The sequence below is a fragment of the Ictalurus furcatus genome, chromosome 2 (genome assembly GCF_023375685.1).
Source record: "Ictalurus furcatus strain D&B chromosome 2, Billie_1.0, whole genome shotgun sequence".
NCBI lineage: Eukaryota > Metazoa > Chordata > Actinopteri > Siluriformes > Ictaluridae > Ictalurus > Ictalurus furcatus.
Window position 1 is genome coordinate 2282848 of NC_071256.1, and position 71441 is coordinate 2354288.

Here is a 71441-nt window from a genome sequence, read left to right on the forward strand (position 1 = left end):
AATGAAGTATTGTATTAATTATTCTGCACGGCACTACTGTTTGGAAATTTAACAGAGAATCAGAAGCGTTAATATTCCAGAAAAATTGAGTTTATAATCTAAATGAATTAATATTTGATGAATGCATCTATTTAGCATGAATTGGGTTTTATATTATAGATAAAAAAAAAACTTGCTACTTTTTGCTGTCTTCTTCTTGTGTTTTTAGAACAAATATATAAAAGTAAATAAAAGAACAACAGAAAATCACATCCCTAGACAGGGATTCAAAGCTCAGGAATAAAATAAATCAATCAATCAATCAATCAATATATCTCTCTCTCTCCCTCTCCCTCCATCCCTCTCAGGAAGCCACTCCTCATTTCAGAGAAAACGAAGCTCAAAGTTCAGTGCAATCTCTCTCTCTGCGTTTGAGTTCAGGAAAATGGCCGAGGCCAGTATTTCAGTAGATCAGCTTTCAGTGCATCAGTTCAGCTGTCCAGTGTGTCTGGATCTCCTGAAGGATCCGGTGGCGATCCCCTGTGGTCACAGTTACTGTATGTTGTGTATTAATGACTACTGGGATCAGGAAGATGAGAGCAGAGTGTATCGCTGTCCTCAGTGCAGAGACACTTTCACTCCGAGGCCTGTTCTACGCAGAAACATCATGCTGGCTGAAGTGGTGGAGAAACTGAAGAAGACTGAAGTCCAAGCTGCTTCTCCTGCTCACTGTTACGCTGGACCTGGAGATGTGGAGTGTGATTTCTGCACCGGGAGAAAACACAAAGCCGTCAAGTCCTGTCTGATGTGTCTGGCTTCCTCTTGTGAAACTCATTTAAGACCTCATCTTGAAATTCCTGGTTTGAAAAAGCACAAGTTGGTCGAAGCTTCTAGAAATCTACAAGAGAAGATCTGCTCTGAGCATGATAAAGTGCTGGAGATCTACTGTCGTACTGACCAAAGCTTCATCTGTTATCTGTGTATGACGGATGAACACAAAAGCCACGACACCGTCTCAGTTAAAGCGTACAGAACTGAAAAACAGGTGAGAACTAGAGATATTTTTTAGGACCAATTAATTCTACTCATGTCTACAATCAGTTGTTTTAACCTGGTTAAAAATTTATTTAAAGTTAAAAATCTTTTTCCATTCGTGTATTCGTAAGAATTTTTTCAAATGTATTAAAAGATTATTGAGATATAATTTATCATCATTAAGTTGAATTTAAGTTGAATTATGTTTAATTTCTTCTTGCTCAGTGATGGGCATAATCTTGTCAGACAGGTAAGTGAATGTTTCTACTGACCGGGTGGGGCAACACACATATTTCACAAAGAGAGACAGCGAGAGCAAGAGAGAGAGACACAGACAGAGAGACAGACAGATAGACAGACTCAGGGTAAAGCAACTCACATTTCAAAACATTTCTCCTGCACGTAGTTCACAGTTGCATTTTTCTGCCAGGGATGGTAGAAATCTTACATCCTGCAGCTTTAAATAGGCCGCTCTAATAAAAGGACATAAGCAGGCTAGGGAATTTGGAATTCGATGGAGTAAGACGCGAAGTTGGAGGCTCCTTCTGATTTCGATTAAAATTGTAATTAATTTGCTCTTTTCGGTCATACAATATATTTTGACTTATTCTACTCTGTTTCCTTGTTTGCAATTTTAACTTTTTGGCACGCTATAATGTGTGGAAAGAACACGGAAACCTGTGGTAGCATTCAGACACAACGGAGGCCAAGTGTGCGCGCCGCGAGCGAGCCTCCTTCTCCCCCTGTATCCACATCGCCGAGCGGTGACCCTGACTTCGCCGCACTCAGGCTTGAGTTGCTGGCTTTACTGAGGAAGGACATCGCCGATATTTTTAAAAAGGAGCTCCAGAAGCTCTAGGAGACTCTCGGGGGTGCGCTGTCTACTATCCAGCTTGACCTGCAGGCCGTGAAAACACAGCTGGCTGGTGATAAAGTTGCTACCGAGGCTACCATATCAACACTGAAAGGTACTGTTGGGGAAATGGAGCACGCTCTCTCCGGTTGCACCGATGACATAGTTCATATGAAGACTAGTATCGAGTCTCTCACTGCGACCGTGACTCAATTAGAGAAAAAATGTGAGGATTTGGAGTCGAGGTCACGGCGCAATAGCGTTAGGATAGTGGGAGTTCCAGAGGGCGCTGACACCTGTACAACTGCTGCTGTAGCGGCCTTGTTAAAAGAGGCGTTTGGTCTGGAGAAGGAGCCGGTTTTGCACCGGTCCCACCGGACCCTTCAGCCGAAGCCCAAGCCTGGTGAACGACCACGAGCTATTGTGTGCAGATTCCACTATCACAGTGACCGTGTTGACATTTTAGGCCGTGCAAGAGAGCTCCAGCGGATTAAAGTGAGGGATTTGACCATCTCCGATTTCCCTGACTACACAGCCAAGGCAGCTCGGGCCCAAGCCGCGTTTAACGAGGTTCGGCGTCAACTTCGTGGTATTGAGGGCGCTCGCTATGGAATACTTCACCCAGCTCGGCTTCGCATTACATATAACGGTGTTCAGAAGGACTTTATTTCAGCGGAGGAAGCAGGAGACTATGTTAAACTCTTGATATCGGGGTGAACTGCATCACCTACACAGCGGAGTCTTTTTCACTCTTCTTTTATTTTCATTTTTTGCACTCGGCCTTCCAGCTCTACAGAATTCGGATTCTTATTGAAGATATTGTCATTGCATTACTCCACCTAGATTTTGTGGACTTACTCCTCTTAAAATTTACTTCTGTATTTAAAAAAAAAAAAAAAAAAAGACATAAGCAGTTCATTAACAGGATTATATGGGAGGAATAAAAGGGACGTCTTGGGCATGGAACCATCATCCAGGCTTTTACATTTTAAGCATGTGCACACAGAACACAACTAATAAACACACACACACAGTACACACTAACTTTACAGAACAGCTCGAGACACAGCTGTGTAAAACATATTTTAAATTTATTACCGTTAAACCTCATGGGTGTTGCAGCAAAAAGCATTCACCTTACAGTCAGGTGAAGGTGAGTTTAAATACCATCAGTGCTGTACACCAGCATAACTGGCCTACGGTCTCCTCTGTCAGTTAGAACAACAGTATCCGTGTGTGTGTGAGTTCATGTGTAGCGGAAGTGGAGTAAATCAAAAACCTAATCAACTAAATGTTCACAGAGAGAGTTAAAGGAGGAGCAGATGAAATCCCAGCAGAGAATCCAGGAGAAGCAGAAGAAGGTGCAGAAGCTGAAACAGACTGTGAACACTATAAAGGTGAGCAGTGAGCAGAGACAGAGCTGCTCCTAGAAACACACACAACATGGACAACGAGTCATTTAGAGGCCCAGTAAGAGACGGAATGAGGGTTAAGTTTTAAAAAGGACCTCCGTTTGTTGTGTGTGTCTCCTAACAGCTCAGTGCACAGACAGCAGTGGAGGACAGTGAGAGGATCTTTACTGAGATGATCGGCTCCATGGAGAAAAGGCGCTCGGAGGTGACGGAGCTGATCAGAGCTCAGGAGAAGGCTGAACTGAGTCGAGCTGAACGACTCCTGGAACAACTGGAGGAGGAGATCGCTGATCTTCAGAGGAGAGTCACTGAGCTGAAGGAGCTTTCACACACACACGATCACCTCCACTTCCTCCAGGAAATAAAGGTACACTACATCCACATTTCCAGGTGAAATATACAGGTTATGGTTCATTGGATAAATAATGGTTCTTAGACGTCTAAAACTGTTCCACTTCGAACCTTTTCTAATATGGAAACCACCTGCTGTAAGATTTTACTTAAAAACTTTAAAGTAATTGTACCTGTAATTTCTTCTCCTAATTTTATGCCTAATTGCTGTACGCAGGTTTTAGTCTCCGGTCGTCGCTCTCCCCCAACTATTAGACCAGATGATCAGTCTGATCTCCGTGAGGACTCACGCAGCATCACTGTCAATCAACATCTCTCATTTGATGGAGTGAGGAAATCTCTCTCTGCTCTGAAAAAGAGGCTCAAGGAATTCTGCCAGGAGGAATTCATCAGAATCCATAAACATGGTAAGAGGAGCTGTTCCTGCTGAAGTGAGGGAAGTCTTTACTCGCTCGGTGACAGAGTGATGTTGAGGTGTCAGTCTTCGATCCTGAGGACCAAAGCTCTGCACAGTTTAGAGTTTTTAACACTTGCCTGATTCCAATCTTGATGATGAACTGCTGATGTGAATGAGTTTGAGTTCGAACTGAGAAACTGCACTCTGGCGCTTCAAGACTGAAGATTGACACCTGATCTACACACATTTCTGATCTATGCGCATTTCTGATTTAAACATGTTTCTGATCTACACAGAAGTGATGTTATACACAGTTGTTTGATTTTATGGTTTTTATCATCAGACCATTTTATTTCTGTCTCCACAGTTAAAGACATTCAGATTATTTTCTCAGAGTCAAAGAGCATAGGCGAGTTTCTGAAATGTATGTCTACACAAATTCACACACATACACACACACAAAAAAAACATCGGGGTTACACATGTGACCCTGTTCCCTAAGAAGGGAACGAGACGTTGCATTTGGCATAACAGTATGGGAAGCGCCCTTGCGCGCGTGACCGGTATCTGAAAGCAATTAAGTATATATATATATATATATGGCACCTGTGAACCACGCCGCCAGCATCTATTATCTGAAGCGAAGACGCAATTCACAGGCCTCCCGTGGTATGACAAACCTATGCAACATCTCGTTCCCTTCTCAGGGAACAGGGTTACATGTGTAACCCCGACGTTCTCTTTCAAAGGGAACTTCGACGTTGCATTTAGCATAACAGTATGGAAACGGGAATACCCACTCTGTCATACCGAGGGTACGGCCTGTTCAAAAAGACCCAAGCCCGAGGGTCACTGCAAGACACTCGAGCCCGGGGTGGAATGAATATCCAGGCTGTAATAACGAATGAATGTGTGTAGCGTAGACTATCCTGCAGCAGCACACACATCCTGCAAGGATACCCCTTTGGACAAAGCCTTCGAGGAGGCGACCACCCTAGTGGAGTGAGCTCTTATGCGCAGAGGCGTGGCGAGACCGTGCGCCTCATAAGCCATAGACGTTGCTTCCACTTTCCAATTAGAGATGCACTGCTTTGACACAGCATCACCTTTACTGTCGCCACCAAAGCAGACCAGCAGCTGCTCCGACTTACGCCACTGGCCGGAGCGGCGGACGTAAGTACAGAGAGCCCTTCCTGGACACAGCAGGTGCATCCTCCCTTGTGTTGGTGTGAGGAACAGAGGAGGGCAGAAAGCCTGCAACACCACAGGGAGGGCAGCCAATGTAGGCACTTTAGAAATATAATCCAGCCTAGGATACAGGAAGGCCTTGGCTAATCCAGGGGCAAAGTCAAGGCAGGAAGGGGCAACAGAGAGAGCTTGTAGATCTCCCACTCGCTTGAGAGATGTCAGGGCCAGTAGAAGAGCTACCTTTAGAGTCAGAAGCTTCTCAGAGGCTGACTCTAAGGGCTCAAATAGGGCCCCTGGCAGACCTTCCAAGACCACAGATGATGAACTGCCTGTTCCCTGGATTGTGCTATAATTAACCAGTTGTCCAGGTAGTTTAGTACATGGATACCCTGGAGTCACAAGGGAGCCAGAGCAGCATCCATGCACTTTGTGAAGGTGCGAAGGAATAAAGCTAGCCCGAATGGAAGAACCCGAAATTGATATGTGTTGTCTCCAAATGCAAACCTCAGGAACTTCCTGTGACTGGGCGATATTCCTATGTGGAAATATGCATCTTTCAGATCTATTGTCACAAACCAGTCCTCGGACTGAATCTGTGGCACGATAAGTTTGAGCGTCAGCATCTTGAACCTGTATGTCTGAAGAGTACGGTTCAGATGATGCAGATCTAATTTTGGTTGCATACTCCCATCTTTTTTGCGGACCGGGAAATAATGGCTGTAAAAACCTCCCTCCCTTAGGGAATGGGGTACATGTTCTATGGCCCCTTTGTCCAAAAGGGAACTTACTTCCTGTGCTAACTGAAGATAATAAGGCTGGCGGCGTGGTTCACAGGTGCCATATATCATTCGACGCACTTAATTGCCACATCACCTGATCATGGCAGGCCTATAAGCAGAGGCATGATTTTACACAAGCTTCAGATACCGGTCACGTGCGCAAGGGCACTTCCCATACTGTTATGCTAAATGTAACGTCGAAGTTCCCTTTGAAAGGGAACATGTATGCGCACACATATAGAAACAGACAAACACACAAATATATAAAGAAACACACAAACACACTCAGTCAATCAGACACACACACACGCACACACAAACACACACACACTGTCTCACACTCTACATAAATATATTCTGTGATAAATATCTAACATGTTCACATTTGTCATGTGTTTAGATTTCTGTGATCTGACTCTGGATCCCAACTCAGTAAATTATAACCTCATTCTTTCTGAGAAGAACAGAGTGGTGAAGTACAGTGTGAGAAATCAGCAGTACTCTGATCATCCAGAGAGATTTGACTTCTACTATCAGGTGTTGAGTAAGGAGAGTGTGTGTGGACGCTGTTACTGGGAGGTGGAGTGGAGCGGGGGTGTGTCCATATCAGTCTCATATAAAGACATCAGCAGGAAAGGATGGGGTAATGAGTGTTGGTTTGGACGCAACGATCAGTCCTGGAGTCTATCTTGCTGTTGTTCTTCTGCTCTCACTTTTAGTCACAACAACATTGAGACTGATCTCGGAGTTCCATCACCCTCCAGAATAGGAGTGTATGTGGATCACAGTGCAGGAACTCTGTCCTTCTACAGCGTCTCTGACACGATGAAGCTCCTCCACAGAGTCCACACCACATTCACTCAGCCTCTATACGCTGGATTTAGGCCCTACTGGGATTATATCTCTAAATCAGAACCAACTGTGAGGTTGTGTGTTCCAACAAAATAATGATTTGAGGTGTTTTATGGTCAGTAATTTGTCAGTAAATCAAACTCGGCCTAAGATCATCAGTTACACATATAAAGGAAATGAAAGTGTAAGATCTGAATGTATTCCCAATGACGTATAAAAGTTCTACTGATTTCTGAAATTAGTGAAGTGAAATGCCTAAACTCTCTATAAAGTCTGTATTTATTGGGTTTTATGTCTGGAAATATAATAATTTGTAATATGGTAATAATGTTTTGGTTAAACTTTTTACAGACTCTAATAACCGCTTAATAAATGTGTATGTACAGCTCAGAAATATTTCATTACTAATAACCTGTTTTAGTCCTAAGAGAAATTTGGGTTGTTGTCACGTGAGCTGCGAACTTTGCTGTCAGCCATTTTGATTCCCTACACGCCTCTGTGCAAACAGTGCCAACTTGTGTAGAGTTTAAACTGTAAATATGCCAATCTGTGGTGTGTCTAGATGTTCCCATCGACCAGGTGGACTAAGCATGGCAGACCATGCTGCTGAAACTCAAGATGGCATTGACAATCATACCATCTACCTGATCAGGCTTCTGGTAGAAATATTCTGCACTCTAAGACATCATCACATTGCCCGACTTTAGAACCTTGGATTAAATCGATCAGTGAGACAGACCCTGAATAGGACTGTTATCTTTATAGGACAGTGAACTGTACATACACTAATTTAAATGACGGGTTTTACATCCATTTTTGCATGCGAGTACTGATCAGATGAATATCACAATACAGCTTGGTTTCATTTAACAATATGAACATGAAAATACAATGAACATGAACATGATTAATACAATAGCTAAAGGTAGTCTATAAAGTCACTTGGAAGGTTGTATCACAAGGTAGTGCCTGAGAAATGTGTATGGATTTTTGTCTGAAGGTTTTGAATCTATTGCTTATTAACCAACCCTGATGGCTTGTATTACATAAGTTAGTCTGTTTGATGAGGTCCTTGAAGTATATACACAGCATACTGAGCAGAGTTCAATTTTTGGTGTTGATGAACAGAGAGTCAATCTAGCTCCATTTGGAGTTGATCTAACTGTGTATGTTGTCTAAACGGTTAGCTTTCACGCTGCACCACGAAAGAGTTGGTGTCAAAATGGAGTGTTATAACTGTTTTCTAGAAATCAACTCTGATAGTGTCACCGCTATGGAGGACCGTACCATTAGAAGTGACTGACCTAGAGACCTAGTTTGCTTGTATTTTTCTCATTTGTAAGTCGCTTTGGATAAAAGCGTCTGCTAAGTGAACAAATGTAAATGTAAATGTATGTAAATGTCATGTAGATCAGACTGGTCGCTGATTCGTCCGTCTTTCTGGCGGGAGTTGGGTTAATAGACCCCTCCCTTGACTCTAGTGGAACGCACAGCAGGTGGAAGGAAGGACATTTTCTGCCAGAAAGTCTTTCTTGTGTCGGTAAGTAACAGTTTAATAGATGACCCAATGCGTGCTATTGTTATATACAGATGAAAATACGTATTTAGACTTTGGTATGATGTTCATAGTCACTGCAAGGAAGAACAACAGTAAAGCTAGAGCCGACAAACTAACGTTATCATTAGCTGCTAATTAAGTGTCTGGCAAGCTAACGTTAGATAGAGTTTGTTCCTTCTACTTTCATACGGTGTCTGATTACTGGTCTATAAGTGAACTCAATGGAAATCTCGTTGAGTTTGCAAAGTTTGCCCATGTCAACTATGTGAAGGCAGTGTCGTAAAGGCAGTGGGCAGGGCGGGTAATGGGATGAAGCGTACTTATTTAGAGAATCGGTCAACTGTGACAAGAACAGTTGCGTTTCCCTGGGATCTTGGTAAGTCAGTTACAAATTCGACAGATATGTGTGACCATGGGCGTTCCGGTACCGGTAGGGGCTTGAGCTTTCCAGCGGGGAGTGTCCGAGGTACCTTACTCTGTACGCATGATGAACAGGATGCCACCACTCTGTGTATATCTCTCTCCATGTTGGACCACCAGTACTTTTCCCATAGGAGATGGTATGTGCGCTGCGCCCCTGGGTGACCTGTACCGATTACTGTGTGGGCCCACATAACGAGCACCTGACGGTATTCTTCGGGTACAAATAGTTTGCCTGTGGGACATGTTTTTGGAACTTGTGACTGGGGAATGTCTTCCAATTTTTGATCTAATTCCCATTCTAGAGCACTGATGATACATGAAGGGTTGATGATATATTCCTCGTGGTCATTCACACGCTGGGAGAGTACAGCTCCTACCCCGGTCTCTGACGCGTCGACTTCCACGATGAACGGTCTAGATGGGTCTGGATGCTTGATAATGGGGGCGGTTGTGAAGGCTTTCTTGAGCTGATCCAGGGCTACTTGGGCAGCTGGGTTCCACGGCAGGCGTTTTGGCTTCCCTTTTAATAAGGACGTCAAGGGATTGGCAATGGTACTGAAATTTTGAATGAATCTTCTGTAAAAATTGGCAAAACCCAGAAATCTTTGTAATTCCTTCACCGTTGTGGGTGTGGGCCAGTTCACTACTGCCTTGACCTTTTCTTGATCCATAGAGACCCCTTCGGGGCTAATGATGTATCCCAGGAATGAAATGGTGTGTTTATGAAATTCACATTTTTCAGCTTTGACATACAACTGGTGATGGAGTAATCTTTGTAGAACCTGGCGGACGTGGTGGACATGTTCCTCTTTGGTGTTGGAATATATTAGGATGTCATCAATGTAGGTGATTACATGATGCCCCAGCATGTCCCGTAAGACGTCGTTTATAAGACACTGGAAGACTGAGGGAGCGTTAGAAAGCCCATACGGCATGACCTGATACTCATAGTGACCGGACGTTGTGCTGAAACCCGTCTTCCATTCGTCCCCCTCTCGAATCCGGATCAAGTTGTAGGCACTGCGTAAATCCAGCTTAGTGAAGATGGTGGCAGTGCGTAGTTGTTCCAGAGCGACTGGTACCAGAGGCAGTGGGTATCGATACTTGATGCAGCACTGGTTTAACCCTCGATAGTCTATGCATGGTCTCAAACCTCCTCCTTTCTTCTCCACAAAGAAAAACCCTGCTGATGCCGGAGATGTGGATGGTCGTATGTAACCCTGGTGTAATGCTTCTTGAATATATTCTTCCATGGCCTTTTGTTCAGTTAGTGTTAGCGGATATATTCTTCCTCGAGGTGGTGTAGTGCCCGGAAGCAGGTTGATAGCGCAGTCGTAGTGTCGGTGAGGTGGTAGCCCGCTAGCCTTCTCTTTACTAAATGCTTCAATGAGGTCGTGGTATTCACTGGGTATTTGAACGGTGTCAGCCCTGTTAGGGCTCTCTATGGACGTGGTACCTAATGTTGTCACCGGGAGTTGAAGGCAGTGGTTGATACAATGCGATGACCAGTGGGTGATCTCCCTTTGAGTCCAAGAAATTTGTGGGTTATGATGTTCGAGCCAGGGAAGACCGAGGACCACTGGATGACAGGCAGATACAATGATCTGGAAGATTATCCGTTCTTGATGGACAGCGCTGGTGCGGAGGTTAATGGGTTCCGTGCAGTGGGTAATAAGCCCCTTTCCAATAGGGGCTCCATTAATGGCTTGAACACGGCGGGGTGTGATAAGGGGACGAACGGGGATGTTGTGCTGCTGTATGGTGTCTTGATCGATGAAATTCCCCGCCGCTCCTCAGTCGATCAGCGCTTCTAAAATACAAGATACGCCTGAGTACTCTAATATGACTGGCATTAAAAACACACATTGAATCGAGTGTTGGACTGTGGAATCCAAACTCACCCCTGGCTGCTGTTGCTTAGCAGTTGCGTTGTCCCATCGGGCGGAGCGTTGCTTGAGTGGGCATTGTTGCACGAAGTACTTTTACTTACTTTTCCTCGCCGCAATAAAAACAGCGATGTTCACGGCGCCTTCGTTCTCTCTCTTGCATGCTAACCTGTGTCTGACCCAGCTGCATGGGTTCCACGGGAGACTCCTGCACTGGTACTTCCACCTCACTGCGTATGGGGCGGCGGCTTCGTAGTAAACGATCCAGGCGAATTGCTAAATCAATCAGCGAGTCGAGTGTTAGCTGATCATCGCGACATGCCAGTTCGGTCACAATGTCGGCATTTAATCCCTGGCAAAACACAGTTTTGAGAGCGGGTTGATTCCATCCACTTCTTGCTGCTACAGTGCAAAACTCGAGGGTGTAATCAGCCATGCAGCGTGATCCTTGCTTCAGGGACAATAATTCCTCACCAGTCTCTCTGTTGTCTGGCGAGTGATCAAAGACTGTACGGAATCTCGCTGTCAGTTGATCATACGTGTTTGTGACGTTTCCTCCCTGTTCCCATTCCACGGTGGCCCAGAGGAGAGCTTTCCTGGTCAAAAGTTCCATGAAATGGATGATCTTACGATTCTCCGTCATGTCTGGGTAGGTTGAGAAGAACAGGGAGCATTGTAGGAGGAAACCCCAGCAGCGTGCCGGATCTCCGTCGTACTTCTCCGGCGCCGGTGTGGGAGGTAAACGCGTTGTCGCCGCCGTAGCAAACGGCGTGGCTTGACTTAGCCTAGCTACCTGCTCAGTCAGGTTGGCTAGACGTTGGTCGTGGTCGCTGATCATCCGACCATGTCCCTCGATGGCTTGTGGCCAACGTGGATCCCCCGCTGCTTCCATTGGAAGGCGAAGTATTCTTTCACGAACCGGAGTTGGCACAGAAGCAGAAGCGGGTGCATAGTAAAGGGTAGTTCCAAAGATGTAGTCGTAAAACAGGCAAGGGTCAGGCAATCGGACAAACAAAGCACAAGGGGACAAGCAGAAAGCGTAGTCGTAAACGGGAAAAGAGGTCGAGATAACAAACGAATGTGAAAGGCTTGGAAACGCAGAGAACAAGTCTACTGAACGTATACTTCACAATGAACATTTGGCGAATGACTCTCTAAATACTAGTGGAGAGAGTTTGTGTGTGATTCGTGACAGGTGTGGGAGATTAGAACTCCGGGGATGGTGAGCTCATGCGTGCATGGGAGGTGAGTGTTGCTTCTTGGGAAACTGAGTCCTGGCCGGGTTGAGATATGACAGATTTCAGATGCTTTTGTTTGATCTGTTCATTGCAAACAGCTGAAAGTCTGTACATTTTGACAATAAACCTGATTTGCAATGGGGGTTAAATAATTTTTATTGCAACTATATATAGACTACTGCAAAATTATCTGGAGTTTCTCTGGATTTACTATTTATAGGTATGTGTGAGTAAAATTATAATTTTTGTTTCATTCTATAAACTACTGACAATGTTGTTATTTAGAATCTGAAAGAAATGTTAAACTATGCCGTCTTTCCAGACCTCAAATAATGCAAAGAAAACAAGTCCATATTCATTTTTAACACAACAAAATAATGTTTCAACTTAGGAGTTCAGAAATCAGTATTTGGTGGAATAACCCTGATTTCAAATCACAGCTTTCATGCATCTTGGCATTCTCTCTGTCAGTCTTTTGCATTGCTGTTCGGTGTCATTATGCCACTCCTGGTGAAAAAAATTCAAGCAGCTCAGCTTTGTTGCCTTGTGAGAACAAATCTCTCTCTTGATCACATTCCAGAGTTTTTCAATGGGGTTCAAGTCTAGAGATCGGCCATGACAGGGTCTTTATCTGGTGGTCCTCCATCCACGTAGGATGCATGAATCAAGCCAGGCAGAAGGTTATCCTGGAAGAAAACTTGCTTCAACGTTCCCAAACTGTGAAAATGGTTATTTTCCCCACAGGACTTGCTCTATGCCACACAGCCAAGTCAATCATGATATGGATGAAGAACCACCATATCAAGACCCTGTCATGGCAAACCCAATCTCTAGACCTGAAACCCACTGAAAAACAATGGAATATAATCAAGAGATAGATGGATGGTCATCAAACAAATCTGAGCTGCCTGAATTTTCTGCAGCAGGAGTGGCATAAAGTCCCCCAACAGCAATGTACAATTACAGGTGGAGAGCATGCCAAGACGCATGAAAGCTGTGATTGGAAATAAGGGTTATTCCACCAAATATTTATTTTTGAACTCTTCCTAAGTTAGTACAGAATTGTGTTGTTTAAAAATGAATATCAACTTGTTTTCTTTGCATTGTAAGTCTGAAAACAGGGCATATTTAACTTTTTTGACCAGTTGTCATTTTCTGTAAATAAATGCTCTAAATTACGACATTTCTCCAAGATTCTAAATAACAATATCAATAGTTTATAGAATAAAACAAGAGAAACTGATCATTTTGCAGTGGACTCTTAAATTTTTTTTTTCTTCCAGAGCTACACAGGTATATTGCTATAATTATTTCATCATGATCAACCAAAACAGATCTGCATTGTAATAATACTACTAGTATAATATTGGGGGTCCCATCATATAAATTGTACTTACCACACACAACAATGCATGGGGTCACAGGTAGGTCTTCCAACTCTACATCCTTAGTGAGGCATGTCTCTTCCACATAATGAAAGAGGAGCTCCTCTTTCTCATCAAAAGAGGAGAGCAGTAGAAGAATCATGTCTTTCACATCATCTGAGCATCCGTTCCATATGTATCTTGAACTGCAGCTCTTCTTTCAGGTGGGAGTTCCTCAGTGTCACATTCATCTGAATTGTGAACACCCTTTCTTATTTTCCGTGTGATGGACCTTCTCACATTTTCCACTCTGGCTTGAAATTGCTTGACCAAGGAGTAGTATCCAGGACCAATCACTGTCTCTTCAATCACATCTTGTAAAGACTTTGGATACTTTGCAACCATCCTTTTGGCAACTTCTGTTAAATTCTTCTTACTTAAACAAACACTAACTTTCATCATTGCCTTAAATACAGTCCTTACCATTTCCCTGCGCAAACGAGGAATTGGCCTTTTCTGTCTCTCAAGGGCCTGCATTAATTCCTCAGGAAACATTTTCCATGGAATTTGGAAACCGTCAACCCAGTTCACAGTAGGAGGGGAGCAGGTGCTGGAGGATGAGCAGAAAGAACTCTGGGACAGGGAAGATGCTTGACATGAATAGACTGGTTGCTTCAAGGACGCTCCCAAAGCGTCAGTGATATGTACTTAGTTAGAACAGGTCTAGTTCACCCGAAATTAATATTCTGTCATCATTTACTCACCCTCAGGTCATTCCAAATCAAGTATTTGTTTGGAATGACAAGAGGATGAGTAAGTAACTTTTATTTTCAGGTACTCAACAATGTCTTTAATTGTCGTGACCAATTTTACCCCACTGTTATACAAAAACATACAATGATAAATAACATTTTAGAATAAAAATGTGACAACATATTTGATATTTGGTTTGTCCCACCATAAAGGTCTTTGTAATTGAAACAAACACATGGACTTACTGCTCTCCTTCAAAGCCGAAATAAATTTTATGGCTTAAATGGGCCTCAGTACAGCAACCAGATCTGATTCCTCAAGAAATTTTAAATCTGGTTCTGTGTATTTGAAAAAAAATTTTTTTTAAAAGCCCGAGTTCTTGAATAAATGGTTCCCAGACCTTGATGACAAATGGTGTATAGGTAAGATTCCTTCACAGCATCACATATTGTACCAATGGCATCATCCGTTAATGATAAATCATGTTTCAGAAGTACATTCAATTTATTCAAAGTGTACGTCTGTCCCAGTTCATGTACGCTCTGCATCTCTTCAACAGTATTTCGTATAGTTGAAGCTGGCAGAAGAAACTGCCCATGTGATTTCAAGTAGAAAAGACAAATATTTCTGAGAAACAGATGACTGAAATTTTCTGAAAGGTGTACTTCACCTTCATCAATCTCACTACGTCTCTCTTTAGGGCTTGTAACTTCAGGTTCAGTTACAGAGGAGTGGGAAACTGTCTCCTTATAAAGGTCGCTGATATTGTGCACAGAACACTGCCTGTGCTTCCTGGACATGTGGGAAGTAAATGATGATTTTACAGTGAAAGTACTGCTGCATCCTGTTCACAGTTCACAACACGTCCTTCCACAATATTTTCCTTTAAGTGAGTCGTTAGTGCTTTGACATCGTGACACTGGCGTTGGCAGATAGATATATTACATGTAAACACTGCGAGGACATCTTTGGTATGTTTCTGCGTCGTGAAAATAACGTGCATGAATGCTATTTATAGTTAAACCTGGCAATGCTAAGACGACTAAATCTTACTCACCAAACTATCCATATAACGTTTGTCTAGCGTTATGTACCCCAGACTGATTCGGAGGTGAGCTCCGAAAAGACACTGCCACTGCTAAATTGTGAGATTGGGAAACATTACGGCGTGCTGCACGTGACGAGTGTTAACCAATCAAACTCTTTGCCCATTGGAGCGAAAGCGCACGCTGCAGATTGATTGGATGATGCTCAAGCGTCATCTTTTAAATCCTTGTGGAATTTGTCTTCTTATCTTGAAATATATCCCTGAGTGCAGAGACAAAAAGCTTCACTTTCAATATATTTTGTTTCAAACGAACATGTTTTCCACATGAAAAAAAAGGGAGTTGTTTATCATCAGTGTAGGAAAGCTGTTTTTCAATGCAAGTTATTCTTAATCAACAGCATTTGTTGCATAATGTTGATTACCACAAAATATTAGTTCAACTTATCCCTCCTTTTATTAAAATAAATATCAAGGTTACAATGGAAGTGAAGGTGGATAGGTTTCTAAGGGTTTAATGACAGAAAAGAAAAGCTTATAATTTTATGAAAGTATTTACATTAATCTTTTAGTTAAAACGTGTACTATTTAAGCTGTAAATTTGTTTAAATTGATTTTAAGGTTGTTTTAGGATTTGTTGACGATCATCAAGAATTTAGAATTAGAATTTTATGAATACACCATGACTTCATAAAATTCTAATTCTAAATTCTTGATGATTCCTACCAGTCAGTGGTAAAGCTGTTTCGGTCTTTCACTCCTCAACAAAGGACAAACCGCCTGCGTGTTAACACGGACTTCAGGGTGAAATTTTTCCTCGAGCGTCCTCCGGTTTACTTGTTGTCCAGAAAAGCTGAAAAGTCTCGCGCAGCCCAGCCAGGAGACGCCAAATTGTCGTGGAAATTAGACAACACTCGCAGACTCGTCCTCTGAAGGTAAGAAGGTTTATTACAGAAAGATGGTTAGTACAGGATAGAATAAAGCAGGATAGAATAATGAGAGCGCTCTGAAGAGCTTGTGCTGAACCACTACTATATATATGAAACGCAGAGCATGACATAATCCTGTGTACCGATAAGAAGAAGCTTGAGGCAGTTCAAACAGGCTTTGTTTTAGGATCTTGGACAGACGAACCTTGAACAGAAGAACATGTTTGTGTCTCTGTAAGCAGATATACCTATTGGTAGACAGACGGTTAATATCCACAAGCCCCATCCCCCGAGTACTGCGTTCAGCCAATCAAACCCCGTCTCGCTAGTCTGTGGAGCGTTGCGTATCGCAGACCGCATGTGTTCAATGATAGAATAACCATTATGTGTCTGCGTGACGAGGGGACGTGTGACGTTGTGTGGGTAGCACTTCTTATATCATCGACTCCCTTCCATACAGACAGCAATACACGATGACTTCATAAAATTCTAATTCTACATCATCGACTCTCTTCCATACAGACAGCAATACACTACGACTTCATAAAATTCTAATTCTACATCATCGACTCCCTTCCATACAGACAGCAATACACAACGACTTCATAAAATTCTAATTCTACATCATCGACTCTCTTCCATACAGACAGCAATACACAACGACTTCATAAAATTCTAATTCTACATCATCGACTCCCTTCCATACAGACAGCAATACACAACGACTTCATAAAATTCTAATTCTAAATACTTAAAAGACAAACTGCCTGCGTGTTAACACGGACTTCAGGGTGAAACTTTTCCTCGAGCATCCTCCGGTTTGCTTGTTGTCCAGAAAAGCTGAAAAGTCTCGCGCAGCCCAGCCAGGACACCAAACTGTCGTGGAAATTAGACAACACTCGCAGACTCGTCCTCTGAAGGTAAAAAGGTTTATTACAGAAAGATGGTTAATACAGGATAGAATAAAGCAGGATAGAATAATGAGAGCGCTCTGAAGAGCTTGTGCTGAACCACTACTATATATATGAAACGCAGAGCATGACATAATCCTGTGTACCGATAAGAAGAAGCTTGAGGCAGTTCAAACAGGCTTTGTTTTAGGATCTTGGACAGACGAACCTTGAACAGAAGAACATGTTTGTGTCTCTGTAAGCAGATAAACATTCTGTACTGATCTCAGTGACATGACATGGCTTTCTTAGGCGTTATCCTCAGATGAACATGAACAAGAACAAAATTATTACAAAGTAAAAATTAGTAGTTTCCCTCACAATCCCAATTTTTATAGAGTCCTATATTTTTGGATTCCTATTTTCTCAGGGCCCAAGATTTAGAAATTGAGAAAGAGACAAGAGAGAGGGAGAGAAGCAGAATCAGAGAATAATGAAAAATGAGAGTGGAAATGGAGAAGGTAACAGATATAAAGAGGTATAGAGATGCTGGGCTGGTGGTGTTTTCCATTAATTTGTCAGACATACCTATATCACTCTAAACGAACACTATTATTTAGGCTGCGATGCTATAAAAATGTTTCTAAAACTACAACACCGATTTAAAGACACATTATGAGAACTGTGATATGCATTATCGAGATGGCTAGTTTAATCATCTCAGGCTGCCCTGAAATTACGACCCAGTTGGAACCGAGTTTGTTTATTTATTTATTTATTTATTTATTTATTTTTATCTCCACCATTTTCCTTAAAAAGCGATTCACAGGGAGTAGGTAGCTACCAGGTAGTTTCAAGAAGTGGATAGGGCTAGATAAGGACAGGGATTTTATTCCAAATGTGATTTGTCTTGCAGCCAGCAGAGGGCGTAACAGCTCCTATAAGACATGTGTGCTGATAGAACTCAGTCTGTTTAACAAATATGGGACTCTGGGAAATATGACAGAGTTCTGGGCTAACTGTTCAGCTACAGTTTAACTACTCCTAAACACTCCTAAATTGTATATTTCAGTTTAGCCTCTTGTTTTTTTCTAAAGGAGGGAAAATAGGTCTTGCACGTAGAATATAATTAGTTCTTTCCGCCACGAAGGAAGAGATGGAGGACGGAGGATGATGTGGTGGAGGTGTACAACAGAGGAAAAAAATACCTCGGCAGAATTTGAAGAGTATCAGAAAGCAAGACTGGGAATGGGCCCAGACATCCATCTTTTTCCATGACAACCGCGTCCCCAGTGTCCCCTCCAGCCCCCAGGCTACTATTTACTCTGCAGCATCAGTGCTTAAATTTCACTCCTTTATTATTTGGAAACTGTAGTTTATTAATCACAGAAATATTTATCCTGCACTCACCAGGCATCGATTCGAAGGTGGTCCGAGATGTGACGTACAAGACGTGTATACTAACTAGATTTTTATATTGATTCCACCCGTATTTCAGAGCAGTACACTGGGATCATGTCAGAAGCAGCATATTAAGATGAGGTGGTTACGTTGAAATATAGAAGATTGTTTTATTTAGTCTCAGTGTGCCATAGCTCTCGAACAAACACTACAAGATTCATAGTATTTCCTAAAAAACACATTTTAAAAAAAGGAAAAACAAACAAACAAACAAGACAATTAAATTGAGGTGTTAACCTAAAAAAAGTGTCTATGGACGATTCCGCACTTATAATGAAGTATTGTATTAATTATTCTGCACGGCACTACTGTTTGGAAATTTAACAGAGAATCAGAAGCGTTAATATTCCAGAAAAATTGAGTTTATAATCTAAATGAATTAATATTTGATGAATGCATCTATTTAGCATGAATTGGGTTTTATATTATAGATAAAAAAAACTTGCTACTTTTTGCTGTCTTCTTCTTGTGTTTTTAGAACAAATATATAAAAGTAAATAAAAGAACAACAGAAAATCACATCCCAAGACAGGGATTCAAAGCTCAGGAATAAAATCAATCAATCAATCAATCAATCAATCAATATATCTCTCTCTCTCCCTCTCCCTCCATCCCTCTCAGGAAGCCACTCCTCATTTCAGAGAAAACGAAGCTCAAAGTTCAGTGCAATCTCTCTCTCTGCGTTTGAGTTCAGGAAAATGGCCGAGGCCAGTATTTCAGTAGATCAGGATCGGTTCAGCTGTCCAGTTTGTCTGGATCTGCTGAAGGATTCGGTGACGATCCCCTGTGGTCACAATTTCTGTAAGGTGTGTATTAATGACTACTGGGATCAGGAAGATGAGAGCAGAGTGTATCACTGTCCTCAGTGCAGAGACACTTTCACTCCGAGGCCTGTTCTACGCAGAAACATCATGCTGGCTGAAGTGGTGGAGAAACTGAAGAAGACTGAAGTCCAAGCTGCTTCTCCTGCTCACTGTTACGCTGGACCTGGAGATGTGGAGTGTGATTTCTGCACCGGGAGAAAACGCAAAGCCGTCAAGTCCTGTCTGATGTGTCTGGCCTCCTCTTGTGAAACTCATTTAAAACCTCATCTTGAAGGTCCTGCTTTGAAAAAGCACAAGTTGGCCGAAGTTTCTGGAAATCTACAAGAGAAGATCTGCTCTGAGCATGATAAAGTGCTGGAGATCTACTGTCGTACTGACCAAAGCTTCATCTGTTATCTGTGTATGACGGATGAACACAAAAGCCACGACACCGTCTCAGTTAAAGCGTGCAGAACTGAAAAACAGGTGAGAAAAGCAAGTCTAATCTATTCAGAGTCATTTCATACAATTTACATGTCTAATCTAAAGTAGCTGAAGGTTTTCACTCCAAGCAGGAGACACACCTCATTCCACTGGTTTAATCATTCGGTCTCCGTCTATAAACGACTGATGAGTTTGATCAGTTCTGACTCCTGATCTGTTGGAGTGAAAATATTCATTTAAAAGAAGGCATAAAAGGCTGGATTATCGGTATCGGTTAGTAATGTGAAATGTATTGTATTTGTCCTCAGAGTGAGTTAAAGGAGGAGCAGATGAAATCCCAGCAGAGAATCCAGGAGAAGCAGAAGAAGGTGCAGGAGCTGAAACAGGCTGTGAACACTATAAAGGTGAGCAGTGAGCAGAGACAGAGCTGCTCCTACAAACACACACAACATGGACAACGAGTCGTTTAGAGGCCCAGTAAGAGACGGAATGAGGGTTAAGTTTTAAAAAGGACCTCCGTTTGTTGTGTGTGTCTCCTAACAGCTCAGTGCACAGACAGCAGTGGAGGACAGTGAGACGATCTTTACTGAGATGATCGGCTCCGTGGAGAAAAGGCGCTCGGAGGTGACGGAGCTGATCAGAGCTCAGGAGAAGGCTGAACTGAGTCGAGCTGAACGACTCCTGGAGCAACTGGAGCAGGAGATTGCTGATCTTCAGAGGAGAGTTACTGAGCTGGAGGAGCTTTCACACACAGATGATCACCTCCACTTCCTCCAGGTAACACTCACTGTCTGATACACACACACACACACACCTGTCACATGTATATTTCTCCATCTCCATGATGTTTTTCTTTCTCTCTGTAGAGTTTCCAGCCTCTCCGTGTCTCTTCTGGACATGAGGATTCATGCAGCATCACTGTCAATCAACATCTCTCATTTGATGGAGTGAGGGAATCTCTCTCTGCTCTGAAAAAGAGACTCGAGGAATTCTGCCAGGAGGAATTCATCAGAATCCCTGAACACGGTGAGAGAAATCGTCCTGCTGGGAAATCTTTACTTTCTCTGCAGCACGGTAAAGAGAGACATCAAATTTCCCCAAAACACACAGAAATGATTTCCTATGATTACGTGAACTTCCTGTTATTGCTGCCCTCTACTGGAACGATGATTTTATACAGTTACACTTTTTATTCATGTCTTAATAGTGTAAAAGCTTCTGTTTTATTTTCAGTTATTCTACTCTGAATAAAGCACAGAGGACACACACACATTTATTCACACACTCCTACAAAGAGAGAGAGACAGAGAGAGTTTATAAGTCATATGAATAACATTTATTCAGTCAGAACATTTATTCTGTAGTCATTAGTTACCAAAGCAGCTCTCTGCTCGTGCTCATGTTATTAATAAAGTTTATTTCTCCGTCATTCAGAAGGAAAAAATCTCATTTAAATCCCACAGCTAGAGAATGTGTTTTCTAAAATAAAACGCTGATTAAACATCAGACACAAATCTGATCACTTTAAACTGTTTCCGTCTTTTACGCCACCTGATTTTTCCTTCTCCATTTTGTTTCTGTGTCTCCACAGCTGCAGCAGTTCAGATCATTTTACCCTCAGAACCAAAGAGCAGACAAGATTTTCTGCAGTGTACGTGTAAAACTCACACACACACACCCACTCACACACCCATCATACACCCCTTCACACCCATTCACACACCCATTCACTCACTCATCATACACCCATTTATACACCCATTTATACACCCATTCACACACCCATCATACACCCATTCATACACCCATTCACTCACTCATCATATACCCATTCACACACCGATCCATACACCCATTCACACACCCATTCACTCACTCATCATACACCCATTTATACACCCATTTATACACCCATTCACACACCCATCATACACCCATTCATACACCCATTCACTCACTCATCATATACCCATTCACACACCGATCCATACACCCATTCACACACCCATTTATACACCCATTCACACACCCATTCACTCACTCATCATACACCCATTTATACACCCATTTATACACCCATTCACACACCGATCCATACACCCATTCACACACCCATTCACTCACTCATCATACACCCATTTATACACCCATTTATACACCCATTCACACACCCATCATACACCCATTCATACACCCATTCACTCACTCATCATATACCCATTCACACACCGATCCATACACCCATTCACACACCCATTTATACACCCATTCACACACCCATTCACACACCCATTCACACACTCATCATACACCCATTCACACACCCATTTATACACCCATTCACACACCCATTCACACACCCATTCACACACTCATCATACACCCATTCACACACCCATTTATACACCCTTTCACTCACTCATCATATACCCATTCACACAACAATTCATACACCCATTCACACACACATTCACTCACCCATTCCTACACCAATTCACACACCCATTCACACAACAATTCATACACCCGTTCACACACCCATTCGTACACCCGTTCACGTACCCATTCATACACTACAGACACTTTGGAAAGGCCAATCCATGCATGTGTTTGGACCGGGGGAGGAAACCAGAGTACCCGGAGGAAACCCCCACAGCACGGGGAGAACATGCAAACTCCTCACACAGAGGGCCACACACACATAGACACACTCACACACACACACACATACACACACACTCACACAAAACACATACAAGCATAGACACACTGAAACAGACAGACACACAAATACATAAAGAAACACACACATGAACACAAGCACACTCAAAAACAAACACACACACACACACACACACATCCTGATTAATATCTAACATGTTCACATTTGTCATGTGTTTAGATTTCTGTGATCTGACTCTGGATCCCAACACAGTAAATTATAACCTCATTCTGTCTGAGAGGAACAGAGCGGTGACGTACACTGAGAGAAAGCAGCAGTACTCTGATCATCCAGAGAGATTTGACACCTACAAGCAGGTGTTGAGTAAGGAGAATGTGTGTGGACGCTGTTACTGGGAGGCGGAGTGGAACGGTGATGTGTGGGTGTACATATCAGTCTCGTATAAAGACATCAGCAGGAAAGGACGGGGTAATGAGCGTTGGTTTGGACACAACAATCAGTCCTGGAGTCTGTGTTGTTCTACTTCTTCTCTCTTTTTCTGTCACAACAACATTAAGACTCGTCTCACAGGTCCACCATCCTTCAGAATAGGAGTGTATGTGGATCACAGTGCAGGAACTCTGTCCTTCTACAGCGTCTCTGACACGATGAATCTCCTCCACAGAGTCCACACCACATTCACTCAGCCCTTATACGCTGGGTTCTGGGTGCCGTATTATGGATCAACTCTGAGATTATGCAATCCAAAATAAAATATTAGTAATGTCATTTGCATTTAAAATATTCAATATATCATAATTTACTTTCAAATCAAACTTACTCAGAGATATGAGTAACTTATTTTAAATTTCTTCTTTTTTTATTAGTACCATTAGTTCTTCTTTCCTCTGTCTTTTAAGAGATTTTAATTATATAAATGAAAGTATTATTGCTTGTGAAAACCTGTATAATAAATCACTGCTATAATCGCTGGGGTCAGATTTTCTTTCCAATTTTGATGAATATTATTACATTATTGATCGCAACTTTCCACTTTCACCAGTTAAATTTAATATAATGTCATGTCAAAGGAAGTAAAAATAACTAAAAGTAATATGTTGTGTGTCATGAGAAGCAGAGAGAGACGGATGCAGATGATTGATTAAAACAGTGAATGAGTACAGAACCAATTAGACACCCAAGTGTTATTTAATTTAACAAAAATACTGATATGTTTTAACAGATCTAATTTAAATCAGGTCTTTTTGTTTCTCATTAACATAATTATTGTTAACTAATCCCATTGAGGGGTTTGACCATCTCTAAATACCTTTTTTATTCAGTTGTGAAGGAGTTAAAACATGGAAATGTTGATGTAGTGAATTGCTTGCAGAAATGCAGAACTCCACAGGTCATACAATATGTGAGACGTTCCCAAACCCTGATCCTGGAGCGCTCCTGTCCTGCATATTTATCTGTTTTCACTGCTGTAACTCACGTGGCGCAATGAATCGGCTTAAATCCAGACTCATTTTAAATCAATGTTGGTGTGGTTGAGAAGGAAAACACTCAAATGTATTTTAGAATTCCTGGAGTGTTGTTGGGAACCAGTGGATTACATCACAAATAACACCTACTACAAAAACACATTTCTTTATGTAGTTTTTAAATATTAAGACAAAGTCAGCTCGCTCTATTCATAAGAGATCGTGAGTTAGAATCCTGATGATCCACCAATCAGACATAATTTACCCTGCTCTCTGGATGGGAGGGGGCGGAGTTACTGCTTTACTCTCTTCTCTGTCAATCAGAGTGATACTAACCAATCCTGAGGGTCGGTGAGCTCATGTACTGTATGTGGAAGAATTAGCGCTCTCCTCCGAGTGTGTTCAACTGCTCTGTGAAGTCACATAAGCAGCCGTTTAGAAAGATGCAGAAGCTTCACGTGTGTCAGAGAATGCACGAGTTCACCTTCACCCTCTCCACTGGGTAGCTGACGTGTGATCTAGAGCTAGCTAGTGCAGTGGTTCTCAATGTGGGGTTCCGGGAACTGTCTTTGAAGCATAACCAGGGGGTCTGTTGTGTCTTTATTTTAGTTACAGTGGTGAAAATCACAACCCAGCATTATCAAAGTCATTATAGTTGAAATCAGAATTATTCAACCCACATTGCAAATCAGATCTATTGTCAAAATGTACAGACTTTCAGCTGTTTGCAGTGAACGAATCAAACAAAATGCAATCGAAATAGTTCAACACAGAGAATGCTTCAAGTGGTTTCCCCAAATTCAACTGAAAATGCAACTTGTAATGACTTCTCCAGTCTCAAAATTATTCAACCCCTTCATGGTGAGCATCTTTAGGACTTAGTAGAGCACCATTTTGCTGCTATGACCTGCTGCAAATGAGATGCGCTTGGTAGCTGCTCAACTAAGCTTCATACGTTGTCCTGTGGAGTCCCTGACAGTTCTGTGCAGACATTATTTAATCTCTTCATGCTCCTGTTAGCCAGGATGATCCATTATTAGGACATTTCCTTCCATCAGTACACGGACGACACTCAGATTTATAGATTTCACTGATTTTCAATGTCTACATGGTCTTGCTCCACTGTTCCTCAGAAATGAAGGTTAGATATGTTCCAGCAAGAGCTCTCAGAATAGACATAAATAAAAAGAATAGATGAAGAAAAGACAGATCCATTGGCAGGGGTCATTAAAGGGGGACATATAGAAAACATTTTCTGCTGTATATTGAGGGGGGACAGATTGGTATTTGAACATGGAGACCGAAATAAAGCTTTCCAGGATTTCACAGAGTCATCCCCATGTCCTCATGTCTGTTCTCTTTATTAATGACTTTAGGACAGACTACATACACAATAATACACTTTTCAAAATCCTAGATATTTTAAGATCCGCAGGAATAAAAAGTTGATGTCAGTCCTCCTTGATAATGGGGATCTAGAAACTGTAGTGACCTGCTATGGCCACTATGGGGCAGTGAAAACGCATCATATTTTTAAATGGTCACTGCGCCAAATAAGGCTTTGTGTAGAGTGGACGCCTGGTGTAATTTCGGAACTTTGGAACACACACACACACACACACACACACACACTGTATATCTATATATGTGTAACTATTTATAACCTCCCACTGAGCTTTAGTTAATGACTTTTAAAGGGAAACTTTGGGAGACAGAGTAATCATAAAAAAATAAGAAAATAGATTACCACATAAGTCAAGTGTCACGACTATGTGGACTGTAACGAATGAAGGGACACAGGCACTATGTAATAAACTTTAAACAGAAGTGATTCAGGGCAGCGAGGCTTATTTCGGTGTGGTAGCTGCCACCCTGTTTCACCCCTGAGGCCACACCTACTCATAAACACTTACCTATAACTCAAAATGGTGGGTAAAGTAATTGAATCTTTTTCAGAAACTTTACATTTATTTATGCAAATGAGGCCTTGTCTAATTAATTACCCACGAATTTGCATACTTTAAAAAATCTTTGGATGATTTTACTGAACAGATGCTCTTTCGTCAAGAAAATACAAAGTGTTATAAAAAAAAAAAGGCCATTTAAATGTGATTTTTTCAGTATAAAATCTGTCATAGATTCAAGAAAGGTTAATATTTTGTGGAAATTCTTCAGTAATACGCTTTTACTTTGTGTCTGAAATGAACATGTAGAAATTCATGAATGTAGGTCATCTAGAAACTGAGATTTGAGGTTCTGAATGTAGAAAAAAATTATTTTGAGAATAACTATTGTTAAAAAATAATGTGATTTTATGTATTTATAAATGTGTGATTTATAAGGTTTATAAACAAAATGTACGTTATACCAAGAAAATAAGTAACCAGGGAATTCAGGGACTATATGACATGAAGCGATCGTGAAGTGGGCGGAGCTTGAAGCTTTCTTCAAAATTGCTAAATTTCGGATATTGTGGTGGTTGCGAGTGGACAAAATGTTTACTACTGCAACTACAACTACTACACATGTTGTAGTTGCAATTTATCAAAAAATCTCAATTGTGAGATTTTTTTCACTTTACTGTTGTTTATTGGCACAGTACTGAAAAATGTCAATGTAAAAATTTCAAACAACTTATCAATGATTTCTTTTCCATCTGGAACAATGTTGTCCAAGAATGAAACTAACTTTTACCAGCAATTTTAAAACAACATTTATGACACAATTTGTCTATTGCTCCCGCCGACACACTGGTCTAAAGCACGAGGTGGCATGTTGTATTTTTGGCTGCTTTGAGCTGCATTACTGTGCTGGAACGAAATCATGAAACATTGCTCTGCAATCCAAGCCCAATCCAAGCGTGATGAAATTACAAGCTATGACCGCCTCTCGAACAACAATCTGGACACGGCGTCCCAGACAGCCAACGAGTCCCGGCCCACACACCCTGGCATTGAAATGACAGCGATGTACTCATCCAAATCTGGCACTGTATCTCACTTTATCTTCATTTTATCCAAAAATATATCTGCTGTTGCAAAAAAAGAACAAAAAACCAACAACTGACAGCTGCTTTGGCATGTGATAGAGTTATTCCTGAAACAAAATTCCATCTTCAGTCATTGTCCATTTCTCTGGCTAAAACATCCACCTCCTTCTTGTATTCACAAAACCTCCACTGATTTCAGACATTTCCATAGCAACCATGACAAAATGCTGGAACTTGAAAAGCTCGTGGTAAGTATGTGTGATATATTATCATTCAAATACATACATTAAAACATACAGCCCAACATGTCGTCCTGGAACACAGCGTCCGCAGCGTGTGTCCTCGTGTGTGTGTCCGTGTGTGTGCCCACCTACACAGTGCCCACTGTTTATGCAACATGTTTCTCAGAAGGAACACGAAACCAAATCAGACCACCAACAGCACAGCGTTCCATCACGCCAAACCTAGGGAACACATATGTGTGACGAATCAACAATAATTTGATTCTCAGTGACCACTATTATAAGAGGAGGTTTGGAAAGCACTAGCGATGACCTAAAAATGTACCCGAAGGTTGTTTGATTAGATGAAGCATTTGTAAAACCGAACAACAGTGAATAAATGTACGAAACACACTGTGAACTTTTACCTGAAATGTACGAAACTTTTAGTTTTACAAGGGGATTATATACAATGTTACCGCTGTATCTCTGGAATTTTAATAACATCCAAATCTGTCATGTCAGGTAAGTTTACAAAGTAACTTTACAGACCATAACACTGTTCGGACAGGAGATATATCACCTGGGGATATTTTACATCAGGTAAAAGACATAGTAATATTTCTGGTCTGTAAAACCTGTAATATATTTTCCGTTTCCAAATTGGCATGTTAGTAAAGATTGCATCATACCCTGACGGAAAAGATGATGTGATTTTTTTCCCTTCAGTGTAAAGCCACTCCGTAAAAACCTTTTCAACATTTCCTCTCATTTTTCTCACTACAACAAGCGCTTATAATTAACTAAACTAACGGTTTGCATTAAAACACGGTGTACGTAGTACGCATTGAAGCTTTGGCTTAGATTGTGAAGACACACCCATGTCTGTTGTTAATAAGGCGTGCTAATTGATACACACATACTGTATGTCCAGAAAACGAATCCTGTCCAAATACTACCAAGCAACATCAGGCTCGGGAAATTGTATGGTTGGGTCAAACACTGTGATGATTTAGACATGAAGCTCATATGATGCTAAGATTCTAGCATTCGTTTAGCTACGTTAGCTGCTGAGTTATTTCTTTAAGAAGAATCAGCTGCGCTTGACATTTCTAAAATACTTTCCACATTGGTTCACGTCACTCTGCGGGACCTACACCTACAATAACCATCATCATCATCATCATCATCGTTTTCGTCTGATGTTGGTGCTGCTGTTTATGACACAAGCATTGCTACTCAACTTCAAAGAACAAAAAGCCTACATTTGGGGAGTGTGCATTTTGTGTGTGTGTGTTTAGGCATATACACACAGCCTCTGCTCTGTTTTAACCTGTCATTCAACTAAACAGTAAAATCCAAACATTCCAGTTCAGCCAAAAAAGAAAATGTACACAATGTACGATATTTCAAATGCTTGTAATTCAAATCCTTTCCTTTGCTCGTACTATAGTTAGTTAGCTAGACATCTGGAATTAGCTTTGTTCTGCAGGTTCAGCTTTGGAAGAAGGACTCATGTTAAAGTTTACTTTTTTTTTTTTTACTGAAATCAAGTTTGCCAAGGTTCACGGTAGTGAGTGTCAACCAGTCTCCAATCACCATTTTTCCCCATTTACTAATGACTAATCACCATTGTTTTATGAAAACCAATCACCGATCATCTTTATTCCCAATGACCAGTTACTGATAACCATCCATCCTTTTCAGGGTCACGGGGAACCTGGAGCCTATCCCAGGAAGCATCGGGCACAAGGCGGGGTACACCCTGGACAGGGTGCCAATGTCACTGATAACCATTATTCCTAATGATTAATCACTGATCACAATTGTCTTTAATAACCAATCACTGATCAGCATTATTCCCGGTGATCAATGACTGATCAGCATTATTCCCGGTGATCAATCACTGATCAGCATTGTTCCCTATGATCAATCACTGATCAGCATTGTTCCCTATGATCAATCACTGATCAGCATTATTCCCAGTGATCAATCACTGATCAGCATTATTCCCAGTGATCAATCACTGATCAGCATTGTTCCCTATGATCAATCACTGATCAGCATTGTTCCCTATGATCAATCACTGATCAGCATTATTCCCAGTGATCAATCACTGATCAGCATTGTTCCCTATGATCAATCACTGATCAGCATTGTTCCCTATGATCAATCACTGATCAGCAATGTTCCCTATAATCAATCACTGATCAGCATTATTCCCGGTGATCAATCACTGATCAGCATTGTTCCCTATGATCAATCACTGATCAGCATTGTTCCCTATGATCAATCACTGATCAGCATTATTCCCAATGATCAATCACTGATCAGCATGATTTCTAATGATCAATCGCTGATCACTAATATTCCCAAATAACCAATCAGTGATAACTAATAAGCATTGTTCACAACGACCAATCACTGATCACTATTATTTGTCCCGCCCAGACGTGTCTTTTAACCGCAAACTCTCTTCTTGGCGATATTTACAGTTACACAACGGAGTTATTCCGTGTCTTGATATAAATTCTATAACGTTGTCAATACGTAAATAGTTCCTTTGTGGTGCCATGACTTTAAAAAAAAACTCCCTTCTATGAGAAATCATTTCTATTGTATTCTATCCCATTGTATAAAATCTCCTTTATTCGCCTAGCACGTCTCGCGCGTATGCAAATGACCCTGACGATTCCAGTCAAATATGCAAATTAGTTAAGGATGTCATCTGGCCACTTCTAGCAACTTCTGCAGCGCGTGATAGCTACTTTCTCCAGAGAAAAAAAAAAAACAGCCACGCGCCTTAGTGCAAAATTTAAACTTTAACGGTCGGTTTAACTATTGTGGTTAATTTCTGACAGACAGATTAGATTTAGATTAGATTTCAGGGTTTAAACCTGGAGTAAGTTTACACAAACAACAACAACAACAAAAAATTGTTTATTAAGATGGTTTTGGTGTTAAAATCAGCGTGTGTCCCTTTGTAAACCTGATTGAAGAGAAATTAGAGAGTTAAATCTGAGTCTCGCGTGCGCGCGTGCGTGTGTGTGTGAGAGAGAGAGAGGGAGAGAGAGAGAGAGAAAAGAGAATGTGTGTGTACTTCCCTCTGAGCTCCGTGTTTCACAGTGAGCATGGCGAAGCTCACAAACACTTCCCCGCGGTTATACCGGAGCTCTCGGGTTAAATAAACCGCTATTATCGGCTCTAACACGGATTCTGGGATGTAAACTCCACCGTTTAATGCGGTATAACGGCGCTTTTTTTTTTCGCACTCTGATGCTGTTGCTGGTGGTACCTGCGGAAATTCTTCGCTGTTAGTGAGTTTCCTTCCTTCTTTTCGCTTCTACTTTATTCACTCACCCAAAGCCACCTGACATTCACTTAGCTTCGCAGGCTCGGGCTTTGTTTTTTGTTTGGTAAAATGACTCATGGGAATGTTTATTCTGTTTGAATGAAAACAAGTTTCGTGGTACGGAGTGTCACGGGCGAGAAAGAGTTAACGTCTCTTTACAACATGGCTGCTCGCGTTCGGCTCTCCAGTTTCCTGATAACCAAGTCAAAGAAAAAAGTAGCTCGCTGCGTACCCACACTAGCGCACTGAAGAGTACGTCAGAAATTAGAACGGTAACCATGGAGATTTTGTGTGGCTACTAAGTAGTAGAGTAGTATGCACTTTTGGAACGCCGTTTAGCGCGAGCTCGAGTTTGCACGCTCTGCGCATGCGCGCTCGTGTTGCTGAGTTTTTTTTCATTTTTCTTTTCTTCCTAGTACAATTCAAACCTCGTTGTTTTTTTAAATTAATAAACAGTGTTCACCGCGTTTACACACAGATACAGAGCTGGATATCAGTCCTTTCACTTCGTTCATTCCGTTATATTGAGGCTGTGGAAAGTTTAAAAGCTTTTAAGAACATCATTTGGTAACTTTGGAACATCGAAGGTAGCGTCCGATTCGGTTTACACATCGATACGATACGTCCTGACGATACGTGCCGGAGCATGGAACAAAAAAAAAAAAAAAAATCACAAAATAAATTGTGTACAATGCCCGTACACGGAGTCTGCTACTCAAAACACTTTTATAAAACGGCTAAGTGCAATCTTATAACGCGCGTACGCGTAATTCAGGTGGATTAGAAAGCGATCGTAGGCGGAGGAGCAGGTATGATCTAGGTATACAGTTACAGATCGTCAGAATGTAGCGTGTCTGTTGGTTTGCTGTGCGCGGGACACGTATACGCTGATCTTTTGTACTCGCGTGTCACACATCCCAGAGTGTCATGCATCACAATGCATTAACAGTTAGCCACGCCCACAAGACTCCAGAACTGAAAATGGCGACTATACGGCAAACAAGCGCCCCGTAGACGCTGTGTAAATCTTCCAGTGACGCAGCTCAGCCAATACGGCGTGTCACACGGCTGTACCGCGGACAGACGTTAACCCTTGTTCTTTTCATCGTCACAACGAGAAAAGTTGGTTCAAGTGGCGTGTAATTGAAATAAATAAGCGTAAACAAAATTGCGACGATGATGCGATTCGAAGCAGATCCATCGTTTCTTAAAATGAGTCTCCTTATACGTACTCTGGAGCGATACGAGTATTTTCTGTTTTCAGAAACGGACTGGATGTTCGCAAACGCCGCGTTTCTCGTGTAAACGTTTCTGTGAACGATTTCCGAATAGATTTCTTTCATCAGTGCCCGGCGTGATGAATGAGGAGGGGTTTCTTTTTTTTTTTTTTGATTGTTGCGGCCCAAAACTCTTGATTTTGCTGCGGCTTTTAAAAAGGTTTGTGGCGGTTTTGCTTCTTTTTTTTTTTTTTTTTTTTTTTTTTTTAGCGGAAAACGACTCGAATTTACGGAATAGTTTCGCGCGCTCTTTCGCAGTGATGTTTGTTGGTAAACGAGACCTTTTAGCTGTACTCGTGTTCGACGCATGTGAATCGAAGAGGGCTTTGGTTGAACGCGCGTCGTGATGACGATGTCACCTGATGCGTTTTGGCCCGAATCTGCGGAAAATCCGAAAGCTTGCAAGCTCCTCTGAAAATCTGCGACTGTTCTTTGTGAAACACATTGCATGTTGATGTTGGTCCAGCTTGGGGAGGCTAAAGCATAGCTTGTGTGTGTGTGTGTGTGTGTGTGTGTGTGTTAATAGTTTCTGACCAACACCCCACACCGGCTGGATATTTTTGGTCAGTCACTCTCGGCATCCGCGCCGTTCTGAAAATAATCCACAGCCGAAATAATATCAGATCGTATTGCCTGATTCTCTGGACTTTTTTTTTTTTTTTTTTTTCGGTTTGTTTTTGCGTCCACTCATTAGGCTACCTGTTGTAATCACGTGTACACACAAACACACACACACACACGCACATGCACGCTCTTCCAAATTCAGATTGAATCACATGCAGAGGAAACCAGGCCAAGAAGCTGCATAGCTGTAACTCTGGCCATTTTTGGTGTGTTTATGAAGTTTTATGGTTATTTTCATGCAATGCATGACGTTTGAACTTTGCTCATATTGTGTGTGTGTGTGTGTGTGTATCTTGGTACGGGCGTTTGGGAAGTGCTTGCCTATTACAGTGAGTAATCTTGTTCATTTCAGTTCTGATATCTGAGAAAACTTGTGATCAGATGATGAATAGTTGAGGAATGGTGTGTGTGTGTGTGTGTGTGTGTGTGTTTTAGTCAGTCAGTCAGTAAGTAAGTAAGTAAGGCTGTTTGAGGTCACTTTAATGTTAAGTTGTGAGTCATTACAGTGTGACCAACCATGAGAAACATCTGCTGTGGAGGTGTGTGCGTGCGTATATGTGTGTGTGTGTGTGTGTGTTTTGTGGAAGTTTTGTGGAAATGTTTCTAAAAAAGAGTGACTTATCACCGAGATAGCAATAAAGATGACACACACACCTACACAAACAGATTGAAGCTGCACACTCTTGTTCTGAGTGAGAGGACACTGTGGTGTGTGTGTGCGTGCGTGCATGTGTGTGCGTGTGTGTGAGAGAGAAAGCGTGAGAGCGAAGTCGAGATTCGTCACAGATCACTGAAGCACGTATTTTTATTTTGAAAGAAAGCGTGAAACCCTTCAGTCATGTGATGCATAATTACCTCTGACTGACACACACACACACACACACACAGGGTGAAGGTGGTATTCAGGCCCCCATTCTCGTCGTCTCACTTTGACCTGGGGAATGTATGGAATGTTCGTTCACAAGTGTCTGATGTACATCCTACCTGTCGCACACACACACGGTGGCATTAAGAGACAGCCTCGCCCAAAATTACTGTAATAAATAGTTATTTGACTCCAACAGAGCTGTGTGTGTGTGTGTGTGTGTGTGTGTGTGTGTGTGTGTGTGTGTACACAGTGTGTTAGCTTCTCCGTTTATATCTCACGCTGTCATTCTATACATTAGCATTCCTTTTCTCTTCAGCCGTACATGGTATCGGGGCAGGGCAGACATCTCACGTGTTTCTCACACGTCTCGCGTGTCGCACACAAATACATGCAGGTCCCTAACGTACCGCCGTCATGGAGTCGGAGGCCCAGCGTATGGATAAAATTCCCATCCACGTCGCGTCGTCTGCGGAAATCATCCTGCGTTAATCATCAGTGTTGATTGGCAGTGTTAATCCCCAGTGTTAATTGTCTCGTTAAGTGTCTGCATTAATCCTCAGTGTTAATTGTCTCATTAAGTGTCTGCATTAATCCCCAGTGTTAATCCCCAGTGTTAATCCCCAGTGTTGTCTCGTTAAGTGTCTGCATTAATCCCCAGTGTTAATTGTCTTAAGTGTCTGCATTAATCCCCAGTGTTAATCCCCAGTGTTAATCCCCAGTGTTAATCCCCTCTGTTAATCCCCAGTGTTGTCTCGTTAAGTGTCTGCATTAATCCCCAGTGTTAATCCCCAGTGTTAATCCCCAGTGTTGTCTCGTTAAGTGTCTGCATTAATCCCCAGTGTTAATCCCCAGTGTTAATCCCCAGTGTTGTCTCGTTAAGTGTCTGCATTAATCCCCAGTGTTAATCCCCAGTGTTAATCCCCAGTGTTGTCTCGTTAAGTGTCTGCATTAATCCCCAGTGTTAATCCCCAGTGTTAATCCCCAGTGTTAATCCCCAGTGTTAATCCCCAGTGTTGTCTCGTTAATCGCCAGTGTTAATCGCCAGTGTTAATCCCCAGTGTTAATTGTCTCGTTAAGTGTCTGCATTAATCCTCAGTGTTAATTGTCTCATTAAGTGTCTGCATTAATCCCCAGTGTTAATCCCCAGTGTTAATCCCCAGTGTTAATGCCCAGTGTTAATTGTTGCGTTAAGTGTCTGCATTAATCCCCAGTGTTAATCCCCAGTGTTAATCCCCAGTGTTAATCCCCAGTGTTAATGCCCAGTGTTAATTGTTGCGTTAAGTGTCTGCATTAATCCCCAGTGTTAATCCCCAGTGTTAATCCCCAGTGTTAATCCCCAGTGTTAATCCCCAGTGTTAATCCCCAGTGTTAATGCCCAGTGTTAATGCCCAGTGTTAATTGTTGCGTTAAGTGTCTGCATTAATCGTCAGCGTTAGTCGTCTGCGTAAATCTTCTACATATATATTCAGTGTTAATCCTCTGCGTTAATTGCCAGCGTTTGGTGTTATCTCAGTGTTCTGCTAGTTAACAGAACTTGTAGCTGCATGATTGAAGATCTTTAACATTTTTTCCCCACATGATGTTTTGAATCTTGATAAACGTGTTAAGTACGGCCGCCGCGTTCCTGTCCGCTTTCTTCTGATGTTCAGCGTGCGAGTTTTCTGCCATCGCCCGGAGAATATGAGGAGTGGAGCTGATCCTGGATCAGTGCTGAGACGTTCGGATGAATGTGAGACTTGGGTGAGACGTTACAGGAGTAAAGGAGGACGCTGTGGCGAAAGAGGAGTGTAAGAGGAAGTAGAAAGCGCTGAATGGATGGAGTGAAAAGGTGGAGAGAGAAAAAGGAGGGAAAGATAAAAAGCGAGTGAGCGGGTTGGATTTTCCCAGCCTGAACGCTTTTATCACGTTCCTCGAGGGAGTTATCGGATTTGCTCCGCACTGCTGAGAGAGAGAGAAGAGAGACGAGAGAGGGAGGAGGAACAGATGAAGAACGAACACCTCTCTTTTATCAGACAGGTCCAGACACACACGTTCTAGATCCTCCAAAAGAAAAGAGTGGTATTGATGTGTGTGTGGTTCTTCATGCTTTAAGAAGGCTTTCACACAAGCGGTGTTTAGAAGGTTCTCCGTCTCTCTGCGGTTCTTTAGGCGAGTGAGAACACGGCACTCTGACTCGCCCTCCAGAACCTCACAGCTACAGGTAACTCTGGTGAGGAAGCGAATCGACTCTGAATCGACTCAGCTGCAGGAAGTGAATCATAGACGTGCTTTGAGTTTCTTTCTTTCCTTCATTCCTACCTTACTGTCATCTTCTTTCTTTCTTTTTCTTTCTTTCTGTCCTTCATATCTTCCACCTTCTTTCTTTTGCTCTTTCTTTTTCTTCCTTCCTCCCTCCCTTTCTTCCTCCCTCCCTTTCTTCCTTCCTTCCTTCCGTAGTCATAGAATCATGTTGGTGGTCAGATTCTTGCGATGGTGTTCAGTCTGATCTAACTGTCTCCTCCTATCTGTCTGATCTGATCCTTTCACAGGTGACTGACTGAGTTCCGTGCCTGATTTCTACAGGTTTGTAGATAGTTAATCCTCTCTGATGGAACAGGTGAGATGTGGATATAGATCGGGTGAGACGAGAACAGGCGAGACGTGGATATAGATCGGGTGAGACGAGAACAGGTGAGACGTGGATATAGATCGGGTGAGACGTGGATATAGATCAGCAGTGAGTGTGTGTAGTTCTGTCCTCGCTGTGTGTATCCTGGATAAATCAGCAGATTGGAGCTGTGTATCGAGTTCTGTACTGTAATTCTCACTCATTAGATGTGCACGAGCGGAGTATCGCCCCGTGTGTGTGTGTGTGTGTGTGTGGTTTCTATCTGATGATGTACAAACACTCGCAGGTGTCGCAGTCAGTCTCTTTATTTTTTTTTTTAGCGTAGCAGATGTTCCTATAGTAAAGTTTTCGCGACACGTTTGTATAAACTCCTGCACTGACATTTACAAACGAGCCGTTACTATAGAAACGATAACGTTTACGTTCGTATAACCCAACGCCTTCTGACCAATCAGAGTTCAGCAGCACTGTGGTGTTTAGATGATGAACGTGAACGTAGATACTCGGTGTGTGACAGAGTCATGCCATCGTCTAACACGGACAACCATCTGCTGCGCTGCTAAAACTGGACACACACACACACACACACACACACACACACAGTAACATGCATATACAGACACGAAAAATATGTCGTGGTGTAAAAATACACACAGACGCACAAGATGCGGTACACACCCGTGTGTGTGGACACTCCTTCTATGGTGGCCTTATATAATTGTTTTGTAATTAGTGTGTGTGTGTGTGTGTGTGTGTGTGTGTGAGCGATAGAGAGAGAGATAGGAATGAGAATAGGTTCAGCTGTTGCTCAGGTCATGTGGTGTGGGGGGGCGTGGACAGGAATAGCAGCTCGGGGTTAACGCAAATTTCCATCACCCACCCTGGTGTCAGTCCCTCCATCCGTCCACCCCCCCCCCCCCCTCTCTCTCTCTCTCTCTCTCTCTCTCTATCTCTCTTTTTCTGTTTCTCTCCATCTATCTATCTCTTTCCCTCTTCTGTCCGACTCTCTAGGGTCTACCAATACAACAACCCCAAAAATAATGTATTAAATCTTTCTCTCCCTATCTCTCTATCTCTCTCCCTCGCTCCCTCTCTCTCTCGCTCTGTTTTTTCTCATGCTATCCTTCTTTCATTCTTTCTCAGATGCCTGTGACATAAACACCAGTCTGTCTGTTTCTCTTGTTCTGTTTTTCATGATTATATTAAGACTTGTTCATTTAACTATCTCTGTGTGTGTGTGTGTGTGTGTGAGAGGGAGAGAGAGAGAGAGTGTGTGTGTGTATGTGTGTGTGTGTGTGTGTGTGAGAGAGCGTGTGTGTGTGTGTGTGTGTGTTATTTCGTGTCTGGTGGTTTCGCAGTGATGTAGTTTCCACTTTCAGTCTGACTCCATATGTGTTATGTGATATTATTGCTTTGCGTGTGTGTGTGTGTGTGTGTGTGTGTGTGTGTGTGTGTGCGTGTGTGTGTGCATGCGCATTTAAGTTCAGTAAACCCAAAGTATCGTGGATATTCTTCATGCATATGAACAAAAAATAAACAAATATAACCAGGAAAGATATCACAGATGGTCAAGCGTGCTCACGATGCGTTTGTGTTTGGCCACGCCCACAAAACTCTGAGCTTTGGAGCGCTTCCCATCTGTGACGCGCTCTAAGTGTTCCAGTAGCGCAGCTCAGCCATCGCAGCGCGTCGGTTACCACAGACGCGCGCTACGGTATAACCGTTACGGCTTTTACAGGGTGCCGTTACTTTCGCACCATTCGAGTAGGCTTTTCTTGGGTGTTTTGAAATGAAATGAAATGACGGAACGTTTTCGTGTTAAATGGTAGCACAGTGTCAGAGGTCCTCAAACACTGTGTGTGTGTGTGTGTGTGTGTGTGTGTGTGTGATGTATCATCTTGACAGGAAGTGTGAGTGGGCGGTCTGCTCGTCAGTGAGATTAAATCCCCCCGTGTCTCTCGGCAGACTTCACCGTGTGGGTGAGAACGTGACGGAACGTGAGAACGTCGTCTCGGTCACGTCTCTGTTCTGTTTATTTGCAGACCTGCCAACGTTCACGCGTTTTATCACCAGATTCCTCAAAAAAAAAAAAAAAACAAACCTCAACGACTGACAGTCGTGACTGTCTTCTTGAGCTCTCCAATATGAACCGATTCCCCTGGAAGCCCCGCCCCCTTCGCACGTCTCGTTTAAGTAACGTTTCAGCTGTATTTTTCCGTTTAGATGATGCTGCGTCCTCTCTTCCTGTCATATAGGACTTGTGTATAACGAGTGTATAGCTGTCTTCAGTTAACTATAGTTATAACGCAGCGTGCTTGAATTCTCGAATCCGATTGGTCAGGATGCGTGCGTTATCTTTGTATAATCGTACGCTAACACGAACGATATGCTTATGCGTTATGGTTTCTATAGTAACCGCTCGTACGTAGGCTGGAGCGCAGCATCATCTGAGAGCGATTATAAAAGGATGAAGATTTTGTCAGGCGATGTTGACGGAACGCTGTGGAAGGAGTCTCCAGTGTCAGTGGGTTGTCTCAGTCGCAGAGATTTGTAGAGTCTCTGCTTGGTGGTTTCGGAGTCACGTGATCTGTGAGATTTGACCACGTGAGGGTTGTTACTGTCACTCAGAGTGACGTCTCGGGGTTTAGTATATCTAAGAAAAAAACAAATTATCGTCGTAGGACAAATAAATTGGTGCGATTGTTCTCCACGTTATGGTTTAGACCGGGAAGTGCGGCTCTCTGCTGACTGTGTTTTGTGCTGCGTGTGTTAGTTTCACATCAGCTTGTGATAATATTCACTCTCTTCACGTGTGTGTGTGTGTGTGTGTGTGTGTTCTGTTTTTCAGAGCTCACACTGGCCCCTTTGCACTAGTTAGAACTCCAGCCACTAAAAAGGTAAGAAATACACACATGTACTGTATATGTGCCTAGGTTACCAAAGTGTGTGTGTGTGTGTGTGTGTGTGTGTGTGTGTGTGTGTGTTCAGTTTGTTTTTGGTTAGTTTGCTTTATGTCAGCTGTGCTTGTTCACACAGGAATTATGAGAAGCTGGAATGGGGCCGTGTGTGTGTGTGTGTGTGAGAGTGTGTGTGTGTGGTAAATATTGTTTCCAGCCCATTTTATTTACACTGGAGTGAGCCGCCCACCTGTAAAACTTTAGCACAGCTCTTTACACTTAAAGTGGCCGTGAAATCTGCATCAGTGTTTCAGAGCTTTATCTACGATTCTGTTGATGCTATGGACAGAGGCCACGCCTCCTCGCCTCTTTTACTGTGACTGACCGCTATAGAGGCCACGCCTCCTCGCCTCTTTTACTGTGACTGACCGCTATAGAAGCCACGCCTCCTCGCCTCTTTTACTGTGACTGACCGCTATAGAGGCCACGCCTCCTCGCCTCTTTTACTGTGACTGACCGCTATAGAGGCCACGCCTCCTCGCCTCTTTTACTGTGACTGACCGCTATAGAGGCCACGCCCCCTCGCCTCTTTTACTGTGACTGACCGCTATAGAGGCCACGCCCCCTCGCCTCTTTTACTGTGACTGACCGCTATAGAGGCCACGCCCCCTCGCCTCTTTTACTGTGACTGACCGCTATAGAGGCCACGCCTCCTCGCCTCTTTTACTGTGACTGACCGCTATAGGGGCCACGCCTCCTCGCCTCTTTTACTGTGACTGACCGCTATAGGGGCCACGCCTCCTCGCCTCTTTTACTGTGACTGACCGCTATAGGGGCCACGCCTCCTCGCCTCTTTTACTGTGACTGACCGCTATAGGGGCCACGCCTCCTCGCCTCTTTTACTGTGACTGACCGCTATAGGGGCCACGCCTCCTCGCCTCTTTTACTGTGACTGACCGCTATAGAGGCCACGCCTCCTCGCCTCTTTTACTGTGACTGACCGCTATAGAGGCCACGCCTCCTCACCTCTTTTACTGTGACTGACCGCTATAGGGGCCACGCCTCCTCGCCTCTTTTACTGTGACTGACCGCTATAGAGGCCACGCCTCCTCGCCTCTTTTACTGTGACTGACCGCTATAGAGGCCACGCCTCCTCGCCTCTTTTACTGTGACTGACCGCTATAGAAGCCACGCCTCCTCGCCTCTTTTACTGTGACTGGCAGCCACAGAGGCCACGCCTCCTTCCTTCACAGGGACTGACGCACAGAGGCCTAGCCGCGGTGTGCGTTCCTGCTCCGCAGTGAGTTAGCATGTCGGTGCGATGTTTACTCCGCTGTGCTTATAAATGAACGTTTCTGCTCGGGACTGGACTAGCAGTGACCGCTGGGCCAGGGCCGTTAGCATGTCCAAGGCTAATCACTGCCAACTGGTAGGGGATAGAACACTCAATTCTTGGTTGCTGTGGCGACCAGCAGGCCGCTGGAATGTTTTCACAGTGTGGTGTTGGCTGATAGTACTCTGTGTGTGTGTGTGAGCAGATTACATTTCCCCGATATTCATTTTATTTCACTCGCGGCCATGTGATGCGACTCGGTAAGGAACTGACTCCAGATTGAGGAAAACACTCGACTACAGTGTGACGTGACGAAGCCGAGACGCCGTCACCGCTCCCTTCCTTCGTTATTTTCCCGTAACGGCACGCCCTGAAGTGTTTTACTCCTCTTACACCACAGCAACGTGTTCGCAGGGCGAGTGCAACAGTTTGAGATAAACGCTAAAGAACCGAGGTGATGATCGCATCACTAATTGAATAAACGAGTGACGGGAAGCCGATAATAAACGATAAGTGAAGGTGACTGATGAAGGGGGGTGTGTGTGTGTGTGTGCGAGCTCATGTGTGCGTCTTTGTCTCTGGTGATTATAAGTAAGGCTCTTGGGAAACTCTAAAATCCCCTCAGGAATGTGTGTGTGTGTGTGTGTGTGTGTGTGTGTGTGTGTGTGGTGTAAAGATTTATCACCGAGTAGTTTTTGAAGGCACACAGAGAAGCGGGACTGTGCACTCATGTAAGCGTGAGATAAAAGCTCAGTGTGTCGTGCTCCAACACGAAACTAGTTCCTTTACACTCCCGTTAATGATTAATGCCAGAGATACAGATCTACACACACACACACACACACACACACACACACACACACACACACACACAGAGCAGCACATCACGAAGTGTTTTTTTCCTCTTACGCCACAGCAGTGTTTCAGCGATGACCGTTGTTTTGATTCTTTGACGTTAAAAAAAAAAAAAAAAAAAAAATCAAAGAACGACTGCTCGTACTATTGTAAATTTTTTTATCCGTTTACGGTTACAATCCGGTGTTTTGAAACCGCAAGGCGTAACCTCCTCGGCCCTGAAGACGTCGGAAAACATTCAAGTTCCAGCTCTGACACCGGAGACTCCTTCCGTCATGAACGTCAGTTAAGCGCCTCCTTTCTAGAAAACTCGGTATCGAGATGCCGGCCACGAGAAGTCTCCGCGAACGCGCCGTCGCTATAGAAACGATAACGTGTTCGAACGAGCGCATCGATGCACAAACCTGCGCCGCTGTCAGAGCTGCTGTTGGGGATGAGTAACCGAGACCTTCCGACCGATCGGAATCCCGAATTATTACCATCACCGTATGAGCGATGTGTGATTTATACGGTCGGGAAGTTTCCCGTTCGGATCGTCGTCGCCGCGAGCGAACCACGGGATCTGACGGTGTTTGTATATATATTAAAAAAAACAAAACAACTGCTGATGATTTCTTACATGTAAATGACGCGCTTCTCTTCGTTTCTTTCTCTCAGGATGATTGAAGACGGAGGGAGGAGAGGAGGGACGATGGCAGACAGGAAGCAGATCTTCACGGAGATGAGTGAGTGCTCGGTTTCCGCCTCGTCCCGGAATCTTCTACAGTTTTTGATTCACGCGAATAAAGCTCCGGGATCTTCTAAATTAGTAAACCGTTTGGCTTTATTTCTTCAGTCGCGATGCCGTAACTTTCGTTGGGAAAGTTTTAAAGAGGAACCGAGAGCTTGTGTGAGAACGGTTTCGAACGGATTCGCTAAACTATAATCAGGTTGACACGCGGTAACCGTGTCGCCCTCTGGTGGACCCTCGCCGCTCTTAGGAGCGCGATCTAATCTCCGGCCTGACCGTTACGGAGGCAGCGGTGCATGCTGGGTATCGCAGTAATTTCACTGCACGCTGAGAATTTTCTCCATGTGGTTGTTTTCAGAAGCGCAGAATTTCGACTTGATCCGGCTCTCTACGTATCGCACAGCCTGCAAACTCCGCTTCGTCCAGAAGACGTGCAACCGTGAGTACGACCATGGCACACCACGCCGCTGTGGGGGAAATGTTCTGATTTTTATTTATTTATTTATTTATTTGGTTAAATCAGATCTATAACACTTCTTATCATAAACTGTAGTAGTAACATGATCAACAGAGAAACGTGTTTATTGCACCAAACGGGCAACGTGGAAGAGCGCTTTAAGCTCCGCCCACCCGAAGCAACCGTGCCATGTCGTACGTCCCTGAAAAGCTTGTTTCCACGTTGCGGTTTAAAACATTTTATAGTCAGAATCAGGAAAACGTCATCGAATTTCTTCGGTCCTGTCAATAATTAGAAGGATATTCGAGACGAGGTTGACTTTTATTTTATGATGTAAATTTTCTTCCAATTGTATATTCAAGTGATATTCGATATTTCCAGGAACGTCTTGATCTCGAGAATGTCTTCACGGTGAAATAAATGTTTTAACAACAAAAAAACAACAACAAAAACGGATATTTGGTTTTATTTATGCAAATTTTTTGCATATTTAATTAGATAAAGCCTCATTTGCATTGAAAAAATTGGTAAATATTTCCAATACTTGTAGGAATATGAGGAATCACCCCAGATTGTTTTTAAAAAAAAGTTACTATTAAAGGAGAGAGTGTTATTGTTAATTCTGATTCGTTGTTATCGTGTCTTAAAGGTGCAATCGGTGATATTTTTATCTACAAAATAACCTGGAATATCTGTAGAACGGGATTGAAAATGACGGTGTATTGAGATGAAAACCCGTTTGGACGTCCGTTCTTTCCGTCAGCCATTTTATAGACGCTCTGTAGGTTGCTGTAGGTCCTGGGGGCGGAGCTTCCAAAACTGACTAACTGTACCTTAATGCATGTTTTTAATTCTTTAACCTGAGAGATATGGAATGTTTCAGTGCACCTGGTGGACGTGTGGAACATGATCGAGGCGTTTCGGGACAACGGCCTGAACACGTTGGAGCACAGCACCGAGCTGAGCGTGTCCCGGCTGGAGACCATCGTCTCGTCCATCTACTACCAGCTCAACAAGCGTCTGCCCACCACCTACCAGATCAACGTCCAGCAGAGCATCAGCCTGCTGCTCAACTTCCTGCTGGCCGCACACGACAGGTGTTTACCTGGCTTCGCTTTTCACTAATCGAGTCCGTAAGACCGCCCACATCCACCATGTCCGCTGTTCTAGGTTACTAATAACCGGTCCATCTGCGGTAGTTTTTATAAAATCGCGAGCTCCTACAAATACTGCGGAGTTTGCTCGGTTTTGCGTTCATTTCTGCGATCGCGACATACTGGAGGGATTGTGATATGTAGCACGGTGTCTGAAGACTTTACTCTCTCGCGCACACACACTCGCATAGAATTACAAATCGAGAGGACGGTCCTGGTTAACTTTTTATACTGGTTTTGTGTGTGTGTGTGTGTGTGTGTGTGTGTGTGTGTGTGTGTGTGTGTGTGTGTGTGTGTGTGTTTTTTGCAGCGAGGGCCAGGGGAGCGTGACGGTGTTTTCCGTCAAGGTCGTGCTGGCTATACTGTGTGGAGGGAAGATCGTGGATAAACTCCGCTGTGAGTATTTTCTTCCCCTCAGTCACAACGCAACGTGTATGAAGCAGCGTCGCCCCCTAGTGCACAATACACACGTTTACTTCCTTTAAAATGTATCGTGTCTTCCAGCTGTGGTGAAGTTAATCCACTGAAATGGCTGTAGAAAGGCACACCGCCTTTTTTCACGGTCGCCTTTACATGGAGTTGTGTGTGTGTGTGTGTGTGTGTGTGTTAGATATTTTCTCTCAGATCTCCGACTCTAACGGAGCGATGGCGCTCTCTAAGTTTGACCTCTTACTGATTGAGGTGCTGAAACTGCCGTCCGCCGTGTTCGAGGGTCCGTCCTTCGGCTACACGCAACACCTCGCCCGCTCCTGCTTCCCACAACAGGTATACACACACACACGTGGAAGGATATGATGGTGTACACATTTCTGGGCACCATAAGGTCTAAAGTGTGTGTGTGTGTGTGTGTGTGTGTGTGTGTGTGTGTGTGTGTGCTTAACAGAAGAAGGTGATGTTGAACACGTTTCTGGACACGATGATGGCTGATCCTCCTCCTCAGTGTCTCGTTTGGTTTCCCCTCATGCATCGCCTCGCTAACGTGGAGAATGGTATCTCTCTCTCTTACACACACACACACACACACACACACAGACAGACCGACATTGCTTTGACTTTCACAAAGGAATTATTTTTGCTGTGTACCGCAGTCCAGCTGCTTCACATTTTACATGGTGGTTTATTTTACTTTCCTGCAAAACAGAGGAGCTAACACTCACACACTCTCTCTCTCTCTCTCTCTCTCTCTCTCTCTCAATTGCTGTCTCTATTTCCATTCCTCTCTGTCTCTCTTTTGCCGCCCCCTCTCCCTCTCCCTCCAGTCTTCCACCCGGTCAGCTGTTCGTATTGCCGCAGCGAGAGCATGGTCGGTTTCCGGTACCGCTGCCAGCAGTGCTTTAGCTACCAGTTGTGTCAGACGTGCTTCTGGCGTGGCCATGCCAGTGGAAACCATAGCAACCAGCACCAAATGAAGGAGCATTCGTCCTGGGTGAGGATCCGTTAACCATTACAATCCATTACATTCCACTACGATCCATTACACTCTATTACAGTGTATTATAACCTATATCACCAAAAGCTCTTATTCCATTAGTTATATAGCACTTGTACACTGTTAGGAGGTGTTATTACAGGAGGTGTGTGTGTGTGTGTGTGTGTGTGTGTGTGTGTGTGTGTGTGTGTGTGTGTTGCAGAAATCTCCTGCTAAGAAGTTGGGCCGTGCCATTAGTAAATCGTTTGGGTGTGTACCGAGTCGAGAACCCCCTCACCCCATCTACCCTGAGGACCCGGAGAGAACACTCGACCTCTCAAACATCGTGTATGTGTGTGTGTATTTAACAGTAAATAATCTGGGTGTGTTTATTCTGGTGTGTCTTTCACACACTCTCTCTCTCACACACACACTTCCTCTCTCTGTCTGACTTCCTCTCTCTCTCTCTCTCTCTCTCTCTCTCTCTCTCTCTTTTCCTCAATCCTCGTTGCATAAAAGTTAATGAGTACCTCTGGATTTTGTGTGTATACAGTCCACCCCGTCCTGTTCCAAACAACCTGATCGTCTCAGCACCGCCCCCTTCTGTAAGCCCCACCCCCAACCAAAGGTGAGTCGACCTGACCTCAACACTTCATCCTGTGTGTGTGTGTGTGTGTGTAGGGGGGTGCTGTTTAAATAAGAAGGACATGACCGAGGTGAGAAAGGCATGATCACACACAAACACTAGTTAATCATTAATACAGGGATGGAGAGAGAGTGTGTGTGTGAGTGTGTGTGAGTGTGTGTGAGTGTGTGTGAGTGTGTGTGAGTGTGTAAAACTTTGTGTATACTGTGTTAAAATTTCACCTTTGTTTCTCATCCATCTGACCAATCATGTGCTTGTTAGTCTGAAGCTGATTGGTTAATGTTTATATTGAGAATGAGACCCCCCCCCCCCACACACACACACACACACACACGCACGCATGGATTATTACAGCTGCTGTGTGTCATTCATGTATGCTCACCTTTTTGTGTGTGTGTGTGTGTGTAGGGTGCAGAGTATAGCTGCTGCTCAGCGTCTGAATGAGGAACACGCATTGATTGCAGCTTATGTGAACAAACTGCAATCGAGCCCACGGTGAGAACATGTGTGTGTGTGAGAGAGACAGTGAGTTAATGAACACAAGAAGCACACACAACGGATCAACCCAGATTATTCCAATTGTGTGTGTGTGTGTGTGTGTGTGTGTGTGTGTGTGTAGTGCTCTGGACAGTCCCAACCGAATGGACGAGGAACACAAGCTAATCGCTCGATACACTGCTCGGTTAGCGTTGGACCCTAGCAACAATGCTGTAAGACACACACACACACACACACACACACACACACAGTGCATGTAACCTAGCTTAATTGTCTGACTTTAATTTAAACTTTGTTACTATAGAAACGATAACATATTAGAAGGAGAGCGTGTGATTTGCAGCCGCTGTTCTGGAAAACCGTTTAACGCCTCCTGACCAATCAGAACGCAGAATTCATGCATGTGACCCGCTCTGTTTCCTCAGAGATCTCCTCAGCTGGACTTTGACAGTAACAAGCATAAGCGACAGCTCATAGCAGAACTGGAAAACAAAAACAGGTACACGTGCACCGCTGAGGAGTTTTACTATAACCACGTCACCCAGAGTGTTTCGTTCCTTACGTGTGTGTGTGTGTGTGTGTGTGTGTGTGTGTGTGCGTGTACATGCAGGGAGATCTTGCAGGAGATCCAGCGGCTGCGTTTGGAGCACGAGCAGGCGTCCCAGCCCACTCCGGAGAAAGCTCAGCAGAACCCCACACTGCTGGCTGAACTGCGGCTGCTCAGGTCTCTCTCTCTCTCTCTCTCTCACACACACACACACACACACACACACACACACACACACACACACACACGCACGACTCGACACGCTCGGCTTCTTTCACATTACACCACATTAAACGTAGCTATAAACGGATAAACATTCTTTAACAAATTTAAAATGACTGCGGTGTAAGAGGAATAAAACAAGTGTCTCTCTCTGTCTGTCTCTCTTCTTCTCTCTGTCTCGCTCTCTCACTCTCTTTCTCTTGCTGTGTCTTTCTGTCTCTCTCTCCATCTCTCATTCTGTCTCTCTCGCTGTTTCTCTTTCGGTCTGTCTGTCCCTCTCTCTCTGTCTCTTTCTCTCCCTCAGTTTCTCTTTCTGTCTCTGTCCTTCCCCTCTCTTGTTCTGTTTCTCTCGCTCTGTTTCTCTTTCTGTCTGCATCTCACACACTTTGTCTCTCTCTCTCATGCTGTCTTTCCATATTTCTTACTCTTGTACTTTATCTCTCTCCTGCTGTTTCTCTGTCTGTCTCTTTCTCTCTTTTGCCCTCTTTCACTGTCTCTCTCTCTCTCTCTCTCACTCTTTTTCTGTGTGTCTCACACATGCTCAGTTTCTCCTTCTGCTTCTCACACACTCCCTCTATCTCTCTCACTCTTACCCTCTTGCTCTGTTTCTCTCTGTCTTTCTCTCCTTCACCCTCTTTCTGTCTCTCGTTCTGTCTCTGCTCGTCCTGTTACAGGGTCGGTAGCAGTAACTCCACTTCATCACATCACTCCTACCGTTGATCATTTTCCTTAAACAGAGCGTTTTATTCTTTAGATAATGGACTGTGTGTGTGTGTGTGTGTGTAGGCAGAGGAAGGATGAGCTGGAACAGAGGATGTCTGCTCTGCAGGAGAGCAGGAGGGAGCTCATGGTGCAGTTAGAGGGACTGATGAAACTACTGAAGGTACACACACACACCTACCTTAGACGGCCACTAGAGGGCAGTATCTCTCTTCCTCTGTTCTTGTTTTGCCTTTCACGCCTCTCTCTCTCTCTCTCTCTCTCTCTCTCTCTCTCTCTCTCTCTCTCTTAGTTTTTCTCCTCTTTCTTCTCGCACGTCTCTGAATAACAGCCTAGATCATTCTTTCACTGGTTTTTTCCTCTCACTCTGTTCTTCTTCTTCTGCTTTTCCACTGCACGCTGTAGGAAGAGGAGCAGAAACAGGCCGTAAGTTTCCTCACCCTGATTCGTGTGTGTGTTTAGTTCTGCACTAGTGCTAAGTCCCAGTACATAATAAACACTTTCTTGCTGTGTGTATAATGCTTTGTGTGTGTGTGATGTTTCTCAGACCCAGGCAGCAGGCACTCCTCAAACCTCTCCCAGCCACGCCGCCACTCGTCCAATCCCCATGCCCGTTCGCTCCACAGGCTCCACGCCCACGCACACTGGCCACGCCCCCTCCCATGTGCCTCAGGACTCTCTGGCCGGAGTGGGCGGAGACGTGCGCGAGGCTTTTGCTCACGGTGAGAAGGAATGAAACTTATTCATTATTGCTGTCTCTCTCTCTCTCTGTCTCACCATTTCTGTCTCACTCTCTCGCTGTATCTCACTGTCTCTGTCCGTCTATCTCTCTCGCTCTCTCACTGTTTGTCTCACTCTCTCTCTGTCGCTCTCTCTGTATCTCACTGTCTCTCTCTCTCTCTCTCTCTCTCTCTGTGTATCTCACTCTGTCTGTCTCTCTCTGTCTCTCACTGACCGTCACTGTGTAACTGTTTTCACTGCACATCTCTCTCTCTCTCTCTCTCTGTCTCTGTCTCTCTCTCTCTCTGTCTCTCTCTCTGTCTCTCTCTCTCTCTGTATCTCTGTATCTCTCTCTCTTTCTCTCTGTCTCTCTCTCTCTGTATCTCTGTATCTCTCTCTCTCTCTCTCTCTCTCTGTATATCTCTCTCTCTCTCTCTGTATCTCTCTCTCTCTCTCTGTATCTCTCTCTCTCACTCTGTCTCTCACTCTCTCTCTCTCTCTCTCTCTCTGTATCTCTCTCTCTCTCTCTCTGTATCTCTCTCTCTCTCTCACTCTCTCTCACTCTCTCTCTCTCTCTCTCTCTCTCTCTCTCTCTGTATCTCTCTCTCTGTATCTCTCTCTCTCTCTCTCTCTCACTCTCTCTCTCTCTCTCTCTGTTTTAGGAGCACGCAGAAACCTGCGTAATGATCTTCTCGTGGCAGCTGACTCCATCACCAACACCATGTCCTCCTTAGTCAAGGAGCTGCACACTGGTACGAGAACACACACACACACACACACACACACACACACACACACACACACACACGCCGAATACTCTAACTCCCTTACAACCACACTGAGCGTCAACACACAGCGCTGAGTGATGTATGCAAACACAGCTTAACCACAAAACGTCTGACTCCTGTGTTGTGTGTCTGTGGGTGTGTAGAGGAAGACGGAGCGGAGGAAGACGAGAGACTGCGGAATGGAAAAGACCGAGGTACACATCACCACACCCTCCACATTCACTGTAACTATATTATTACTCTCCCAGCCACTTCATATATACACATCACTGACACGACCGATATTACACATCCACTCGCCTTCAGAAACGGGGGTGTGTGTGTGTGTGTGTGTGTGTGTGTGTGTGTGTGTGTGTGTGTGTGTGCGATGTAGCGTATATTAAAATTGGCTACAAACTACGAGAGCAGTTGATAAATAACCCGCAGTTCTGGCTGTGTGCTCCAGGGTGGTGTCTTTGAAATGAAACCGTGACCGTGCCATTAAAGTCTGACGTCTTCGAGTACAATACAGAAATCATCCACGAAGTTTATATCCTTCACGTTTCATACCTTTAAAAAAGAAAGAAAGAAAGAAATAAACCACACAAAACAAGTGGCACAAATCCTTAAATTAGCGTATGCTCCACCCACTTGTAGTTATTTTTTTTCCGCCCGGACTCGGCACGGTTTGAGTTCGGTACGTTTGCCGAAGTACGGGTTCTATTTCGGATCCAGAGAACCGATCCACACTCGGTCCACATCGGGTCTGGAAGCTCTCGGCGCCTGCATGCCGAGTAACGTGATTGGTTCAGAACCATGTGACTTTCTGCATGCACCTTCACGATGGTAAGAACAGGATTATTTTGGTGACTGATATACGCGAGATCGGCTCCTCGTTCCGTTTGGAGGTGTTCCTGCACGACAAAGCGCTGTTCTTCACCGCTCGAGAATTGGTACGATCGGAAAATAATGATGATGATAATAATAATAATAAAAACCAGAAAACAGATTAACCTAGTAGCGACTCTTTTGCGAGGCACAGAACTAACATTCGGGATTGCGCAATCGATCCACGGTTCTGAAGTACCGTGAAGGCAAACCTCACCCCAAACCCAATCCCCCCACCCCCCCCACCCCCCACCAACAATCCCAGAAACGCTCCCGAGTCATTTGTCGTACCAAAGGTTTAAGAAAGTGACCACGGAACCATGTCTCCTCAACCAGAGTGACATTGATTATTTGGCGTCAGGCCAGTTTAAAAAAAAATAAAAAATAAATAAATAAATCTACGTGATTCCTTCAGGTGTTTAATATCATCAAATGAAAGCTAACGTTCTGCTCTTTAACCTCCATCGTTATTGATTCAGTCCTAATTAAGTGTCCTGCTGCTTCCAGACTGTAGTGTAGTTAAACCTGCGCTGTGATGTTTACAGCCTATAGCTGAATGGCAGTGTGTGTGTGTGTGTGTGTGTGTGTGTGTGTGTGTGTGTGTGTGTGTGTGTGTTAGAGAGCTCATTATGCCTTAATTACTTGTTAGTATCAACGAGGGAGCTGTTTATGAGTACGGAGGGGTTGTGTGGGATGTGGAGTGATCCCCCCCCCCCCCCATTTCCACCCCCTTCCTTACTTCCTGTCTGGTCAGAAGAGAGATCACCCAGCGCTTTATAGTCCAGCCCTGACTGTGAACCAGCCTCATTATATTATATTATAATATATCATAGCGTATAGCAGTCCCGGACGTGTCTCCGTCTCACTAATCACTCGGATTGTTCATTTAAGCATGAAGTACGGACTAATTCGGAACGCCGCGTATTACATTCCTGTCCCAGCACGTCTAGAAAGGCGTTATTAAGCTCGCATCACGGCGAGTCGTCAGCGATCGGAATTTGTTTGTTAACCCTTTACTGTGTGGTGTTGCTATACGGCGACAGTTCATTTGATGTGCGAATGATGCAATACTACAGAACTGTTAGTGTGTCACTGGAAAACAGGGGCTCTAACTTTAACCAGTAGAGGTGATTTTACACAGCGTGCTTCGCTCATATTTAGTAAGAGCGCCAATATTATTGGAGGGCCCTGTATATCAAGTCATAAAAACGTTAATATCTATATATTGTATGAAATGTACACAATTTTGCCTTGAAGTCATGATGAAGTCACTGTATGGCGTGTTATGTATTAAAAGAAATTAAAAAAAAAAAAAACACACACTGTTGTAGCTCCTCCTTCTTCAGTGCTTACTCTGATGTCAGAATTACTCAGATAGGAGGCGGGGCCTAAAGTTGATGTCGTCCGTCCTCGTTTCAGGTGCGGCGGTCGGACAGGTGAGAGCGATCGCTCAGCATACTCCACCCAGAGAAATGAAGCGCTCCGTTCACACACCGCCGTCGTCATGAGGAGGACGATGAGGACGACGTAGGAAGAAGCACGACGACGATCTATTGGTCTCGCGTCAGCCAATCAGAGAAGAGCTTCAGGAGCCACTGTTTATAACTGATTGTAATTTTAGAATGGAAGATCCTGTTTTTATATATATATATATATATATATTTTTTTTTTTCAGTTAAGTTTTGGATTGGTTTTATTTTTGTGAGGTTTTTTGTTTCCTTCCGAATGGCTGTTTCATGAATAAGCTCAGTTTGGTTTTGCTGATTGATTTTGTTGAAAGCTAGAGAGAGGAGAAAACTAACTACTGATCAGGCCCCCGGTTCGGACTGCGGACGAAGGGCGAGGAGACGTTTCCGAGTGACGGTTCGGAGAAAGTTTTGTTGTTCGGAGAAAGTAAAGGAATGAAGGAGGAACGAGGGATGAGTTTGGCGAAAGGAGAAAGGTAATGAAGGTGACGTGACGAGTGAATCGTGCAGGTGGCTGTTACGTGGTTCAGGAGAGGATTTATTGGCGTGTGTGCCGTGTTTAAGGAACGCGACGGAACCGCTTTGTGCTGTTAATTTATTTTATTTTTGATGTGTTTGTGATTTTTATTTATTTTTCGTCGGACAGCTTTTAAGCTCTTGCAGGTGTACGTGTCGGAGGAGAGCTTCATGATGGTGAATCTTTGGGCTCCAGGCAAAAATGAAGCCTAGTTTCAGACTAAATCCTTATTATTTTTTATTAGTCTAGGACTAGACTTCGTCTGCGTTCCGCTCGGGATCGAGCTGTTTCAGTGGGCAGCATGTTAACAGGAAGTCAACACCGGTAGGCATCAGCGTCACCGATCGTGGTTATCTTTACTTGAAAATGGATTCTGATGTAGTGGCAGCTAATTTTTTGGTGCTGAACACGACTAGACTACTCTTAGTGTGCTTTCACACGTGTTAATCCGTTTGCAGAGTCTGAATCCGAGCCGAATTGATTCTTTTGCTGTTTGGTTTGGTTTCACGCTTTCGTTTAAGTGTGAAAAACGTTGTCCGAGGGGCGTGTACGTAGGGCTGAAGATGTCCTTTTTACCAAGTACCCAAGCATGGAGAACACAGAGCCGGCGCCAAATTAATGACTGTATTTCTTTTTTATTTTTTTTAATTTTTTTTTTTTAGAAATAACCAGTTTAAAACGTTTCAGTGTTTATTCTCTATTTTTATTTATTCTTCGGTCCACATGGTGTTTCTGCAATGCTACAGATCCGTCTCGGTTCGAAGCATGTCTGATTCACTTCAGGCAGAGAGTCGATTCAGAGTCGAATCGCTTTCTCTTTCTAATTCACTTCATGCAGTGAGTCGAATCGTTTTCTCAATAGCGTGAACCCACTGCATTGAGTCGAATCGCTTTCCCACGCGAGTTCACTCAACGCAGCGAGTCGATTCAGAGTCGAATCGCTCTCTCGCCCGAGTTCTCTTCCTGCAGTGAGTCTTCGCATGCTCGAAAAAGCGAAGTCATTTTCAGCATCAAGCGTTTTTGGAGGAACTGTTTCGAATTGCTGAAATGTTGAATATGCCACCTTTATCTACGTAGTACGCATAAATCCCACCTGCCTCGTGTTTTGGAACGCAGTGTTTGGAAAATGAGCCCTTTGAAGCATCTGATCATGGATTCACTCCTTTTCGCTTGAGTTTGTGTAAATATGAAAAGTTATAGATGATTTTAGTTTTATAGAACTTATTTTAGGTACAGACGTAAAGAAGGAGGACAACGGCTGAATATACAGTACGTATACTGGGTCCTGAACGGGACCCGTACCCATGATGCCTCTGTTTGTAGTTTTCATTTAAGCACTGTTTGTAGTTGCGCACACACACACACACACAAACACACATTTTATGTATATAAAAAAATATATATATATAAAATATATATTTTTATATATATATATCTGAGTTGCTGTGTTCTTTTTATACAGGTGTGTGTGTGTGTGTGTGTGAGTACATAATGCTGGACTGTCACTATAATGAAGCTGCCTTTTAATACCCGAATCTCAAGTGGGATTGTGGGAAATATTTAGTATTTTTAGCCTTTACCTGTTTTTTTTTTGGAGGGGGGGGATCATCGCACATAATTCTGTCAAAATGTCTTGTGGTGTTTCGTGTGTGTGTGTGTGTGTGTGTGTGTGTGTGTGTGTGTGTGTGTGTGTTCTAGGTTTATAGGGTTTATAAAAACAGCTGCACCTTTTTTTTTTTCTTTTTCTTTTTCTTTTCAGTATAATCTTGCTGTGTTTTCCACACACACACACACACACACACACACACGAGGACCTAAAGCTAACCTTAACCTCCGTAATCAAAGCGGAAACTTAGGAGGTTTCTGTTCGTTTGTTTTAAATAAAAATGTCTTCACAAGGTCACACTTGTCAGGTAATCCTGTACTTATGGGGACATTCAGTCCTCACTAAGATATAATTCCGTGTAGGAGGTTGTCTCTTTGTCTTGCGAGCATCCCCCCCTTGCAATTGCCAAAAAAAAAAATAAAAAATCAGTTTCCGCTTTTCATTTCTAATACGGTTCGCATGTTTGGCGTTCGAAGTCGTGTCTGTGTACATCAATAACCCTGCGTTCTGTGTTGGGTTTTTTTTTTTTTTAGTGTCATACTTAAAAGTAGACGGTCTGTTTAAATATCATCTTTTTATTTACCTTTCCTTTACATTTTTTTTTTTTTTTTTGGTTGCACAGATTTATTTTAATCCGGAAACGAAATCCCAACTCCAACTCTGGTTAAAATGAATCTGATCCTCTGAATCAAACGGAGAGGAAAAAGTGCCTCTGACGGAGATTTATATTATTAAACGGAATGATGAGTGAACGCAGTCGGGTTAAACGAAGGCCACTTTTAGTAACAGCTGTTCGAGAATCCTCTTTCTTTTTTTTTCTTCTTCTTTTTTTTTTTTTTTTTTTTTACGCTTTATTCACATACTTTTCCTTTGTGTGGTTGTTAAAAGTGCACAGGTCCCTCGTGGTGTGCTTCAGACAGCGTGAAAATAACTTTTATTCTCTGATCGGAGACCCAGACACTTTACTTCGGCGAGAGAAATGACCTTTGTGATAGTGGGGTGGAAAATAATAAATAATTTGTGCTGTTCTGTAATTTTCGCCTCACGTTATGATTAAAAAAAAAAAAACAAGAAACCAAAAAAAAAAACAAAAACATCTAAAACATATTTCTCCCAGTTTCCACTGTGAGTGCTTTTTAATGAATGGTGTGTCTATGATTGCCTATGAGTGTGTGTGTGTGTGTGTGTGTGTGTCAGGTTCGGGGGCTCATGGTGCCGGTAACCATCAGTTTTGTCCTCGTCGAGTCTCATGACCGTGTTTCATTTCAAACGACTCGAATCTGTCTCTGATTTTTCAAACGTATCAAGAATAAACGTTATTTTTAAAAGGAAATGTTTGGGTCTCTTTCTCTTCTTAAGCTGTTTTGAGAATTTCATTCTTTTTTCTTTTTCTTTTTACCTAACCGACTAGGTTTAAATGTCTTTATAATTTGCTTGTGCCAGTTGTATACGGTGTCTTTTTACTTTAGTTGTCCGTTTTATCTCCGTTCCCGATATCACTGTGGAGAGGTGTGAATTATTTGGCCAGCAGGGGGCTCACCCTCCACCAGCAGCTAACACGTACTCTAGTCCAGATACTCTACACACAGAAACCCAACAGTGTCCTGACTGAGACTTGAGGAGATGAAATAATTCGCTTATTCGGCTCGAGAACATCTGATAAGTGGATTGCGTGCGCTGAGAGAAAGAGGCCGTGTGATGATTATAATATGGAATGAAAATGGAGTATATTTTATTCTTTAAAAAAAATATATCCATAATAATAAAAAAAAAGTATAATAAAAATGTATAGGAAACCTACATACCGTGACGCATAAGTGTCGCAGTCAGGATGCAAGAGCCACAGTGACTTCACACAGGAAGTATGAATGAGGTAAGTGCTGTATAGTTCAAGTAGAGAAGGGTGTTGGTCGTTAATTCGTGCGGTGACATTTTTAGAATTAAAGCGGCAGTGTGTAAAATTGTCTGTGAGGTGAATTGCAATATAAGCAGTTATAAACCAAATCCTCTTGTCTCTCTTATCCCTGTGTGTGTGTGTGTGTGTGTGTGTGTGTGTGTGTGTGTTGCCTTTTAGAAAGCAGAACAGTGCCGTTATGGATGGGGGCGGAGCTTCTTTCAGGGCCAGAAAAATACAGCTTGAAATGAAACAAGAAAGCGGATTGGTTGCATGTCTGTGTTGCAACTCGGCGTGATTTTAAGGTTTGTGTGCTTTGTGTTTGAAATGAAAAAGGTCGGGGGGGGGGGGGGGGGTGATGGGCAAGCGTAAGGATCTGAGCCAGAGCGTCTCTAGAAAGCGGCAGGTCTCGTGGGGTGTTCACGGTATGCAGTGGTTAGTACCTTAGAGGTCTCGTGGAGTCCGTGCCTCGACGATCCTGAGCTGTTTTTATCCATTTACAGTTACATTTAACGTTGTCGCTATTAAGTACAGCTATAAACAGTCATCCACGCTTTTTCATGGTGGAAGACTTACTGTTGCAAAGCGCTGACGCTGGAGACTCCTTCCGTAGTCATTAAATAAACGTCTCTTTAACGGAACCGCCGGCACGCGCAGGTAAAAGACGTTTTGTCGTTGGTTGTTTCGGTTTCCCTGCTCTGCGTCTGGCTAATGAGTGAACGTAGAAGGGAGGGGATTTATTTCTGAGCTTAAACGAGTGACTTCGGGGTCAGGGATTCAGCTTGACCTTTGACCCCTGTGATCGTAAAGATCGTCTTGCTCACGTTGAGGAAACCCGGTTGTATTTGCTCTCTGTCTGTTTCGGATTCTCCCTAGTAACACAGTGACCTATTAAAACGGGCTTGTCAGGTGATTCACATGCTTGACTGAGCTCACGTGTGTGTGTGTGTGTGTGTGTGTGTGTGTGTATGTGTGTGTGTGAGAGAGTGTGCTGCATCCTTATCTTTCTCTGCCACAGGTGTAACGTTAATGAGTCTCCGGAGACGTTTCCGAGCGCCGCTGTGGGCTCGTCTGTGCCGCGCTCTTCACGTCACGCTCATACGTTCTCGCAAAACAACATCTTCCCTCCAGCGCTCGAACACCACCGACGCCTAGTCTTTAGTCTTAACGTCGAAGGCGTCGTCCTTTCCTGGCTGTTATTCCTCATCACGCTGTACGATATCCGAGTAAACCTTTCCCCGCTTTCTAAAACCGACTGCGCGGGGACGCCCGCTCTCGCCGTGTCGGATTACCGCGTTCGGCTTACGCCGTATCGACATAACGCAAACGTTCTTCAAAGCCGGCTTGACGTAATAAGGATACGTTTCTGTCCGTCACCACGCTTCCGTTCATCCCCGTCGCCGCTGGCGTATTTGCAGCTCTTCGGTCAGTTTGCCATCGTCCTATCGGTCGATTGATTGATTTTATTTATTTATTTAAAGACCAGCATCGAAAATGGTCACGTCATGCGCACCGAGGCGTGCGACAGCAAAAAAAATAAATAAAGGTGCGTCCTTCGCAGAATCGTACAATCCAACAATTCATAATCTATAAAGGTAGCTGAGCACTGGAATGTTATGGAGGCGGCCATCTTGGATAACCGGAATAAAGTCATTTTTTATTTTTTTTTGGTCGTGAGCTGAAATGGACGACCTGAGAATGAGTTTGTTCGTCTCACTGCGAACAAAGATGGCCGACGTGACGGTGCGGAATCGTTTCATTAAAACCGAAGTGTTCGCGGTAGCGTTTACAGAATAGTCCTTATAGCGTTACGTCGAGCTCACTTGTGAGGAAAGCTGACGTGTTGTATGCAGATGACTGATGACGTAAGCAGAACGTACGCCTTCTCTTTAATCACAGGTCTATCGCCGGAGACTCTTCAGTGCATCGGCGGACATGACGTGCTTGGGCTGAGATTTTATCGGGATCTGGTGTCGTACTAGATCTTAAAAGAAGCCTCCGCAATCCGGTTGCGGATTATTTCGTGGAACGATCGTGTTTTAAGTAAGACTATGAAAATCGTAGCGTTTCCTCGGGCACCGAAAACGCGCCCCGATCCAACGACTGCGCTTGGATTAAAGGACCGAGTCCCTTTAATCATCCGGGGCGACGGAAAGGTTTTAACTTTGTTCTGAGCTCCGTAACCAGGGGGTTATTCGAGTGCATCATCAATTGAGACTAAACTGATGACCTCTGACCCCTGCGCTGCAACGAGACAGGAAAAGAAAGAAAAAAAAAACCGGCGGAGGGAGAGCGAGAGCAGAGACGGATCGGGGGAAAACGTGTATGTGAGGGGTGTGTGTGGTCAGGCGGCCATTTTGGCGAGACGCCAACGCGAGCAGGCGACATGGAGTGCATTTTAATGAGAGCGAGGCGAGCTGAAGACTGTGTGTGTGTGTGTGTGTGTGTGTGTGTGTGTGTGTGAGAGAGAGAGAGAGAGGGAGAGAGAAAGTGGCTGGGATCATGGTGTGTGTGTGTGTGTGTGTGTGTGTGTGTGTGTGTAGTCAGGTACACTGTATGTGTTAACGTGTATTAAAGAGACAATGAGGCTCGAACGAAAGTGACATAATTTGATACGCGGCCTAATCAGATTACTGAATAATTGGAACAGCTGTATATATATATATGTGTGTGTGTGTGTGTGTGTGTGTGTGTGTGTGTGTGTGTGTGTGTTAAAATAGCCTAGCTATGGTTTACCCAAGGACACATTCCAAATCTGCTCTCTTTCCCTTCCCCATTCTTCCTTGTTAAGCCTTCCTGTTTCAGTTCCTCCCTTCCTGTTCATTTCTTCTCTCTCTCTCTCTCACACACACACACACACACACACACACACACACACACACATATATATACACACACAAAATTCTGAGACTGAACAGAGCACTGTTTTCTATTCACACAGAGGAAAACAGAAGGGTTACGGAGGTAAAAGGAGAAAAATCAAGACATCACGTGCTGATTGATGTCGTCATGATGTACTTTCATGTCTAGTTTGTGTTCTTAAAGGAAAAATTACTTAAAACGTGTCCTTCAGCCGCACCCCCGCCCCGACCCCCGACCCCCACCTTATTTTAAAGGAAACCTCGACACTCGTCGAAACTTTAAGGGTTTCGTCCCCACAGTTCCGCTCCGATCGTGTAGCGGTGGGATTCTCTTCATCTCCACATAAGAGATCGTGATGCAGCGGCGCTTTAGTCGTCTTCGTCGCGTAACGCCGCAATGCCTTCTGGGACTTCGAGTCCAGCGTCAAAAATATCGAACGAGAAAAGGCGGCTCTTGTTTGTTAGAGACGCCACCTGAGATCGCCCGGACGTTTTTACGTATTAAACACCATCGATACCATTCACGACGTCCTCCTACGGCGTCAAGACACGCCAGCGCTTCACGCGCGAATTCTAATGAAAACACCGCGACGAACGAGCACCAGAGTCACACATGTATCCAAATAAAATAAATAAACGCTTAACGTGACTCAGGCTGGAGTTTGCCTTGAAGAAAGTCTAGTAGAAACCGGTCCGCTCTAACACAAACGTCGACGGGGTTTAATTTCTTCATCTCAGCTGTGTGTGTGTGTGTGTGTGTGTGTGTGTTGTCAGAGGCAGTAAGTGGGTCACTCCGAGCTCAGTGGAGCCATTTTGGATCTCAGCTGCGCAGTACTAGTGTGTTAGGGAGCACAAAGGGAAATGGGGGCGCTGATAAACGACGGCGGCCGAGCGGATCGCTGGACAGCCGACGCCTTTTCATTTCGAATCACGATTTAAGATCCGCCCGTTGTCCTGTACGCGGTGCGTTATAGCCAACGCTCGGCGGCGTGCTGTTTTAGGAAACTAATCAACGGCGGGGTGGTGTGACGGCGCGGAGTGACCGTTCCGACCCCGAAGCTGACGTTTTGATTCCTGTTACGCTGCTGCAACTTGCCCTCAATTCGGATTTTGGACTTATTTTTAAAGAACGGCGTTGTACTTTTCATCCGTTTATAGTTGCATTATACGTTGCTTACGCTATAGCAGATATAAACGGTTGTTCCCTCACCCTCATCTTTTTTTTTTTTCCTCTTCAGACAAAAAACCCAGCCAAAACAACGGAGCCCGTCACGTTACCGAGAAAACGCGAAGAGATTCGTAAACGCGTCGACTGATACGACGCTCCGACACTGGAGACTCCTTCCTTCCGTGCGAAATAAGCATCTCCTCATAGAAAACTTATCAACATTTACAAATTAAAAAAAAAAATTGTTTATGTAGAAAGCCCCTCCCTTCTGGGGAAACACCCCCCCCCCCTCCCCCCAATAGAAACCTTCATAGAATTTGTAATGGTTTTAATGGAAGCTGTAATGGTCCCTGTGGGTCTCTACTTGTAATTTCTTGCCTTCTATTGGTGGCATGTCATCTCTAGTGGATACCATTAAGGACCTGTAACGGTTATAATCGTTAGCTGATGGTTTGTAATTGTATTTGTAGTGGAAACCATTAGCATTTCTATGATGGTTTCTATTGTTTTTTTTTTTCTTCTTTCTTTCCAGCAGAGCTGTGAGTGAGCGGTTACTATAGAAACGCTAACTTTTCCCAATTAATATCTGAATCACAATCCAGGCTGCTGTTAGAAAATTACGCTGAAAAATACTTGTCCTTGTTGTTGACGCTGAGCGAACGAGGGAACACCTTTTCTACCTATACCGTGTGTCTTTATCGTTTGTCTTTAAAAAAAAAAAAAAAAAAAAAGATTTAACGTACGTAATTGGACCTTAAGACGTACTTTAAATGTACTTTGAAGCTTTAAAGCGAATTCGAGGGACAGCTCGTACACCGGCGCTGGTAAAATAAGCGATACGTATGAATGATACGCAACATGTCCCTCTTGACGGTACCTCCTCAGAGACGACGACGCGGACGGTTTAATCCCTTTAATTCTGGTTCTATGTTCAATTTAATGTCATTTTCCCCAACAAGAACACGACATTCTCAGGTATGCATCGATGGTGTTTTCCCTCAGAGACAGTGCGGTGTTGCTAATACACACGGGTTATTTATTTATTTACTTACTTATTATTATTATTATATTTTAAATGACGGATCTCTGCCATGTTGAACCACTTCCGTTATCGTTATGTTCTCATTTTTTTCCGTTATTTTTTTTTTCTTCCAAATTTAAATATCCTGCGCGAGTCCTTCGCTCGTGCGTCGGATTTAAACCGCCACTGCGTTCCAAACCGTTACAATTCCAAAATACGTCAGCATCAACGCACACAAACACACACACACACACACACACACACAGTCTCTCTCTCTCTCTCTCTCTCTGCCGCTCTCTCTCTCGCGCGCGCGCTTTTCCCGTGATGTCACGAGCACCGACGACGACAACGACTCTCCCACCGTTTTTAGGACCCTGCGGAATCTCTTCCGGTCTGACGTCCTCTGCGGCGGCGCGTGAGAGCCCCAGTGAGCGAGCCACCGGGGCCGGAGTGAGAGAGAGAGAGAGAGCGCGGTAGCGAAGGGAAGACGGGACGGGGCAGCGCGCGAGCGACTACCGGAGGGGGGCTCAGGCCTGGGGCCGGCGAAACGGGTAACGTTTCACATCATTTTCCTTTTCTCTCTCTCTCTCTCTCTCTCTCTCTCTCTCTCTCTTTTTAAACCGCGTGCTAATTCCAAACCGAGCGCCGAGCCGAGCCGTGGCGCGCGCACTAACGGTGTGGCGTATGTCTCAGGGATTCGCCGTTAATTCCCCCCTCAGCCTTCACGAGTCACCTTCGAGAAAGGAAAGAAAAAAAAATACTCAAAGACTGATGATTAAATGAAGGTCGCGAAGCTTCCGATTCGCCCTTAGTGGAAAATAACCGGAGCTCGGTGACGTTTTTCCCCCCTCGCGCGGAACTTGGTAGATAGATAAATCCCTCCAGCGCCGAATTAAACACCTCCGGCCGCGTCCCAATCCGAACACTGCTGTACTACACGCCGGGTCTCCTCATGGTGGCGTCCTGATTTTGACAAATCTAGTACGCAGTTTGAGACGCAGCCCCGGCGGTGTTGAAGCAGGACATCATACAGTGTTTGTGTAAAGGCAACTGAACACTGCAAGAGTGTGTTAAAGACTTCATGTCTTGAAGTAACACCTACAGGGTTGCATAAATACTGTATACAACTCTATATGTGTTAATCCAACACTGTATACAACTCTATATGTGTTAATCCAACACTGTATACAACCCTGTAGGTGTTAATCCAACACCATGTGCAACCCTGTAGGTGTTAATCCAACACTGTATACAACCCTGTAGGTGTTAAACCAACACCATGTGCAACCCTGTAGGTGTTAATCCAACACTGTATACAACCCTGTAGGTGTTAAACCAACACTATGTGCAACCCTGTAGGTGTTAATCCATCACTGTATACAAACCTGTAGATGCTAATCCAACACTGTATACAACCCTGTAGATGTTAATCCAACACTGTATACGACCCTGTAGGTGTTAATCCAACACTGTATACAACCCTGTAGGTGTTAATCCATCACTGTATACAAACCTGTAGATGCTAATCCAACACTGTATACAACCCTGTAGGTGTTAAACCAACACTGTATACAACCCTGTAGGTGTTAATCCATCACTGTATACAACCCTGTAGATGCTAATCCAACACTGTATACAACCCTGTAGGTGTTAATCCAACACTGTATACAACCCTGTAGATGTTAATCCAACACTGTGTGCAGCCCTGTAGGTGTTAATCCAACTCTCTGTGCAACTCTGTAGGTGTTAATCCATCACTGTGTGCAACCCTGTAGATGTTAATCCAACACTGTATACAACCCTGTAGGTGTTAATCCAACACTGTGTGCAACCCTGTAGGTGTTAATCCAACATTGTATACAACCCTGTAGGTGTTAATCCAACACTGTATACAACCCTGTAGGTGTTAATCCAACACTGTATACAACCCTGTAGGTGTTAATCCAACATTGTATACAACCCTGTAGGTGTTAATCCAACACTGTATACAACCCTGTAGGTGTTAATCCAACACTGTATACAACCCTGTAGGTGTTAATCCAACACTGTATACAACCCTGTAGGTGTTAATCCAACACCATGTGCAACCCTGTAGATGTTAATCCAACACTGTGTGCAACCCTGTAGGTGTTAATCCATCACTGTATACAACCCTGTAGGTGTTAATCCAACACTGTGTGCAACCCTGTAGGTGTTAATTCGTATGTTGCATTTACACAAACACTGTATGATGTCTTTAATCAACACCACCAGGCTGCGTCTCAGGACACCACCATGACGAGACACAATTTGTTGTACAGACAGCTCGTAGGTGTCAATACTGCTTGAGTCTATTAGACATCGAACGTCTTCATGCAACCCTGTGGGTGTTAATTCATTGCTGTAAGAGTCTATTAGACACTGTCTCATGGCCAGCCCGTAGGTGTTAATTCAATACTGTACAATCTATTCAATAGATTCCTTAATACAACTCTGTAGGTGTTTAATTAAACACTGTAAAAGTCTGTTCAACACTCAATGCCTTAATCCCACACTGTACTAACTGACTCTTAGTGTTGAATGAACACCTGCACATTTGCGTGTTGTACTGTCAGTGTTCTGATCGTTATATCGGTGTTATTATCGTGGTTAGGTGTCGTGTAGTCGAGACCGTTACACGGGAGTGTGTAGGGAGCGTGAGTGAGCAGCCTGCGGATTTACACCGTCCTCGACTTTAACGTATCGATTTGACGTAAGTGCTCCTAAGCTCCTTAAGCTCGGTTATTAGTGCTCATGGCATTACGTTAGAAGGACACGCTTCTTACGCAGATTAAAAACATCCGGCTCTGTCGAGTTCAAGACCCCCAAACTAGGGGTCATGCGGGGCCACTTGATTAACAAACGGAGTCATGAGAGAACCTCCTCTTTAATTTTAATGATTATATTTATTTATCTGTACAAATTTAGATCAGGAATATCGCTCTAACTACGAAGTGAGTGCGCTACTATTTTTCTGAAACGGTGTTGGGAGTCAACGTTCATCCATCTACCGCCGCTAGTTCCTAGATAAACAACCAAAGGTCTTGAAAACGAACGTGAAAATATGGAAAATATCAATCGGGGGTAAAAAAAAAAAAAAAAGTAGCGTGGCGAAGGCTTGGGTTCGCGGAAGATTCATAAATGTGCATTTGTGCAAAAAGTTTGGTAACTAGCAAAATATTAACATATCTTAATAAAAAAAAAACGTTATAGGAAAACAATCAGTGTTTTACTTCACTCGTACCACAGCAATTTATGACATCATGCGTGAAATCCATTTAACATTGTTGATCGTCCACGGAACCAACAAGTTCCTGTTCTCACTTACGTTATATCAGCTTTATACAACAGTCCGTTCCGCTCCACGAATTCGATCGGTCGAGCGACGTTCCCAGATTTTTCGGTGACTCCGCTCGTCTTGTTCGCCGCGTTCTAGTTCAGAACAGTTGCTATAGTAAGCAGAGTTCGTGAAATCGTTCCGCGGGACGTAGCAGACGACAAGATTTTTCACGGACGTAACTTTTGACCTTAGAATATAATAAAAGCTCGTCAGATGAAGGAAGAAATTTTACCGGAAGCGCCATTAACGGGAACGTAGCAATCGACGTGAGAGCGCTATCCAGCTAGTCGACGCGCTATGAAGTTAGCGTAGCCGTTTCGGAAATCCGTTTTCACGATACGACAGTTCTGTAAACAAGAAATTAATATCGTGTATCTGATGTTCCGGACACAATGTGGCCAAATCGTTTGTTTCTTTTTGTTCCTCTAGTGAATATAGATACCGAGGAAGCGTCACTAACTTTATATTCCGTATAAGTGTACAACTTGCTGGTGCGATATTGATTAAAAGGGGTCGTAACGAGATTTTTCAGGTTTTTGTTCGTGCATGTATAAGCTCTGCAAAGTCCTGAAACTCATATTTTCCGGCTGTACACGAAGGCTACCCCTGAGAAATGGGGCGATTCCCACTTTGCTCGGACAATCTTGCGCTTCTGAATCAAAACCTGTAAGTGTGTGTGATTATTTCATGAAGTATCTGCTATTCACTGTTCAAATGCCGAGTTTTGTGTTGTGGCCCAGTTGTAGACTTCTGCTAGCTAACGTGCTAGCTAAAGTTTGCTAAGTTTCCTCAGTTTATTTTGAAGCGTTTGTTTGTATGTTGGTGGTCTGACAGATACATTGATTGTAGCTGCTGTCGTGATTGTATCTTGAAACGGTTCATATCAACTGAATATCTAGATTTCTACAATCCTAGTGTTTGCAGACTTACTTCCGCTCGACCATCCGCGTTTTCCGGATCGGACTCGAACTGACAGGAGCGTAGAATTGCTTTGGAGGCTACAGCTAAAGCTAAGGGGTGACACATTTCTGACGCAGTTGTAGCTTTTGGCCAATCACGACGCAACAGGTCAGCTGGACAAAATCCGAGCGCTCTGGGCTTTACAGGAAGGAGGGGCTTTGGAGAAATCGGAGCGTTTCAGGCAGCCCGGGAATAGAGGAACTTCCAATAATGTACAGTATTTGACAAATAATGCGTTTTTTTTTTTTTTGGAACATTAAAGCATGTTAACCTTTCATTTTAAAATATCAATCAATAAATAAATAAATAAAAAGAAAAAAGAGTCGCTCTCTCACCAGCCTGCAGAGATACCTCAAAGACTTTTCTGGTGTCAGAAAATGTAAAGCTGTTACAAGGCGCTAACACTGGAGATTCCTTCCATAACCGCTCAGTGTTTTCCTCACAGACAACATATCAGACCCCAGTCTACTGATTTCTAGATAATGTCCTGCAGGTGTTTGTTTGTTTGTTTATTTATTTATTTTAACTCCCTACACTGGAACTGATCGGGAAGATCCTGTCCGAAATACGGTGCGTCATGTAAACCCCAGCAGCGCCGTTTAAACCAACAGAATCAGGCTACAGGTTCCTGCTTGCCCCTGCAGGGGTTTCCATGCCACACCTGTCAGAGACGGTTTCACACCGAGGTGTGTGTAGTGTGTAAAGTATATGCGAGTACATCAGTCTCACGCACACACACACACACACACACAAAGTAAAAGCCGTTTACTGTATGTTGATGTTTTGAATTAATACGTAATACGATGTTTTTTCCTTTAATACGTGCAAATTTAAGCTGAAAATACTTTTGCATTTTGGCATCCGGCTAGCTTTACATATGTTTCTGTTTATGTAAATGAAGTCATTAAAAAAAAAAAGTCAAAAAATTTTACGATTTTTTTTTTTATCAATACTGTATAATCACATGAAAATACATTTTACTTTGTATTTTGCTTTCATTTTCTAAACGAAAGCAACCACATCTATGAATAAATTGCTACAGTATGTTACATCATTACATTTATCTTATATTAAATATAAAAGTATTATATCATAATCATAAATCCTTTATTCTTACATCGGAGATGTTGTAATTGTTTTCTTGACCGAGGTCAAAAACGCAGCACTAGCGTTTCCACTATAGCAGAGACCATGAGATTGGAGTTAGCGGCCAAGGCTAAGTGTAACTACAGTGTCATTATAGTCACGTGGAGTGTTTTCTTAGCAATTTAATAACACATCTGAGGGAAATGTTGATATTCCAGACACTTTTGTTCTATTTATTCATTTATTTATTTATTTATTTATTTATTTATTTTATAGTTTCACTCAACATTTCACAATCGAAATCTAACTATATATTTAAAAAAAAAAAAAAAAAAAAGACCAAGTAAAACAAAAGTGTCCGGGATATCAACATTTCCCTCAGATTTGTTATTAAATTGCTAAGGAAACACTCCACCTGACTAAAATGACGCTGTAATTACACTTAGCATCGGCCGCTAAGGAAAGAGCTTTGAGGAAATTCTGAATTCTTTCAAGAGTACAATGACATCATCAACTGAAATCTGAGTGAAATGTTGATATTCCGGACAGTTTATTTTTATTTTTATTGTGTCTTTAAAAAAAAAAAAAAAATGTTTATATAGTTGATTTAGATTGTTCAGAAACGTGACTAGCCAGCTCCGGCGTTTCCCAGATATAGCGGAAAGCACGAACACTTTCTTAGCGGTTGATGCTAAGCATGTAATTTTAATAATGTCTTTTTATCTTCTTTTTTTTTTTTTTTTTAAGCAGTTTACTAATAAATCTGAGGGAAATGTTGAAATTCCGGACAGTTTTGTCTGTTTATTTTATTTTATTTTATTGTTGATACGTTTAAATTGTCAATATAAAAAGAACAGCTAGCAAAATCTTAAGCCTCATATATATATAGATATAGATATATATATACATATAAAATATAAAAATGCGGATTTATTCATGTGGATTCAGAACAGAATGAACTGATTCTAAGAAAAACTACTGAGTAAATTCCGTGTTAGCATACGGTCTTAGCATACTACTGCACTCTGTGTTAGCATACTCCCTGTGTCCTGTAAACCCTCAGCTTCAGACGTGGCCTCGTTTACCGTCTTTACCCGTAGATTACTTCCCCATAGCTCGAAGTTCAGTCTGCTAGAACTTGTGGAAGTTCACTTAGCGGTTGATGCTAATGCTAAATGTAACAGGTTTAGCCTCAGTTTATGCTAAACGTGCGTTTCCAAGTTGCCCGGATCACGTTTTCGACCTCATATCACCACACAACCTGTTAAACGGTCACAACTACAGAACAATAACATTTTCAGACATCAGTTTCCTTTAACTTCTAGATAGATACAGCTAGCAAGATGATTAGCCTCTTGGGTATGAATTAGCCGACGAGCTAGCCGGACGCGACAAACGAGGAGTTGGCTAATAGATTTTTTTTGTTTGTTACAACACTAATCCCAAAGAACTGACGAACTGAATTGCGACATTGTGGATTTTTTTTTTATTTTTGTTTCTTTTTTTGGACTTCTGTGCTCTCAGCGAATGCTGTAATGGAATTCCGGGAAGGAAAAGGCACAAATTGAATTGTGTAGCACTTCACGTTTGTGCGCTAACAGTCTGAACAACGCCAGCGTTGAGCGTCCAGGATTCTCCACGCTAGCCTAGAGAGGTGCTGTAGTTAGAGCTGAAGTACGCAGCGCAGCTCAGGATAGAAACTGGCAGCAGTTCAGCGAGCGCCATGTTACACAGGCGAGTCCCACGCGGGAGGCCTTTCACAGCGGCTCTCCGTTCTGCCTCTGCCAGGACTTGCTTACTTATCTTCATTCCTCTCTCCCGCTTAAAAAAAAAAAGGAAAAAAAAGTGCTGACTGCGCAGCCGACAAGATAACGATGTTAAAAGACTCTCCTGTTTCGCTTCTGCATAAAGCGTGTTTGATTGATGGCCAAATTGCCTCCTTTGTAGACGATGAAAAGCCTCTGTGGAAAACCCCACGTCGTTTTCCGATCGTCTCGTGTCCGGAGTACAGCCGCTCGAGGACACGTTTAAGACGTATTAAACGGCGCCTAGCGAATGATACGTCCGTGTTAAATGACTGCTTTGGATCGGTCGAAGCGGTTGCGCAATAACACCGTCTGGATAAAATAAAGCCGCGTCCGTGCGACTCTCCAGATTGACTCGAACGAGTCGCGATTCAAAAGAATCAGATTTGATTTGGCTAATTTGATTCACTTCAAAGAATCGCTCGGAGTCAGGATTCGCACCAGAACGCGGGCTAATCTGTCTGTCGCTTGTAGTTTGTTTTTGTTTTGTTGTGCGTGCGCGTGGCCTGTTCTGGAGAGAAAACCAACGCAGAAGTAACTAGTTAAACACAAATTAAAAACCGCGCTAACCGGTGTGAAACGCTGCGTTTACGCCACGTCGGAATCACCGTAATTCCCAGATGACGACGTCCCGGACGTTCTACTTGGCGCCGTTCACGTCCTCGGACTCGGAGTTACGCGTTAGTATATGCCGAAACTTTCGTTTACTTTCAAGTTAATCTCGCGTTATTAAGACGTTAATAACGTCGTAATAAGACGTGATATTGCGGCGGTCAGGTCGTACAAATCGGAGCTGTTTGAAAATTCCTAGTTGTAAAGTCGTAATTACGAGTTGTATGAAGACGCGAGCGCTTTTCTACAATCACGGTAATTACGACATGGCAGCTAAAATCGTCCGTTTGGTTTACGTGTTACGTGCTCAGCTTCGTACTAGCTTTGTTGCCAGATTACATTAGCAACAATCTATGCTAGTTCCTTCCAAGCTTTATTTGTTTCTTCGTAACGTCTCTATACACGTTTAATGAGACGTCGTATATGACGGGATAAGACGAAACCACCACAGTTGTAAGTTTTTCCTCAGTTTAAAAAAAAAACCAAACCCTAAAATATCGGACCGTAATCATTCTTGACGACCGTTTCGCGTCCCACCGGATATTCGGATAATAATTAGCTCTTCGTTGACGGACACGTTTTACATTATTTATTTTATTTTTTTTCTTCCGTAGGGAGAAGGAGGATCTGAAGGACGGAAGGTGGATCGGCAACGTCGCCCCCAGAATAACTTTCTTTCTCATCCGCGTTCATTTCTAAATGCATCGCAAGTAGTCCGCAAGCGTTTGGTTTTCGATGATGCCGTCCAACGCCGCCGCTCCGACCCCCGAATTCAAAACGTCAGACGTGGACTGCGACGCAGCGGCGAAGAAAACGGTGAGTCTGTGTGCACGAGTGTGGGTGTAAGTCTTGGCGCAGACACACACACACACACACACACACACACACACACACACACACACACACACACACACCACGCTGCAGGATGCTGGAACGAACCCGACTTGGAGCCGTTTGCGGCGGAGAAGGACGAATGAGGGACGATGTGGTTTGTCCTGAAAAGACTCCACCATACAGGAAGTGTGAATTATTGATACGAGGCTTTTTGCCCAAATAGCGGATGAGTCTCGGGCTACGCGGCATAAAACACAGAAAATGGACATCCACTCTGTTAAATATTAACCCTTCTGGTGTTGAGTTCAATCGTGCAGATAATTAAGTTTGTGGGGGATTTCCCCCCCTCCTCCCCTCCCCCGCCCCTGCTCCCACCCCCGCCCTGAAACCCTGACAGTTTCACACGGACATTGTGGCTCGGCGTTCAAGACTTCGGGTTGGAAAAAGAGTTGAAGTCCCGGCTTCGAGGAAGTTCCTTAAACCGTTTACACGCATCTCATTTCCGTTCCTTTGGATAAAAGCGTCGGTCAAACGTAATTGGCCGTGCTTTCTGGGTGGGAGGGGCGCGCTCTCTCTCTCTGCCCAGCCAATCGCAGCGAGACTAGCCAATTACGGGCGTCTGTGAGTTAACGTATTAAACGTTGACTGTGATTGACCAATCAGAGTCCGGACTTTAATAGGACTGCGGTAAACAGTAACAGGGATCGTTGTGGGGAGTTTTAATCGGTCTCGTGTTTTAACACCAGGCTGAACTTTAAACTGGTTTTTGAACCGAGATGCCCCTAAGCACTACATATTAACCCCGTCCGGACAGGCCGAGGCTCCGAGCGCGTGATCCGTGAGCGTGTGCGAGCACGCCATCTCCGACCCACAGAATTCCGTAACGCGATGAACAGGGCCGTGTTAACCGTGCGCACTTTACCCACGATCCTCTCGCGCAGCGCTCGGGGCCGTGTTTAATTTCCTGTTCATGGCCACTGGAGTGCTTTTGGAGTTGAGTTGAGGCCATAGAATCACACACACACACACACACACACACTTACTAGTTTAAGCATCATTTCCCTGATGGACTCTAAAAACCCATAATTTGCCCGACCAAATGTCAGGTACTTACCAATTTATCCGCTGCTCACCTGGGATTTAAAGCAGGGCCTTCACACACACACACACACACACACACACACACACACACACACACACACACCTGCGCAGGTAAGGAGAAACTGAGCTCTGACCTTTACAACCTCACATCCTCACAACATCTCAGCGCAGAGAGAGAGAGAGAGAGAGAGAGAGAGAGAGAGGAAGAGGAAGAGGTGAATCCGGTTCTGATCTCTGGTGGACACGGTCTCGTTGTCTCTGAAGCAGAATCTGATCTCAGGTCAGAGAAATACACTTTTTAAAAATATTTTAATCCATATTTTGGTGCCATGCAGTTGGGTTTATGTTTCCGTTTCTGTTTATTCAAATAGATATCGATGTATTGTTTAATTATTGAAATGGGTAAACATGCACGCTGCTGTTATTGAATCAAAAATCCATCCTAATCACAGTTTCTGCTTCCTCAGTCGGTGAACTATAACCCGTCGCGATTATAATCGAACTCAAGATATTTATACGTGCAAGCGGTGTTGCAAGGTTATTTTAGAGTCTTCCAAAATAAATATATAGAATCGATCGCGTATTCATCGCGGCGCGTCGGTTAGCAGCACGGCTAGGCAGCGGCTTTTCTTCGCGGGCACCGTTTGCGCTCCCGTGAATTTTCAGAAAGCAGGATAAGGACGCTGCCGGAGGACGGATTTGTTGGGAGTATCGCACGTGTGCTTAGAGAAGGCAGTCGCGCCGTTCTGTTCACCGGACGAGAGTCGAGCGAGAAACGGACGCTGTTCGAGAGTTGAGCCGAGCCAAAGAGAAAGGGATAAAGTGGAATAAAGCAGCGCCGCGGAATTCCGGATCCTGATTGGTCAGAAGGTGTTGATTAATTCTCTAGAACTGCAGCTGTGACAGCAGCGCACCGGTTTTGATACGTTATCTAATCTGCTTTAGGCTACGTGTATGTAGGATGATCATGGGCTGTAGAAGTTTGTTGGAAAGTGTGTGTGTGTGTGTGTTTTCACTATTGTTGCTGTTATTCTCTGCTCTGGTTACGCGCAGCGGCGTGGCCTCGGTGAACTCTGGGAAGGTTACCCCGGGGCCTCTGCGCTGTAGTATTTATGGCAGTTGTCAGCTAGTGTTTTATTTGGCACAGATAAGACTTATTATAACCTGAACTCTCAGTACACACACACACACACACACACACACACACACACACACACACACAGTGCACACATCCTGGCATGGTTCTCGTACACGCACACACCTTTGCATACAAAGAGTGCACACTCATCCTGGTGTGGTTCTCATACACACACACACACACACACACACACACACACACAGCAGCTTCTTTCACTCTGTGCCAGATCTGCTTATATAAATCAAACCAAATGATTTTTGAAAACAGATTTTCCTCAAACACGAGCGAGACTTGGCCCGGATTCGGCGTGTTAAAGATGTTTACTTTAGCGGCAGAGGGACGCGTTGTGTTTGGCGCGGGGCGCGAGTCGTGTTTGCACTACACTAATGTGCGGTCGGGGTAATACAGCCCGAGCGACCCCATAAATCCACACGCCACAGCTCT

The 71441-nt window shown here is 43.6% G+C and overlaps 4 protein-coding genes across 14 annotated transcripts in view; all 4 read left to right on the plus strand.

Moving 5' to 3' along the window:
- LOC128618900 (tripartite motif-containing protein 16-like) overlaps nt 1-7462 on the plus strand; it is a 10229-nt gene extending 2767 nt beyond the window's left edge. The window contains exons 2-7 of one of the 2 annotated variants that reach the window (XM_053642568.1): nt 348-1024; nt 3169-3264; nt 3404-3646; nt 3848-4037; nt 4395-4451; nt 6395-7462. In XM_053642568.1, coding sequence (XP_053498543.1) covers nt 425-1024; nt 3169-3264; nt 3404-3646; nt 3848-4037; nt 4395-4451; nt 6395-6942 — 1734 coding nt within the window. In that variant the 5' untranslated portion in view covers nt 348-424 and the 3' untranslated portion in view covers nt 6943-7462. The remainder of the gene's footprint in view (nt 1-347; nt 1025-3168; nt 3265-3403; nt 3647-3847; nt 4038-4394; nt 4452-6394) is intronic. The other variant, XM_053642577.1, reaches the window with a different exon arrangement.
- A 9051-nt stretch (nt 7463-16513) lies between these two features.
- On the plus strand, nt 16514-23293 carry LOC128618915 (tripartite motif-containing protein 16-like). Its single transcript, XM_053642605.1, has 7 exons — nt 16514-16962; nt 19015-19682; nt 19949-20044; nt 20184-20417; nt 20507-20666; nt 21232-21291; nt 22543-23293. Exons 2-7 carry the CDS (start codon nt 19092-19094, stop codon nt 23073-23075), a joined length of 1674 nt encoding a protein of 557 aa, XP_053498580.1. The 5' UTR covers nt 16514-16962; nt 19015-19091; the 3' UTR covers nt 23076-23293.
- Nucleotides 23294-29818: 6525 nt separating this feature from the next.
- dtnba (dystrobrevin, beta a) lies at nt 29819-54253 on the plus strand. 7 transcript variants are annotated; one of them, XM_053642440.1, is made up of 21 exons: nt 29819-30316; nt 38577-38625; nt 41471-41538; nt 41902-41982; nt 42884-43097; nt 43465-43550; nt 43765-43919; nt 44038-44143; nt 44414-44580; nt 44786-44910; nt 45116-45190; nt 45617-45703; nt 45828-45918; nt 46132-46205; nt 46317-46430; nt 47262-47358; nt 47601-47621; nt 47743-47917; nt 48578-48667; nt 48847-48897; nt 50990-54253. In XM_053642440.1, exons 3-21 carry the CDS (start codon nt 41472-41474, stop codon nt 51076-51078), a joined length of 1965 nt encoding a protein of 654 aa, XP_053498415.1. In that variant the 5' UTR covers nt 29819-30316; nt 38577-38625; nt 41471; the 3' UTR covers nt 51079-54253. The 7 variants fall into 7 exon arrangements, with proteins under 7 accessions (XP_053498415.1, XP_053498433.1, XP_053498442.1 ...); XM_053642458.1 differs by having other exon boundaries at nt 29819-30312; XM_053642467.1 differs by lacking the exon at nt 38577-38625.
- Nucleotides 54254-59479: 5226 nt separating this feature from the next.
- dnmt3aa (DNA (cytosine-5-)-methyltransferase 3 alpha a) overlaps nt 59480-71441 on the plus strand; it is a 55515-nt gene continuing 43553 nt past the window's right edge. For 3 of the 4 annotated variants that reach the window (XM_053642302.1, XM_053642311.1, XM_053642327.1), the window contains exons 1-2: nt 59481-60654; nt 68539-68740. In XM_053642302.1, the coding sequence (XP_053498277.1) occupies nt 68660-68740 (81 nt within the window). In that variant the 5' untranslated portion in view covers nt 59481-60654; nt 68539-68659. Of the gene's footprint in view, nt 60655-68538; nt 68741-71441 lie in introns of all 4 variants that reach the window. The other variant, XM_053642295.1, reaches the window with a different exon arrangement.

What these genes read in the sequence shown, in the direction of transcription:
- LOC128618915 (XM_053642605.1), top strand. Translation starts at nt 19,092, where the DNA reads ATGGCCGAGGCCAGTATTTCAGTAGATCAGGATCGGTTCAGCTGTCCA. An exon ending in AGGCTGTGAACACTATAAAG is followed by an intron (nt 20,045 to 20,183) that starts GTGAGCAGTGAG and finishes GTCTCCTAACAG; the next exon opens with CTCAGTGCACAGACAGCAGT. An exon ending in CATCAGAATCCCTGAACACG is followed by an intron (nt 20,667 to 21,231) that starts GTGAGAGAAATC and finishes GTGTCTCCACAG; the next exon opens with CTGCAGCAGTTCAGATCATT.
- dtnba (XM_053642423.1), top strand. Translation starts at nt 41,208, where the DNA reads ATGCACAAACCTGCGCCGCTGTCAGAGCTGCTGTTGGGGATGAGTAAC. An exon ending in AAACTGCAATCGAGCCCACG is followed by an intron (nt 45,704 to 45,827) that starts GTGAGAACATGT and finishes GTGTGTGTGTAG; the next exon opens with TGCTCTGGACAGTCCCAACC. An exon ending in GCTGAACTGCGGCTGCTCAG is followed by an intron (nt 46,431 to 47,261) that starts GTCTCTCTCTCT and finishes GTGTGTGTGTAG; the next exon opens with GCAGAGGAAGGATGAGCTGG.